The sequence below is a fragment of the Athene noctua genome, chromosome 3 (assembly GCF_965140245.1).
Source record: "Athene noctua chromosome 3, bAthNoc1.hap1.1, whole genome shotgun sequence".
NCBI lineage: Eukaryota > Metazoa > Chordata > Aves > Strigiformes > Strigidae > Athene > Athene noctua.
In genome coordinates, this window is record NC_134039.1 from 12756879 (window position 1) to 12819642 (window position 62764).

Consider the following 62764-nt stretch of genomic DNA (forward strand, 5'->3'; position numbering starts at 1 on the left):
TACAAAACAAGATTTGTATGCATCCCAAATCTAAACCCCAGGTTTATAAAAGTCATCTTTGTAATAAATATCTTTTAAGTTGCTGGGTTTTCCTAACCAAAACATACATTTCCTATAAACCCCAGGTTTAACTCCACAGGGCCCCAACCTTTCTGTCACCCCCCTCCCATTTTTGGATTTGGTTATTTTTCCACCATAAATCAGAGAATCAGAGCAGTCTGCTTCCGAGGAATGCGTCTGAGCCCATGAGGGCTGGGATACGTGGCTGTGTGGAGAGGGAGGCAGTTTGCCTTTTGCCAAGGGGGAACCACCCACATGCTGGGAGGACGGGGTGGAGGCCCAGCCATTATCTGAAAGGCTCCACTGCCACCAGGGGAAGTGGTAATAAAGTAGTATAAAGCAGATACAAACAATTGGAAATGCTGCCAAAATGTTGTGCCTTGAGTCCTCCGGAGCCTGCGGATGCTGTAATCCTTCATTGTGTGCTGAAATAGGTTCTTGAGTTCCCTGTATTGCTGTCATCCCAGCCAACATCTACTAGCTGGAAAAAAGTTAACACAACACAGACCAACGTGTTACAGTGCTTTCAATTACACCTCCTCAGTCCCTCGCAAAGGACCTAGCCACTACCCACTGTGGGTGCTATCATGGCCTGGGATTTTTCAGAGCCCTCTCTCACTTACTCGTGGTCCTTTCCTCACTCTCACTCCTGTCCCATTGTGTTCTAAACTTCTACTCTGAGAGCTTGTACATAATACAAAGGAACTATTGCTTTCTGTGGGGCACACTTCTTCTGCACAGATAACACCTGCAGTCCTAAGGAAGATAAAGTAAAGCTGTGAAAATATGCTAGGGGTTCAGAATAGGTGTCCAGCTGGAAAAGAGAAGGTGAAATCATTGTTCCATATCAAGGGCACACTTATCTTTCTTGTGCACTAACTCATCTTTATAGACAAGTCCTGATGTTACTGTAGTGAGTCATCAAAGCAGCTTTATTTAGAATCATGCTGCCTGATGTTTCAAAACAACACAAGACCTAAATCTTGTTATAGCAATACTAAATGAGCTGATGGTTCCCCTAATGAGCAGGCTTTGATTTGAAATTCTAGAGCGTGACTGAGTTTTAAAGGACAAACAGTCCTGTGAATAGGGAACACTGAGGCTCAACCTCCAGACCATCAGCTGTCATCTAGGTCAAACCAAAAGCACAATGGATAAGCCAACATTTCTGTTCACTGGGCATTTAGATGTACAATGCCATGGTGTGAATGGCCAGTCCTGTGTCCCCTTCAAAGCTATTCTGCACGGCCATCCTTGTCCCTCTTATAGATGAACATTTTGGAGTGACACACTTGCAAGCTGAAAACTAACAAAACCAGTTCCTGGACTCAGGCATGTATTTTGGATTTTCTTTAAGCAAGCCATTACAGACTATAACTTTTCCCAAAGTAGTGAGCAGATGTGAATAGATGTATGCATCATATACTATTTCAGGCAGTGCTGAATGGTCCCAGTCCAAAGGAAACATGACGTATGTGAACAGCATCTGATTACCTGTTTAAACCAAGTTTGATCAAAGTTAAAACACTCAAGGGTTTTCCATGAGACAGTCTCCTGGTCATGTTTTAGGGACTGACTCAGAAAACTTTCTGTCTTTATATTCTTTATATATAAACTGTTCTCTCTTAGTAATGCAATCTACAAGTAGAGAAAATGTATGCTATAGTGATGCTCCGCAGCAAGATGCATCATACAGAGCTTTCAGCAAAGTGTTACCTTTTCTTTCCTCACTTGGCTACATGCTTAAAAATGTATGTGATAATACTGTGACCTGGTCCTGTCTAAAGAAAATACAAACAGCTCTGCATGCATGATCCCACCACTACCTCTCCTTACTGCCACCAGGCTATTATTAGACTCTTCTGGCAGTATACTGAAAAAAAAAAAAAAAAAAGCAGTGGTACAAATAGTTCACAAAATGACTGTTGAGACCCTAAGAAATGATTGAAACTATCCTCTTCCTGAATTGCATGGCAGCACTACCATAAAATTCAACTCATTAGGAGAGGAATCAGAGAAGAAAAAGCTCACCAAAACACATCAGATTATCAACATCTGCCTTTTGTTTCAACTAGAACATTCTCTTTCTTTCCTTTCTCTCATTTCCCCTGACTGCTACAAGACTCTACGCACCCCTGTTCCAGCAACACTGCACAAATTTCCTCCAACTGATGTCTCTGCTCTTCCAGTTCCACTCTTCCTTCTGCTCCAGACTACAGCATCCACAAATCAGGATATCAGCTTTATTTCCTGAGCTTCCCAGCTCACTAGCAGGCTGTGTGGCAAACCAAAAGTATGTTTTCCCCAGGCTATATGGGTATGCACATCTGAGCTGGACTTGCTGTTTCACATTGTCACCAGTACCAGCCTTTATAGGAGAATATAAAACACCACTCTAGAAACTCCGTTATGGTAGAGTTCAAGTAAATCTGACGGAGATATAAGAACAGCCTCAGCCATGTAATAACTTATCATCAGAAGTGGGAAACTGCCCTGGCAGTCTCCAGGCTGCTGGGATTTCAGTGCGCTCCCCATGCAGCACGCCTGCCACCGTGACAGCCTGCCAACGCTCTCAAACCCACCACCCAGCCTACCTGCACGAAGTTCTACATCAGCAGATAAATGAGTCATCCTGAAGCAGGAGAGGACTCAATAAACAGACATTATTTTCCACGGGCAGGAAAATAATGAGCATAACCTCCCATACCTTTCAATGTCCTGATTCCTACTGCCACTGGTTGCAGCACTAGGACTTCTGCAGTTTTTTATCACAGTCTGAGGATTCATACTTCTCTGGACCACTTCTTGAAAGACAAGACAAATGCACCACGAATGAGAAAGGAGGTTTTTGCCATTTGGGAATGCTGCCTAGGAGAGCAGATGTCATTGTGCAACACAATGGGATTAGCCTTGCTACTGTGGCTCCTGCACCCAGCCCCTCCTCTGCTTCCTGCCATTTCTGCTTCAGGCATTTTGCTGTCAATAAGAAGGGATCTGTGCAGATGTTTTGTACTGTAGCGTCTGACCAAGGAGCTGATCATCACCATCAGCCAATTTCACGTTTACTTCCCTTCACATAGATTCTCTTTCCAAAGCCACCGAGACTTCAGGAGTTGCTGACCTGGCTTCCGAACAGCACTATCTCCTCTTGGGGTGTTGAAAGAAGAGACACTCTCCTCTCTGACCTCGTGGTGATAGCACAGAGCAAACGCTCACAGGTGCTTGAAGTGCTGCCTGTGAAAGTTTCTGGGAGGTTTACAGACATCTTTTTGGTTGTGCCTCACTCAAAGCGTGGTGATACCCAGCAAACCTTTTGTTCCATTTATAGTAGTGTGATCTCTATCACAAAAATAGGCCTCTCTGAACTACGAGCCCATCTCTAGGGATTTAGACCCTGTTTTACTCATGCTACATCTTTTCTGTTTTCTGCTGGTGTGTGACAGTGCCTTGCACCGAGCTTCCCTTGCCTGTTTGCTGGAAAGCTCGGGGTAATTCCTGCCGCTCCCCACAACCTGGCAGCTGTCGCTGCCCACACCAGACGAGGCCCTGGTGGCTCAGAGAAGGACAATGCTCAGAGAAGGAAGCTGGGGAAGCCCAAAGCCTGCTGCGCGCAGACACCCTGAGAGTCTGGCAGCCTCTCCGGCAAACGCCGGATTCACCAGCCCCCCACACAGTGACGTGCCCAGATTGTGTTGGATGACTCAGACTCGACTTTACTGCTAGAGAAGATGTTAGGATAAAAACTCTGCACATTCACTTACAAAAGCACAGTAATGGAGCAGAGCTATAAGAAGATAAAACCCAGAAGGAGCTACTGAGATGGTGCTTGGCCACCGAGTGCTGGCCTGCTTACAGCTTGCTTGCCCTGCAGTGAGCTTGGACAAACTTCTGACTTTTTCCAGCTGTTGAAGAAGACCACCAGAGAATCCATGCTCCTTTTCCAGCCCCAGACAGAAGGGGACATCCTACCTCCCTTTTCCTCCCTCAGACTGGTTTGGAAGATACTATATGGCAATGCACACCACCTTCTCTAGGCATAAAAATACACACTTTTTAACATTTTCACCAAGGCTGCCTTCCACAGCTTACAGCCTCCTTCAAATATGATATATCATGAGCAACCATCAGTGCACATGATTTGTTTTTAAGCTCTGCACAGAATGTATACGTACCACAGAAACTCAAATACAGTTCACAATTAGCTTAAGCTGTGGTGCCCCTGAGCTTTCTTCTTCCCTGTTCCCCTCCCCCAAGGCAACAGTCACAGCAGTTTGGGCAGGAGAGAGGTCTGTTCGGAAAAGCCCTAGTTGTACGGCACATTCACACCCAAGGAAAAGCAGAGTCACCAGCATGTCATGCTCACAGCACCATGGTAAACTGGATTCATATAGAAAGTCAAATTAAATGCATGCAACAACCACCTACGCTGCGTATGAACAAGAGGGACAACGTATCCATGATGGATTAGTCACTGTCATTCCCTTCACCATACCTGCATCCTTATTTCAGCTTTTGATTTCCCAGTTACATGAAAATACATGTAAATACATGAAAAAGGTTCCCATATTTACAGCCTTAGCTCAGTATGGTGTAACATCAAGGAGACACTACTCTAAAATGTCTCTGTTCAGACCAGAGCCACCCCCAGTTTTGATTAGTCCACAAAAACTGCTTCTGTTTGCTCTATTTCATGTTTCGCTTCCTTCTCCTTCTCACTGTGCTAAGAGAGGCTGCTTGTACACCATGAAATATTCCCTCATTCCTCTCCCATCCAATCAGAAAAGAAATTTCAATGACATTTTGGAAAAGAAGCTGAATGACAGTTAGTTCCCCCGGAATGTCAAGAGGCAAGCACACAAATCTTTTACCTTTGAAATCTATCTCACATCTCTGTGAACCAACTTGAAATTCAAAAACACTGATGAGTTTGAAACCATGGCTCCACATCTGCAGAAGTTATAGGTGCAACACTTTGTTCTGCATGCTGCAAAGGCAAAGGATATTTGTTAGCAGTGGGCTCTGGGCCACCGTGATGGTCTAAGTCTGCACACTTAGCAGAGTTGGATTTAGCATGGATACAAGTCATGAGGAAAAGGCAGTGATTTACACTAGCGAGATCACAGACTCACCTCTGAGCTACGGCAGTCTCTGCCGCCTCTGCCACTCCCTGCCCCACAGCAGATCGGAGGGGCTCTGTCCCGTCCATCTCTCCTCCCTGTGTCCCCCACCAAGGACTGCTAGTGGCTGCAGTGCAGTCTGATTACCTGCACCTCCCTTTACCGTCCTTGCGCAGTGCCACCCGCCTGGCTCCCCACAGCGCCTCATCCTCCTCTGGCTGCCCTGGGGTAGGGAGTAGAGGCTCCTGGTAGGGAGAGCTGCGATTCCAGGCTCCAGAATTATTTCCAAGTGAGCCTATAGATGGGGATGGCTCCCAGGAGCTTTGATGGGAAATGCAAGTGGTTTTCAGGGATTTGTTTTTCAGCAGGAGTATGCAGAAAGTGAACCCTTCTCACATACACAGAACTTTCAAATTAAAATGAGTTTTCAACAAATTCCCCAGCCACCTGTAAAGGCAGTCTGTGTTCAGAGCTGAATTTCCTGAAGCAAAAACAGCAAAATGACAGAAAAGTGCAAAGTGATTAAGAAAGTACTGGGAGAATATCTGCATCACTTTTATTAAGTAAAGCTAGCAGGTGCTAAGTTCAAAGCAAGGAAAAGCAGAGACTCCTTCAAGTAACATTCAGTTCAGATGTGGAAATACTTGCCACAAGACATTGTGGATGCTAAAAGTTTTTTCAGGTTTAAAAAGTGATGGAATAATTACTGAAAGAAGAACGCATCCAGGGTTATTACATATATAGATACCAACTCTGATGCAGGAGATCCCCAAGGCAAAAATTGCTGGAGGCAGTGAGAGCATTTGGGGAAAGTATTGCTACATGCCTGCCTTGAGCTTATAATTTCCTTTGCGAACCTGTGATCCAGTGATGGGGATGGGCTCTGAAGCTAGATGTGCCTCTTGTCCTGATATACTACAGTCTTTCCTACACTTTGGGGAAAGAGGAGAGCAGGGAGTGACTAGCATAGGGTGGTGGACATAAGAGGGAGATGCTCACCTATTTTCCATATCAAACCTAATGGTTGTGCCCATCCAGACGATACCAGCAGCCTTCCATCCTGCCCATGGAGTGGGCATCAATGATCAACAGACAGTGCAGAAAAATGACCACGGGCAATAAAAAAAGGCAGAGCAGTTTCTGGAAGTCCCAAAAGCATTTACAATAAGTCTGCAGCACTTCGGTGTGCTCTGTAACGCTCCCTATCTCTTACATCCTCCTCCAGCTCTTCCTGCAGTGAGTCAAAATCTGCACCAACCTGAACTTAATGCTCAGCAGTTGTGGTTAAACCGTGACTTTCTGGGGGAGGGGGAACTGACCTGGCTGTGGTGCAGATGCTCATGAAGAACAGGACCCAGCAGATCCTACAGATTGCTGACGGTTAACACTGGACACGTGCGGTACCTCCCAGACCTCCCTCATCCCCACCACTCTCAGCCCTCCCACCATCCTCTCACCATACCCCAATCCTGCATGTTCCTACACCGGCCTCACCTATAGCAGCCTACGGCTCCCCACGATGGGGATCTGAGCTAGGCTGGCTCTTCCTGGGCAGCCGGGGGTTCCCGGCAGGCCCCCCAGAGCTGGACGGGCACCGCCACCTAGGGACCCGGCAGCAGAAAGCTGCGGCACCCCGGCACATCCTTGCACCAACATCTGCCCTTGTCTTTGTGCCTGCTCAGCCGAGGGTCCCCTCCTGCAAGCCCTGCCCTTCCTGCGGCTGTAGCACTGACTCCTTAGAATCTACAAAGCGCTGCTGACCCCTCTTGTACCCCTGCCTGCAAATCTCCTCCCAGGACACTCTGCGTTGCAGTGCCAGTCACATCCCACCTGCATTAGACAGCAAGCAAACAAATATTTCACTGTTAAAGTTGATCTTACACTGCTGAGAACCTGCCTGAAACTGGAGAGTGACTTTCTGGTCAGCCTGAAATGCCTTCTCCACCTGTGTAGACGTTACAGTGGCAGCACAGTGGTTTGGAGACTAGAAGAAGGAGGGGAATTATCCATCAGATGAAATTTTTGGCTTAAAGAGCCTGCAGAGCAGCATTTTATTTGCTAAACAAGCGTAATATCCTATGATTTGGAGTTTCCCAGTGCATCCCTGCCCTACTCCATCTCCCACCAGAAGCTGTTTGCTGGACACTGCTCCTTCCTCATCACGGGATGCACGGACAAAGTCTCATGGGTAGTGTATCCCCAGAGTCCTGTCCATCTCTGTGGTCTGTGGTGCTTGCCATGTTCTCCTCAACCCTTCCACATAGGATTGGAGAACATCATTAACAGCCCTCAAAATGGTCATGTTTAGCTATTGTTCCTTGTCAGCACATGGAATAACATTCTGACACTCTCTTCTGCAATGAGTTGTTAGGATTTCCAAAAGAAACGAGCACTCTCCTCACAGATGCACACACAGCATAATAATTGTTCAGATTAAAGCAATTTTGAAAGGCTCTGATTTGGCCAAGAAAATAAACAGCGTTCAGACCTCAACCTCACAGGGTGCTGAGTGATAGAACTAAAATTGTGAGAGGCTGCGGAATACATCAAAATGCATGTGCGCCCTGGGGAGACACTGAGGCAAGACGTGCATGAAAGGCACTGCTTGTGAAGGGCAAAATAAACAGCAGCCCCCGAGCTGTGGCTGGCACTCAGGCAGGGAGGGGAGAGGTGTTTGCTGCCTGTCTGTATCCCTGCCACTGGTTACAGTCAGCCAGCCAGCACCAGTGGTTTTCTGTACTGACCACGGGCAAGCACCAGCATGTGGCACACTGAGAGGAAAGATGTGGAGGTGGAAGGAAAAAACAAATCAGTGCCTCATAGCTATGAAAATCAGTAACCTCCATTTTCACCTCCTAAATTCTCTGCATCCACCTCCTCCTGCCAGTGCAGCCTATTGCAGTGCCTTACCACTGCCAGTCCAGGCAGGTCATGGGTGAGAGGACACCTCCAGTTTTGCCACCCCTTGCCTCAAGAGGCCCAGAAAGCAGAGTTGTTCTTCATGGTACTGATGATGAACGAGGGGAGAGAGAGCAAACAGCACATGTGTGGCTGGACATCTGAGTCACATCACCTCATGACAGGTAGAGTGGCCAAGGTATGGTGCAGCACACGACCCATCACCCCACTGCCAGTGCACAGCACACCAGGAGCAGTCCCAGTGCTATGTCCAGGGCCTGTGATGGCCACCAAGCTCTGCCACAGAGCTGGAAGCCAGGTGAGACCTGCTGCCTCCATCTCACAGACCAATGCTGTTCAACAGTGGGGCAGCAAGGACAGACCTGAGGGCCTCACTTCTCCAGCCACAGCCCCCTCCCCAGCAGACCTGGAAAGATGGATGGGTACCAGCAGCTAACGACACGACACATTGCAGACTGAGCACCCCACACCTGGCTCCCACCTCCACCAGACTCTTCATTTGGCCAAGGGCAGATTTTTCTTGTCATGTGCATGCTCGGACTCCTCTGGACCATGTCCTGAAAAAAAATCCATGAAGGCAGGCTGAAGAGGAGCAGCTATTCAGGAAATACATAGGCTCTACCACAGATCCCACTGCTGTGACACAATGCAGGCGCTAGAAGTCTGCAGCAGTTCAAGAAAGACTGAACAAATCCACAGGAGAAGAGAAATCCAATGATGGCCATTAAATACACTTACGTTATCTCAGGCTTAGGAAGTCCCCAAGTTGCAGGTCACTGGCAGTGAGGGATGTCTCACTACCTGCTGCTTCTCCCCTCTTTTCCAAGGATGCAGCGCCTGCTGCTGCTGAAGGCAGGAACCAGGCTGGCACACTTTGGTATGTCCCTACTCATCCACTCTTACACAGATGGGCGTACGAAAAATTGCTAACACAGCCATGCAGTGCCTTACCTGTGGCTACCTTCTCTGTGTTATTCCCACAGCGTGAGGTCATTTTGTCTAGCGATGTTCCCACTTGAACTGGGAGCGTAAGCAGTGCAGACATATGTCCTCTTTTCCACCTGGAAGGCTCCTCTTTCGATCCCATCACACAGCCAGTTTCAAGTTACTGCAATTCCACTCAGAAATGGATGTCTGTACTTAAAATAGTATCTATACATGATTTAGGTCTTTTCTTTTTCTTCTTTGAATATCACCCCATCCTTTTTGCTCACAAATATCAGTCCTTTTCAATGTCGTTCTCAGCAAACAGCCCCACAGACAAGCAGCCACACTAGGGCGATGGGGAACCACAGGCTGTCTCTCACACAGCTCTCTTCCTACACAGCCTCAGCAAACCCAGGTCTCCTCCTCAGCGCTTCCTCTGTCACAGCTCTTCCATGGCTTATGCTGCCACATGCACCATAACCTATGTGTTGGTCTCAAATTATCCTCCTAATAATTTTTTTTTTTTTTTTTTTTGAGTACCATGACTTTTTTTGTCTAATCTTTTAACTGTACAGGTCTCCAGTAGCTCCAGCAATTAAATCACAAAGTTAGACAACTGGATGGGAAATTTTATATATTTTCCACATTCCCTGCTCTGCCAGACACAAACAATATCATCTTCTCTACTTCTCAGTTTACACAGTTAACTTTCTAGCAAGTGCCTCTGGCTAGGACAGACACTTCTGCTGGTCATGGGGCTACATGAGGCATATTCAGGAGAGAAGCTACACTACAAAGTTAGCGGAACATCACATCTATTAAATACATTATAAACAAGTAAGTATTCTACCTTCAAAACTTACCTTATATTTCTGTGAATGAATTTGAAATTTCAGAGTACCTTCCTGATCTGCCCGGAGCCCCTTCTCCACCTGGGCAGATGTCACCAAGGCTGCAGACTAGGTTGAAGGCTACAGAAACAAAGGTAGAAATGGTATCTGTTATAGGCAATTTTAATGCTCTTCATAGAATCTGTGTATCAGTTTAGCATAACATCAAAACCAAAGCAGTTAATAGTCAAAGTAGTGCTGCACTGTACTTTAGAGAAGCAGCTTTTCAAATACAAGTTTTTCAACTTTCCAGTGAGTCATGACATTCTCTGCCCTTCCCTTAAATTCATATAATGTATGTGTAATGTATGTGTGTGCATATGTACAGGCAAACAAACAGCCTTGACAAAGATTTTAGCTACTCCTAGGACAGCTAACGGTGCTTGGAGGTGGCATTCAGAAGCTCCCCCTGAGTATCAGTGACACTCCAAGGGCTGGCCAGCACTATGGGACTATGGAGAAAGTCTGTGTGCCACCTGACGGGCAGTCCTCACAAAAACCCAAACATTCAAAGCAGGATTTCTCCACTAGTGGCTGGAACTCGGAGCTGGGTTTTAGGGGTGCAGTGGAGTTTACTTGCTTCCTGCACTTGATCCACTGCAGGGAACTGCCCAGCCAGTATCAGAGGGTTTCCATGCCGTCAAATGACTGAGCATCAGGACTGATCATAAGTGTAGAACTGTCTCAAAAACGATGAAAGAAAAAAAAGAAAAAACCTATCAGCTTCTAGCAGGTTGTTTAACAGTACTCTTGAGAAGGAACCCCAAACTCAGCAGGAATTCCTGGACTGTGGTCATCATTTCACAGCCCAGAAAATTGTCTGGTTTCCAAATCCTCAGGGAAGAGAACAAGTCCTAAAAGGTTTTTGTTTTTCTTTTTTGCCTGTGCTTGAACCCAGACATGCCATTTTCCAGCCTCTAAGTGTGCCAGCACATGGTATATGCGCTGAGCGGACACCTCAGCCTGGTTAGGTAGCAATAGTATTACTTGGTTGTTATTGTTTCACCTGCAGAAGTCAATACTTCTGAGTTTCCCTGGGTTCCCCTCCAAAACGTCAACAGATGTGGGAATAGATCACCTGGCTACCAAGTCCGTGTCCCTTATGCTGCTCACTGCAGTGAGCTGCTTCTCATGACGAGCACCAGCCTTCACAACCCTCATGAACTCACAGAGTCATTCGAGGATTCTGCTCATTTTTATCTCAGCTGATAGCATTAGGCAGAGAGGAGTCCTGCAAGTGGACTTCTCAGCTGCTACGTAATGAAGCTTTTGCTTTACTTACGAGTCCTGTTAGTTATGTTTCAGATTCAGGAAACTGCCTAGACACCACATGTTAAGAAGAGCAAGTAGAACTAGAAGCTGAGAGAGGAAAAAAGAAAACAAATCCAAAGCTTGATCTGGAAGGAAAAGAAAAGCTGGTGAGCGGGATGTGGAGTTACTCAGACTATACAGAAATAGCAGCAGCTGGAGGAGGTCCTGATGGGAAAAATCTATTTTTTTATAGTGCTGTCACAAAGTTTAGGTTTGGTTAGTAGCCTACAGTTCCATGCAGTGAAATTAGTCACATCTCAGACTACACTAAAGAAATGTAAAGAGGTCATTCTGTTAGTAAGGAATTTGAGTTGCTCAGTCAAAAAACCAAAACAAAACAAAACATCCAGAAAAGGAAGGCAATTTTTAAGATTATATGATGGATGTGAGGACTTTCAGTCAAATAAGTTCTGTGAAGGGAGAGGTTATTTAATCATTAATATGAGGTCAGATTTTATAAGGATCCAAGAGGAAAAAGAATGTGGAGAAGACTCTTAGAAGAACTTGCTTGACGAGGTGAGAGGCAAAATGAAGTTAAGCTGGCCTTCAGGACAGAAGAACAGATCACAGCTTCAGATGGATGCTGCAAAGTATAGGTAAAAAATTCATAAACCTACAGCTCTGCTCTTGTGAGACCCCATCTTGAGTACTGTGTCCAGCTCTGGGGCCCCCAACATAAGAAGAACATGGACATGTTGGAGCAGGTCCAGAGGAGGGCCATGAATATGATCAGGGGCTGGAGCACCTCCCTTGTGAGAACAAGCTGAGAGTTGGGCTTGTTCAGCCTGGAGAAGAGAAGGCTCTGGGGAGACCTTATAGTGGTCTTCCAGTACTTAAAGGGAACCTACAGGAAAGATGGGGAAGGACTCTTTATCAAGGACTGTAGTGATAGGACAAGGGGTAAAGGTTTTAAACTGAAAGAGAGTAGATTTAGATTAAAGGAAGAAACTCTTTAATGTGAGGGTGGTGACACAGTGGCACAGGTTGCCCAGAGAAGTTGTGGCTGCCCCCTCCCTGGAAGGGTTCAAAACCAGGTTGGATGGGGCTTGAGCAACCTGGTCTAGTGGAAGTTGGCAGGGGGGTTGGAACTAGATGATCTTTAAGGTCCCTTCCAACCCAAACCATTGTATGATTCTATGCAAGGGGCTATCTGCAAAATACAGTCAGAAAGAGTCTGCAAGAAGAAAGACTGACAAAGTGTACAAGGTGTTAAAGAAAGCTGAGACCAATGCAACTTCTAAGATCTCCTCTGGACTTAGTAAAGGGAAAACCACTTTGAAAGAAAAAATAATAATTAAGGACACCAAAGCTGAAGATACAGCGCAAGAAAAATTATTCAGAGAATGCAGTGAAAGAAAGCTTCTCTTTGGGAATAGATGATGACACAGCTTCCTCCAGTGGTGGGGATATCATATGCAGACACTTCCCAGTGTTTACAGGTTGAACACTGGCGCACCGATTAATGGGTCCTCTGACACTGCAGTAAAGAATTAAAGGAATATCTAAGTTTATTAAGAACAGATGGATAAGAGCCAGGTCAGCCGTTCCTATTGCTTCTATTTGTAAGCGACATGTAAAAGTAACCTGTGAAAGACAGGTTGAGTTATTTAGGGAAATGCTGTCTAGGACTCAACATACATAGGCTTCATCAAAAGTAGCAGGACTGCAAAAGAACGGAAACAATTAGAAACGGTTGTTCCCTGAGCAGTGGAAGTTTGATTCATACAGATCTGGCTCCTGCAGCCCCTAGATGAGGACCCCTGGCTTCCCCCAAAACCTCAGACCCCTGTCATTTCCACAGCTACACATAGGTTCAGGATCGTTATTCCCTGGATCCAGAAATGGTCTTGCTAAATAATGCAATTGTTGAGCATGAGCATGTCAAGAACAATATCTGTGTTTTCTTCTCTCACTCACAGTGTCAGGTTATGGGGCTCAGGTTGATTTTTAGGAGTTTAAATGTTTTGGAAAATAACATGTCATTCAACACATTCAATCAAGCATTACGTTTCTACAGTTTAACCATTGTGTAATGAATTCTGTCAATATTGTTCAAAAGGATTCTTAAAAATGCTAAAAAGTCACATTTGGCACCAGTAAACTAAAAGAAAGCCTGAGAAAGTGTTGAGATGTTATTTAATAGAAAGCCTAGAGCAGGTACATGAATATGTAATCGACAACGTTAAAACCAGAGACACTGTGAAATCCTAAAAGCACCACATGAACATCAATAAGAAATGCATTACATTGAAAAGATCACTTGAGCTAACACCTTTACATTTGGGGAGTCTTGCAGAGGCAGATGGCCTCTCAGCAGAGCCCTCTCCCTCTGGCCTCCAGTAGCTGCCACGCTCCCAAAAATCCTCCCCATGGCGGCACAGATGAATTGCTCCCACAGCACCCTCCTAACAGAGACCATATTAGAAAGGTGGAGGAGGTATTAGCGAAGATACTTACAGATGGTTTCATCTCATGTTGAGGGCAGACTTACTCCCTACCTTCAGGCAGAATGGGTTCAGTGTATGGTGGGGGTTCCAGGACAAGCCCACCCCAACACCTTCCCAGCTGGCAGAGAAGGCACAAAATGCCACAGAAATCAGGTTGGCTACTCACCTTGCTCCTCAGGTCAGACCTTTTCCACCACCATCACCCTGACTTCAAAACTGTCAGTCCCATGCCTCTGAGTCAGAAGTCATTTAACCCTTTCTCAACAGAGTAGGGAGCTCTTCAAAACACTTTTTTTCAGAGGAAGAAAAAAAAAAAAAGAAAAAAAAAAAAGAAGAAAAGCCCACAGATCAGATCCATGATTAGTGCCTGGCAACAATTGTAGGTGTTGCTGATGGTTTGCAAGCATTTCTCTAAAAGCATGCTGAGGAATGCTTTCTGTTCACAGCCTCAGGCACCCAGGTACTCCAGAGGTAGCAGGAGGTTCAAGTCTGAAAGAAGTTTTAGCAAATTAATAATACCAAACAGAACTCCCACAAAGAAGTATTCACAGACTATTTTGCCTTACCACTTTTACTTAGTAGTTTCTGCTCTCAGTGCCTCACAGACTGAAATATTCCCAAATCTTTTACCATTCAAACCCCTGCTTGAGCTAGAGGCTCAGTATCATGTTATGCCAGTCAAAATCTACCCTGAAGCACCCCCTCTTCTTTATCAGTGTTGACACAAGCAGAACTGGGAACTGTTCTTGCTGAACACCATATTTTGGGTTTGGGTTTTGTGGTGGTTTTGGCCAGGTCAGTTTTCAAGTAGGTGAACACTCTGCATCTGATTGTCCCCACCCCCGAGCAGTCACCAGCAGTGGCATGGGGAAAACAGCAGCAACACACACCTGGAGGTGGGACGGCTCCTTCTGACAGCGACACAGAGTAAGAGTTGCAGAGAGTGATCCTGAAATAGCATGGGTTCCTCAAGGAGCACTTCTCCTTCAGATCTGGTACTCCAACACAAAGCTAACAGCAGCTACACCTCGGCAGTCCCACACCACAGCACACGGTTACAGCTGAGAACACCAGACTGCTGCCTGACCTTCTCATATAATATCCGGCACCCAATTGCTAGAGGCTGTTGAGAACTCTCCCTACAGTCATAAATAGTTTTGACTTATTGGAAAAAATCTTCTTTTCTTCCAAACTCTGCATGTTTGCACCTGTCCTCTCCTCTCTGCCTGGTTTCCTCTTTTTCAGATCAACAAAAACCCCTTTTTCGGTGAATGGCCTGCCCCTCAAGCAGGCTCTCCCTTAACTTCTCCTGCCCCCAAGGAGGTTGGCAACACCCCAAAGCCCACCTCGCTTGACACAGCCTTTGCCCACATGATGGATGGTTTCTTCTGTCATGGCAGAGAAGAAAGAGGGAAGATGGCATGTACAAGGGCATCATTCCACACAGCATTTCCTCTAACAGCAAAACTCTTCCCAAACCCGCCATCTCCCAGCCCCTGTCTTGTGTCCAAAGGCTGCACACACAGCCACACCAAAAGCTGATGAAGTCATGCAGCAAATTTATGCATGTTGCAAGGACCAAGGTAGGGTAACAGCTGGAAATGGTCATTATTCAGTGCCTTACCATCCTCACAAACCTGCAGCTCGGAGACATCAAGAGAAGGATGATTGCAGGGTGATGCCTGCCCATGGGCGGCACCCACTGGGTGCCACAGCCAGGCAGCAAGTCTGTAAACCAAAAAAAATCTCTATAAAATCCCACTTATTTATAAAATTAACAGTTTAAATCAGACTTCCTGTTATTGTTTGTACAAATAATGTTCAGAATCATGTTTCTGCAAAGCACAGGATGCAGATCTATGACAACTGCCAAATCCTAGGCAAACACTCTCCAAAATCACTGCAGTTCTCCAAAGCAGTGGTACTGACAGCACAAGAAAGCAATTAACTGTTGTACACCACTCCTTATTGAGAAAGGTGTGTGGCAGCTAACTTGCTGCCATTTGCTTTGCTTTTTTTTAAATTAAAAAATATCATATATTCAGGAAAAAGTCCATTTAAGTGACTTTCACTTTTACTTCCCAAGTGCATGGAAAGCTCTCTGCTCACTTGTGGCTGACAAGATTATGTCACTAATTTGCAAAAGAACAAGCTTTAGGCTCCTGCAAAAGAAGTGGGATATGAAAGTGCACTAAATATGTCAGCTCCGGGACTCATTCTGGTCACCTGCCTTTCTGATGTTTTCTAAGGGCAGATTGTGGCCTGAAGATAGCAGGCTTTAGGAAAGCTGATGAGATCCTACACACATCCCTACTTTTGGTTCCTCCCACTCACAGCATGCACAACTGAACCACTTGTGACTCCTTTGCTGAATTACAACAGTTTATACAGCAGGACTGTTTTAAAATAAACCATTAACTTTTGTTTCCATGCTATCAGTCCTCCCGAATGTTATTCCACCATCCACCAACTTTCAAGCATCTAAGCTTTCCCCCATCCATCCCAGTCGGAGCACACACCACTGGGGCACTTCTCAATCGCCTGGAGAAGTGCCAGGCAGCAGCAGGGCAATTCAAAATCCCAACTTCAGTCTGAAGGGTGGGAAGTGAGGTGGCTGTGCCAGCAGCCACCCCTCACAAAGCTCCTTTGCCTCACCGGTCACTGCTGCTGCCACATGCCGTTATTCAGCTCACCACAGACTTCCTCACTGTTAGTACCATGGCACAGTGGGATCTAACTTCAGCAGCTGTAATATGGCTGCTTCTCTTGAACTAAACCCAGCAGGGACAGAGCAAGGGCAGGGTGTCACAGGGACCAGCAGACTTGATATAGAAGAACAAGGTGAGAAGAGCAGTCAGCAATGTGACTAGGAAACAAAGCAAAGTTCATTGCCAGAACTAATTACAAAGCCTCCAGGATGAAGGAGCTTTCTGACATTTACTGGAAAGAGAGACTATATTTCCTCCGTTGTGCACTATGATGTAGGTACTTTCACTTTTCCTCCTTCCACATTCCTTACCCAGTCTCCCTTTGGCACATCAGCACCATCACAGGCAGGAATTGTCCCTAAGCGACTGTATCAGTGGATCAAGTTAATTGTATGCTCAGAGGTGCCCCTTTCAGCAGCAGTAGGTGTCACCGCATCAGGCAGTACACCAGGCTCTACAAAAGGCAGGTAAATCCCCATCCTGGGCTAGAGATAAGGTAGACATTAAAGTTTAGGACTTTCTGCTGGCAAAATAATAGCCCCTACCAAAAATCTATGCCCCAAAATCCTTCAGGGGATTGATATTTTTTCACTGCGTTACAAAATGTTCTAAAGCTACTACTAAAATTGATCAAATATTTAAAAATATGTACTAAAGTGTAATTTATTCAGTGTAAATTCAAAGGACGTTCCATCATTCATTATAGAATCATACACTGGGACTCGCTGCTGTACTCCACAATATAGGCAGGGTAAATCTGGTGCTTCTCAAAGACGACAAAGATGGAAGGATCTGTCGGGTCATCCACACAGCTGTCATAAAGTCTGTTTGAATTGCTGGTTCTGGGTGGAGGGCGAAGGTATTCAGGGTTTCCCTGAACAAAGTCTCCAACAAGAACGTGAGCTACAAACATGCTGTAGCGACCATCAAGAGAGGAACAGTAGTCATGAGAATAGCTGGCATCTCTGGCAAAGTAGCTTCCTAGGGACCAGAAAAAGCCACAGGTCAGACAATAAGTCAGCCGAGGAACAAGCAGCTGCCATCAACGCTTTGGCAGCTAGCAATTCAACAACGCCCAATAGCTCTACATGCATCTTTGCCAGGTGTTTTCAATCCGCTTACTTTAAAGCATCACAGACTCTCGCCACATTTCACCATCAATCTCCCAGTCCCACCTGTCCAAGAGCTTTGCAGGTACCTGAAGCAAAGAGGGGTGTTTTTAGCCCCCCCTGAAATGGGATTGCTGTGGATGCTGCCTGCAGCCATGCAGATGCACACAGATGAAAGAGTCCTAATGGCTGGAGTGCAGGACTCAGGGACAGCCACCTCTCACCCACCCATCAGCCTGGTTGGGGTCTGCAGCCCGTGCTGCTATAGCCCCTGAACCCACACTTCTGCACTTGTACCTTTTCCATACAGTGTCCCATGAGTCCCACAGATCCTCCAGTCAAAGTTCTGCTCACAGATGGCAGACATGTGGGACAGACTTGTCCCATGGAACAGGAGCCGCTCATCCACGTATTTTGATTTATTGAGCTTCTTCATCTGCTCTTTTTGCCTAGGGACATAAAAAAAAAAAAAACCAAAAAAAACCCAAAACCAACAACAACAACAAAAAAAAAAAACACACCAGCAAAAAGAATTACATGTTACCCTGGTTCAGACAAGGACAATTTCCCAACTCCTACTTTTGGGTCATGGAGGAACAGTGACACAAACCACTCTCAGTGGGGTTACTGCCTTCTTTGCACTTTTGTTGGTACCCTGCTGCACAGCTGGCTCCTTCCAGCAAAACAAAAAGTTCTCAGCATCGCTATGGACTGTGTCACCCACAACTTCATACCACATGAGAGGGTAAAGAGACAAACATCTCTTGGCGGAATTGGTCAGTTCCCAGGTTATATAAATCCTGAATGCGTAAATATGATTATAAAACTGAGCTGTATGAATCCACAGTGAAGACTGTGTAATGTCTACCCCTACCTTTTTTTTTTTTTTTTCTTTAAACTCATATGTGGGAGAGACTAAAACAAAAAGAATAAATTTGAGATACCACAGCTCAGTCATGGTGAAGGAAAATAACTTTCTTTCTTAATAAAACTAGCAAGAACCCCACACACAACCTGTTAGCCTATGTGATAAAAGACTCATTTCCACACACACAAAAGAGCACAGAGACAACCTCAATAACCTGATCACAGAAAGGAGACCCAGCCCCAGCCCCTCTCAGGGTTACCCCAGGGGAGCCTCAGCCCCAGGGATGAGGTGTACACCCAGTACCGCCGTGATGGAAAGAGTCCAGAGCAGTTCACAGACATAAGGAGGGTAGAGCCTACGAGAGGATGGGGCTTGTTATATGACAGAAGGGAAGAGCATTTGGGGATGGCATGGGACTTATAATGAGGTGTTTAACAGAGGAACTGTAGGTGGGAGAAGGGAGGGATCAGAATGGTCTGAGGAGGAACAAACATAGGAAAATAGATGGATAAGGGGGTAAAAAAGGGCTAATTGTGTATAAACAGGCAACTGTCTAGTCAGTAGGCTTATCTGGCCATGGCCTGTGCCTGATCAATGCAGTCTGCCCTGTCTTGTCATTAAACTCCAATTCTAACTCTTACCTGGGTGATGCACTCTACAGTCCGTGTGCATGCACATGTACAGACATTGGGGTGCAGCAACTGGAGGAGGACCTTGGGTCACAAGAGCCACATGTCCACAGCACTAGCAACTGTAGAAAGCGAGGGTGCGTGTGGCAGCGTGTGATCACTAGCCAGCATAAGGCTGAATAGCTAGTGAGGAGGGTAGCTGGCCTGGGAGCCGGGTTTCAGAGCAGTCATCAGTCTGGGCCAGGTGCTGGAGAGACCAGGAGGTCTGAGCTTGCTTATCAGAGTGACCAGGAGGTCAGGTCAACCACTGAAGACATCATGAAGTCCCTAGAGACCCATTTGCATGTGTCTGTGTCTATGCAGAACATAAGTGGAGATGAAAGAACCGAGAATCCAGCACATGGGTAGTCTGAGTGTCTAAGTCCAGCTCCTAGAGGGACCCATACATGTACATATGTTCCAGTAAGAGGCTTTCATCCCAAACAGCCAGAGGAAGGGAACAGAATGAGGCTGTTGGTGCTGTTTGTGACTGCATGAATGCTGTGATGTCTGTGTTGGATTTTGTGGCCAGCTGTGTGCTCATTTATACGTTTTGTGTGTGTGTACCTACTGGGAACATGTCCTGAACCTCACTACCAGTGGGACCCAGGCACACAGATATGTGTCAGTCTCACCTCTGCTGGGCTGCTGGATTTGGCAACCCCTAGTGCAGACTGTAGTGGACAAAAGATCAGGACATACCAGTCTTCTGCTACCATAAGGATAATGAAATAAAATAGATACAAACCACTGAAAAACTTGCCAAAGTGTTGGGTTCTGGATCCTCTGCATTTGGTGGATGAAGTAATCTTTCATCGTCTTCCCAAACAGCATCTTAATTTTTTGATATTCCTGGGAACTGTAGCTGACCTGTACCAACTAAAAATTTTAAAACCACCAAAAATAAGGTATTACTGACAGTAACAACTCCCAGTCCTGCCAAAGGACTCATCAACCCCCTCACATTAGAGGAAAAGCCCTGCCATTAAAATCACAGGCTTCTCCTGTCTTTCCAGTAAACCATCCTCTCCCCATCTTCACCCTCACTCTCCATGTGGAAGCTGACTGAGGAAAATGAATGTAATCCCACACAAGATTCCTTCCCTGGACACACCTTCACATCTAGATTATTTCTACTTCAGAGTAACCAAAAGCTAAAATGCACAGCAGTATTCGGGCTGGAGAAGAGTGAATGGAAAAGAGGGAATGGCCTCAAATTGCACCAGGGAAGGTTTAGACTAGATATCAGGAAGCATTACTTTACAGAAGGGGTTGTTAGGCGTTGGAATGGGCTGCCCAGGGCAGTGGTGGAGTCCCCATCCCTGGAGGTGTTTAAGAGTCGGGTTGACATAGCGCTGAGGGATATGGTGTAGTTGGGAACTGTGAGTGTTAGGTTAATGGTTAGACTGGATGATCTTCAAGGTCTTTTCCAACCTAGACGATTCTGTGATTCCATGAATATCAATTTCACCTTCATTTGACTCTCCAGCTCCCTTCCCACAGGGCTAAGCCCTGGCTTTATCATGGCAAATAACATTTTGATTCAAATGGATGGAGGAAACACAACACCCCCTCTTACGATGCAATTCATACAGTTTGTCAGAGGATCGGGTGCCTTGGGAGAGTGCAAAGGACACGTCAGAGCAGTAACAGCTAAAAGGGCATTTCTTATCCTGTGTGTAGGGGGTCTCAGAGAACCTCCCAAGAGACACAGGTCTATTTTGAATGTGAAGTCAGTATTGTTTCACCTCATAGTTGCCTATTTTATAAGACATGTTTAAAAGCTGGAAATAACTGCCTATGGTCATCTTCTCAGAAAAAAATAGTACAGGACAGTTCACCCTACCTACTGGAGAGCTGGAAAGACCTACCCTGAACCCGATATCAGGCAGTGCAGATTTGTCCCATTGTGGAGGACAGACAAAACTTGAGAGTGTCATGTTTTGGCTGCAGAAAAGAAAAAAGGAGCAAGTCAGTCCATGATACTCCTAACCAAATCCCCCTTCCAGACAATCCAGCCACTGACTCTACAGCAGCCTTTGGCTATATCCCTGGATTTTTATATTTGTTTTACTTTCCACATTATCCTATTCTCCAGTTGAGATTTCCACACACATCCTAGTGCATCCTAATGCATCTCCTGACAAGTCAAGACACTGGTAGGAGAGCTTCAAATGAGAAGTAACATGCTCCTAGCTTGGTGGTTTGTACAACCACTCCAGCTAGCTCTCCACGTGTGCTGCTTGAACCTCTAGGAAACTGGAGCGTGAGCCTCTCCCTCCATGTGGCTACTCATCTCTAATTTGCTGGCCTGATGAGTGGCCTGCCCCTACCAGTCCCCGGGACCAAGCCTCTCAGGAGGCTGTGGGTGGACTGTTGTGCCCTGCAGGAGCTACTGCACCAGTCAGCGCTCAACAGCTTCCAGCGCTAACCCCTCCTGGCACACATGCTTTAACCCAGCCAATAGGAACATTAGCATCCATTCAGGGACTGCAGTTTGTTTTATTTTTGAATCAACCCAGTTGAACCAACCCTTAAATTGAACCCTTGGCTTCAAATGCACTGTCTGCTGGTGAGTTTCTGAACGAAAGGCAGGTCTTTTTAAAATAAAGCAGTAGCACAACTAATTTTTACATCAGATATGCTCAAATTCTGTCAAGCTGAAGTTCCTTTAAAAAAGCCATGATAGGGTATCCCAAATAAGTGCATCCAGTTCACTTCATTAGAGGGATTTACTTCTGTGTTTTATTGTATCCTAAGCTTTCCAGGGGATGACATCTATCTGCTCTACAGTTCTTGGGACTGGCAGTCCCTTGCTCCTACTCCATGCACAGTTTATTTAGTATTGTTGGGGCATAAATCAAGGAATAAAAATTTCCAGCACAGTTGTGTCAGCCCTATGTGGCCTTGCCCTCACTGAGAGAACAAATCTACTCTAGGGGTCTCTCACAGCTGCCAGAGTCTGCCACCAAACATCCCTCCAGCACGCTTCACAGAAGTGTTGCATAATTTACAAATACTGTCACTGCAAAATTTACCATTAAACCAGTCAGCAAAAGGTATCTAAAAATGAATTCAAGAAATCTAAAATTGAATTCTAGACAGGTAGGAGGAACTTCTTAACAGAAAGGTGCTGTCATCTAGAGACATTATCAAATAACAAATGTATATTACCTTCTGTTTTGTCGATCTTCAATGGACAGAAATTTTGGCCGTCGGGCAACTTTTCTTTCAGTTTTATAGATCACATTTGTTTGGATCATGTCTTAAAAAAACCACAATGACTCAATAACTCACATTCTTATATGTTTAGAAAAAATGAAATGGAAGTAGCCCTGAATACCGCATTGTGGTGCTCTCTACCACCCCCACCCCACTACATACTTTGAAACCATTCCCACTTGTGCTGTTTCTCCTCAGAGATCAGCAAGGTCAACAACCTGCTAGCACAGGCTGTGAAGCTCAAAGGCAACCCAACCACCAACAGCACCTGCACATGCATTCACATTCAGGCTGTCAGCCAGAGAAAACCACATCTGATGTCAGGCCTGTAGCAGGGAAGTTTTCAGTATGATGGAGGCTATAAATCTAGCTTTCCTGGCAGTGCGGGAGTGTTACGTGGTGCTAAGAGGAAAGTCTACCCTCTCTTCTTGGTCCTGTAACAATATCACAGAGCACATGCTGTGTGACATGGCTAATTATCCATTGTTTCATCCTTTAAACACCACTCTCTTTATTCATGCCAGGAAAAAGATTTAAAGTTTGGAAAGCCAATGGAAATTTTAAGATGGGTAAATAAATTAGAAACAGAAAAGTATTTCTTAATTTCCCATTTCTCTCTGTGTGCAACCAATCCTGAATTTTCCTTTGCTGCACTGTGTGCTTTCTCTTCCCATAACTAGCTTGCAAGATGTCTGTCATGGTGTCACTTCTTCAACATTTGACTTTTCAGTGCTTTTTTTTTTCCTTTCTCATTTCTCCTCTTTAGCTGTATAAACCCAAATGCATAAGTCAGACACCACGAAGTTTACTCTCAGCTCTTCTTCTAAATATACTGTATTGTCAGAGATGCTTTTCTGACTGTAGATGCACAAGTTTAGAAGCTGGAGCAGGGCACCTCAAAACTGCAGAGAAATGTGCAAACTGTTCAAGCTCTGCTTGAGGAAAAAGACTGTTCAGAGAAACCTTGACACAGGGTAAAAACTCTGCATGAAGGAGGCTACATTAAAGCCAGCTACACTGTGTAATGAACTTAAAGAGATAATTCACCTTTAAAGTTTAACTTATACTTCTGAGAACCAGCTCTGAATAACACACTGCCTTTCTGGTCAGCTAGAAATTCTTTCTCCAGATCTGCAGATGTCATCGTGGCAGGGCAGTGATCCGGATGCTATAGAAAGAGCAGGGAATTGATACCTGTTAGAAACCCATCTTTGGTCTAGGTGACACAGTGTTTCCTCAGGCCCCTGTCATGGGATGCCATTTTGAACTATGTCTCTAAGGCTTCAGGCGTTTTGTTCTTCAGCAATGGAGGGGTGCCCCACAGAGAACAGCTGCTTTTAACAACAGCAACAAAGCAGCCTTCAGCCTGGGTGGTCAGCTTCAGCCAAAAGATGTCCATCATCTCTGGACAATGTACCTGCCTTCAAAGCCAGTCCTTTGGAAGCTTTCACAGAGTAGCAGTACTGCATTGAGGAACAATTAATAAGACAAACCCACCAGGGCATCAGAGTAGCGCTGCAAGGGCACGCAGAGGCGAGCGAAACACACCAGCTGCAGGACAGTGTGCCCTAAACAGCTCTCTGAAGAAGCCTTAACAAGAGCTTTTGGCATCAACAGAAGATGGATCTCACCTCTTCCCCATACTCAATCCACTGCCCAGAATCATCGAGCCAGTACCAGGCATACTCCATTTTGGGAGCAGACAGATGAGTCGGAAGACACCACCGGCACAGAAGAGCTGACCGATGGCTGGCTGCTTGCTTGGCCCTAACATCAGAAAAGAAATCCAGATTAAAGCATGTTTTTTTTCCAAAGTTACCAACCCCTGCTTTGGTCAGAAGTCTAACCAATCCTCAGAAAAGGAGACCCCTCCAGCTGGGAAGTGCAGGTTTGGCCCAAAACAGGGGAACTGATATTTGTACATACATGGGTCATGGTAAGCCTCACAGAAATTACCCTGACCTCTATGGCTTGGACTTGGGTTACTGTGTTTCTCTGAAATATATAATTCTAAAATACACATTGTAAGAAAATGCAGCTTGACACAATAAACTCAGCTTGTTATGTGAAGGCCAGTAGTGCCACAGCTAACAGGAGTAAGACTTGGCTTCTAGGCAGTATATGATCAACTGCAGAAGTCAGACTGCCTTCAGAAGGCACTGATAGCACCACCCCTCCTTCAGCGTTCAGGAGAGCAAAGCTGCGGCTCGCAGGTACTGTACTGGGTGCAGGTGCCCAGGTGCTGGCAGTGGGGGGCTGCAGGGGTCACCTCTGTGAGAAGAGACCAGGGCATGCCCCATGCTGGACACAGCCAGCTCAACATCCCACTGCAGGACACAGCTGAGCCCATCAGCTAAGCTGGTGGCACCTCTGAGAAAGCTGCCCACCAGTGAGAAGTGAGGAAAATTGCGAGTGAAGCAGCCCTGCAGACACCCGTGCCCATGAAGGAGGAGGGGAGGATGTGCTCCAGGAACTAGAGCAGAGATTCCCTTGCAGCTCATAAGGACCATGGTGAAGCAGACTGTGCCCCTGCAATCTCTGGAAGACCATGGTGAGGCAGATGTCCATACTACAGCCTCTGGAGCACCCAGTGCTGCAGGACATGGACATGCCCCGAAGGAAGCTGTGACCCAGAGAGAGAAGCCAGTGCCAGACCAGGCTTATCCTGAAGAACTGCAGCCCATGGAAGGAGACACGCTGGAGCGTGGGAATTTTTTCAGGATGATGGAATGGCAGAGGGCAACACTTAAGGACTGAGGTCGATGCCCACTCTCCATCCCCCCCCTGCATCACTTGGCAGGTGGGGGTAGGTAGAAGAGTCAGGAAGGAAGGAGTGAAGTTGAGCCTGGGAAGAAGGGGGGAAGGGGAGGGAAGGTGTTCTAAGTTTGGGGTTTGTTTCTCACCATCCAAACTTATTTTAATTGGCAATAAATTAACTTCCCCCAAGTCAAGTCTGTTTTGCCCTGACAGCAATTGGTGAGTGATCTCCCTGTCTTTATCTCAACCCATGAACTTTTCCACCTTATTTTCTTCCCTTGTCCTGGTGAAAAGGGGGAGTGAGAATGGCTAGGTGGGTGTATGGCAGCCAGCCAAGGTCAAATTCCTTAGAGGGGGGGAAAAAAAAAATAATAAAAAAAGGAAAAAAAAAAATCACTTACCAGTGAAGTCTCTGCTCTGTGCTCTATCCTGGAGACACAGCACCTACAAAGAGAACAAGCTGAAACAGATAGGCACCAATAATTCAAATTCAGAGGATTTTACTTTGCTTGCTGCTGTGTTTCAAGCTCCTTTGCTTGTCCCAGTTTTGGGCTCAGCCAACATTTTTCTATGCATCTTATCACTTCGTTGTTTCTATCACATTACCCTCCTGTGGAGCACATACCCACAGACGAGACCTGCCCACCTGCCTGCTGTGGAGTTTGCAAGGGTCTGTGGCTGAACTACTCAGAGCTGCCTGAAGAACTTGAACACAGTATTTGAACAGAAACTGGAAATGATCATTTATCCAGCTCTGGCGCATTCATACTTTGGCAGGGATCACCGGTATTCAGAGCAGGCTAATCAGGGGAAATCATTATCGGAGGAGCTCCCTTATAGAGCTGGTTACAGTACAAAGGTCCACAAAGAAAGGCTTGGCAGCCCCCAGACTGCTAGAACAAAGAGCGAGGAAAGACCCGAGTCTCCTTCGCAGCCTTCGCTTGTTCCACTGCTGTCTTCAGACCACAGCTGCACTTTGTATGCAGTAACACCAGCCAAACCTGTTCCTAGAAAAATTCTCCCAATTCATTTTCTCCCAAATACCATTGCAGGGGATTCATGAGACCCAGCACTCCTGGGAGCTTTTTTTTGGATGTGGCTGTCCCTTTTCTCCCCTCTGCAGAGCAGTGTGCTGCTGTTGCTGCTGCCGTGGCAGAAGAATTTGAAGTTTGTGAAATTGAAGCGTGGGATTTAAGGGGTGGACGGGAAATAGAAAGGAAAGCAGGAGAGTTGGGTGGGTTGGTGTTTCCAGGCAGCTTTTCTTCATTGCTCCCACCATCCCACTTCCCTCTCGCCCCGCTCTATAGATGGATGCTAATCCCTGATGAGACCCAGGGTCCTCAGTCTGCCCTAACCCCATCAGTTTTCTAAAAATGTCTGGCTGTGCACTACTTTCACTTTCACTTGCCAGGGTTTCTGCTCCTTGCAGGGATTTTCCACTCACCAACTAACCCCAACAAGAAAGAAACATGTGAAACACTTAATAAAGCAGACCAGTGAAATATTTCACTGGAAAGACAGGCGGTGTCCTCCACCTTTTGCTGAAGATTTTGCTGTCTGGTCTTGTGCAACTGTGAGATACCCTGTAAATTGCTTTTTATATCTCCACAGGAGTAGCTTTATACAGAGATTTTATATGTAAAAAGCAACCTCACGCCACCCTTTTTCTTACATGCTTCTCCCTCATGTGGAAGAAAGGATGAATTAGTGAAGATATAAACACAGCTTACTGTATGAGTAACTGCAAGCAGGTATCCTTCCAGCAGGCCCTACAGCCAAGCCCACAAACCATTAAATCACCAACTTCCTCCCTCCCAGCTCAGCATCACCCTGGAAAAGTTGTTAGAGCCCGGCACACTCTGCCTCCCCAGCTCCCCTACTCACAGTCCTGCCGTCGGGCTGCCAGCCGCCACCTCCGGGAGCTGAGGGCATCAGCCACGTGCCTGCCAGTCAGACAAGCCCTCTGAACCCTTGCTCCGCATGGGAAAGGTCTCCCAGGAGCAGTAAAACCTTCGGAAATAAAATTCGACTGGCCTGTTTGTGCTTCTTTGAGCCTGTTTGAACTGCAGGTTTGTACGCCGCTGTCTCTCTCGGAGTCTCTCTCTGTGGGAAGTCACAGATGCCTCTCTGCTAGCCACTGCCTCAGAGCGGAGTAGCATTTCCTTCTGGTTATTGCGCCACACGCACGCGCATCTGCCAGGCATGAGCAGACCGGCCAGGCACAGCTGAAGTTTTTGGCAGATGCATCAATAAAATCAACATCCCTACAAACCAGCGTAGTTTATCCCTACTGCTTGGTTCCTGTTGTTGCTCACCAGCACTTACCTTGAACTGATTCCTCCCATCCATATTCAGGACCTTATTCTTTCAAGATTTCTGTTGGGAGCAGCTTCTGCTGAACATCGTTCTTTGAAAGCCAAAAGCTGGCGTTGCCTTGCAAAGCAAACCCCAAATCTCAATGCAGAAAGCGGGTGCATCTCAAACATGCTGTCCGTGTTGGTTAACACACTGTGTGGGGTGGGGGGGTGCAGCGCACAGCACTGCCCAGAGTGACCCAAACTAGTGCAGAGCAAGCACAGAGCCCTGGGAAGCAGGCTCAGTCAGCCCCCACAGAGCTCTGGTGCTGTCCTGAGGGTTTGTGTTCCTTTAACTTGAAGCCTGAGCTCCGCTCTGTTCTTCCCCATGGAAATCAGAGAAGGATTTGAAGCTTTCCAGTCTGACCTCCAGCCTTTAGGTCTAAAAGGCTGACAGCATTTCCCAGCAGAGCTCTGAAGCATAAAGCATAACAACAGGTCAAGTAGTACTAACTACATAAACTTATTCAGATGCAAACTTTTGTTTTGTTGCACAAATTATGTTCAGTTGAATTGCCCTGAACATTTTTATTTCCTGATGATCCAGTCAGACCAGATCAGTAGCAGCTGAAACACATAAACCTCTGTTTTAGTCTCTGGAAAGGCTGCACTCTCGGGGCATTTTATAGACATAGTATTAAAAAAAAAACGCCAAACCTACAAACACAAAACCACCACAAATGTGATTATGAAGTTGAACTTTGTTTATTCCCCATCTGGCCATTCTTCACTGGCTTTTGACCTCCCATATAGTTGTGATTGATTCACCAAATTTTGTTTAAAATAATGGAAACGTGTTGCCACATGAGCTATATAAGGCTAATATTGCTACAGTGTGTAAGACTAACCGCAAGCGCTTAGCTGAGAAAACATGATAAAGCAAGATTGTATAGGAGACATGAGGGCACTCCCTTATCAGAACTTTAACAGCTGAAGAAGCCTGTAGAGACATGCCAGAGAAATACCCTATCAGTTGAAGAGGCCTGTAGAGACACGACAGAGAACTACGGAGGCTGCGCAAAGCTTCGGGGTGAAAATTTCAACAACGAGGAAGAGGAGATACTTCATCCCTGCGCCCACCGCCCAGGGCTCTGCGACCACTGCCCAGAACTATTGAAGTTTACTACGCAGGCACAAGTGGGAAGAAACCTCATTATAATACAAAGCGGGAGTAGGCGGGGATAGATAATGAATATGTATAGGGGTCTCATTAATATATAACACTTTGTAGCATATAAGGAAGGCGAGAAGCTGCGAAAGGGCGCACCGTTGGTGGAGTTGCACTCCCCGGCCACCCAGCGCTGCAATTTGCTTATGCCTTGCTTGCTGTAATTAATAAATTTTAATTGGATACTACTTCAATAAATTGTGTGAAGTCAATTTATAACAATCTGGCTTTCACCTCCACAATTGCACAACTTCTGTGCTTCCCTTTGACTGATGAGATCCCACAGGTTCATTTTTGCATATGTGAATCCTCTAGTAAAATACTCTTCTGAACTGAAGCCAAGAGCTTCAGCAGGCATGAGATATCAGCTCTAGGAAAAACATTCTGGCTTGGTAGAAAATGTTTATATAGCTTTGCTGGGAGCAGCATACCATCCTCTCTAAAAACAAACAACTCACCACAAACTGGAAACTTGAGCTCACTGTAAACTGCTATCTTCTGAACATCATACATTTTATTTTTATCACTTTTAATTGCAATGTCATCCGTAGACCTGTTGAACCTCTGATTTCTAACTGTCAGTGTAACAGTGGTACTATATCTGTCTGCATTTCCAGTATCTGACAGGTCTCGAAGCGGACATCCTATATATAGCCCTGCAAGATCATATTCCTACACAGTCAGCAGAGGCGCCCAAGTATGGTTTCCCTGCACTTGTCAAATGATTTATCATGTATAAAGAAACCTTGGTCCAGCAGGTAGGACTATTTATTTTCCCCCCAGGAATTTCAATTCTTGTTCCCTTTTTCTCTTCAGAGGAAATGGACAAAAAAAAAAAAGTGATGTTTCACCCTTTCTGTGTGTCTATCTGCAGACACAGCAGCTCTGTTGCAATTTCAGACCACCCCAAGATTTGATGGATGAGTACTGATGGTGCAGCATGGGCACACTGCACTCACAGGAGTCCTGCATCACAGGACCAGGCTGGCAGTGTCTCATGCTTCTACCTCAAGACGTGTAAAATCCCCAAAACCAGTACCTAACGGGGTGGATCCAGGCTGTGATGGGGTGATGGGGCTCACCTTGTTCTGCAAGGTCTTCTGCAGGTTGGTTCTCCAGTCACCCACACTGGGGCCTGGCTGCAGGGCGCTGTGGAAAGGTGCACCAGGGAGTTCAGCAAAGCTGCAAGGGTGGGGACCGACCCGTGTCTGGGAGCCTGGAAACATTTCCAGATCTCACTTGAAACCACGCTCCCATTTAAAGCCGGTACCTTCTCCTACAGGTTGTGATGGTTTTCCCAGTAAGACTGGATTTTCTGTTGGACTATGTTTAGCAGCTTGTAAATTAAACTGTGGGAGGGGAGAAATGAGACCTGCAACCATGCTGCTGCTATCCCAGTTTAATTTGGCACAGGGACAGGAAACAGTCATAACAAGAATAATAATTCTCAATTGCCCTGGAAAAAAAACCCCAACTTATTTATTTCCAAATCTTGATGGTGAATTTTACAAGTTTTGGTAGATTACATTGGGATTGTAAATGATACTTTGCTTTTAGTCTAAGTACATAAATGCTTGATACAAAAGATTAAAAATGCTCCACATTCTGCTATTCCTCACTTCAGTGGCCATTAGAGGAATCTCAGCATGCTATTTCCCATCTTTTAGGAAAAAAATAAGAATTAAGCGATTTGAAATAGCTAATTGCTGTTTTATCTGGACATAACCTTGCCACATTAATAATGTTAACCAATTTAATAACAGAAACCTTCTTCATTTCAGTAGTTCAGATGAGCAGTTACGTATCAAATCAGCAAGTCATTTGCCTGCAGATTTAAAGTTAAAGCTTTGACATGAAGTGTTTCATGTCTTCCTACAGCACCAGAAAATGCACTTATTTGGGAATCTGCCCAAGTCTCATCAGTGGCCTTGTCTAACTAAAGGAGAAATTGTTTTTCACTGGAGTTGAGCCAAAACCTGAATTTTCAACTTCACTGGTGGTGCCAGGTGAGGAGCGGGACAGGAAGGCTGGGAGAGGGATCAGAATCTACTTTGTCATACTCTTGTTGATATTTAGCTGGGTTTTTTTACTGTGTTTGTACATTTTGAAATGTAATTTCAGAAAATAAAATTCAAAATTTAAATATTTAAAATCAAAATAAACTTATTCTCCTAATACAACCATCAAAGCAGAACATTCTGACCTTACTTTGTTAATATTTGAATTTCCAAGGGTTTTCAAACATCTTCTCATTAGTCTGAATTGGCACTTTCTGATAAATGAAGTTTTATTCCCCTGCCTCCTCCTTTCCTTATTTCTAATTTGCTTTCCCCACCCATTTCCCTTCAGTATTGCTTGTCCACAGCATGGCTACTACAACACTTCAGTCTGAAACCTGCATTTGGTTTCTGTGAACTGGACTCTTAAGTTCTGCAACATGCTCCCTTCCTCTATTTGCCAAGTTAGGAAATTAAAAGTAGAGTGTGTGTGTGTGTGTATATATATACACACACGCACTATTTTACTGAGAACTGGGCTAGGCTGCAAAATTAGAATCTTGGTTTCAAAGACACTCTACAAGCAAAGCAAGTTCATTTCAGAGAAATAGATTGTTCTGCTAAAAAAGAAAAAGGCAGAAGCAGATGCAACCACTTATCCTGACTGGCAAGCTTAGGAAGACTTGCAGCAAAGTCTTGGCTCAGGCTTATCCTCATTTGCAGTGATTAAAAGAATGAGAGTATGGCCTTTGGTAGGATCAAAGGTATCAGAAACTGAGTAAGTAAATCTTATCTTCTCCCGTGAGTTCTGATGATTTCTCAGTAAGTCTTGATTTCTTGTTGGACTACTTCCAGCAGTACCTGTAGTTTGCGGGTAAGAGAATCTGAAAGGGGAGAAAAGAAGGCAGAAAGTTTAGTTCAGAGGAAATCTTCAGATATAGCTGAAAATCAGAGCATCAGCACTGATGGCTGGGGCACTTTATGTTAGCAGATCACTGAATCCATCTTCTTACTTGCTGTGTGTTTTTTCTATTCAGTGGTTACTGATAGACCTCAGCCCAACATCAAATCAAAAGAAACCGAGATTGATAATTGTAATTATAAATTAAATTCAAAATGGGGCTCTGGTTTCTGAGTAAATCATTATGCCACCAGGGCTACACCCAAAGGAAATCTATGCTGGACGTTGCATGGAGTGGAGATGTATTCCATTTACACCCCACATCTGTGCCTCTTCATCAAACAGCCCTCAGGCAGCACCGTCTTCTCCCACCAGTCCTCTCCCCAGCCTTTCAGCAAGTATGTTTGGGCACGGGGTTACAGTGTCTGCCTGTCAGTCTCTCCATCCTAACTTTTTATCTTGTTGCTCAGTGTCAGACAAATTTGACAAGAGGTGGTGATCCTGAAGATATGCCAAAGTTTAGTAGAAACCACACTGCGGTGCAAAAGTGACCCTGTTCCCCCTGTTGGTAGACCTCAGCCCTGTCTTTTTAAAAACAGAGCATGAAGCTGTCTTATCCGTATAATTCACAAGTTGGCCAGTCCGTGCCTGGCTGCCAACCCCCTGCAGCACAGCCTACCCCTCGTCTCTTTGGCTGCAGAGGCTGTGTCTTAGGAAAGCCATTGAAGAGGTGGCAGGTTTTAGAATTTAGGTTTCATGAGGTCTGTTGGTCATGGAGTAATTTGCATTAGAGGCAAGCCCTGGGAACAAGCCAACATCCCCACCCTGAGCGTGTTTAGGTCCACAATACTGACATTCAAACACATACTTACAAAATGGGCTACGGCAACGTTTTGACATTTGCCTATGGATTATGAGGTAGTAGACTGGAAAACCACTTAAAACCATGGTGCATCCGATGCTAATGTTCACAGGGTCTGAGTAGAAAGACATTGCCACTGTGAAGAGGCAGATGACGGTAAAAGAGACAGGAATGAACAGGGGAACCTGGGAAAAAGAGCACAGAAGACTCTCAGGCAAAACTGATGGCTATAGCAAACTGGCCTCCGTACATGCCAGCACATGCTGTGTTCACTTCTCCATCTTAAAGAAGATGAGAAAAATCATATAGTTTTTCTCCACACTGTTTCTGTACAATCAGATGTGAACAAGTACAAAATTTGACTCATACCATCTTCAGAGCCTAGTGTACCCTATGAGGTGCATGCTTCATATTCATGTGCATCAAAATATAAACCTCACTTACAACTGGAAGCCAAGCAGGGGGATAAGCCACCTGTACCCCACTGCTCTCTGGATGTCCTTCTCCTGTGCCTGCACACGCACACCCATCTACTTGTCACCTGTGGCAACTGCTGGTGGAAACTCTGAAGCCAAGAGTAGAAGCAGCACTTTGAATAAAACCGTTCTTTGGTTATAACACTTGTGACTCATTTTGACATGCCTCCAGATCCCTGAGACTTATAGTGGCCAAAACAGGATAAACCAGACTCCCTCTCACCATAGCACCTGCATCAAGAACATGAGCTTCAACAACACACTGATGAAAGACCAAAGAAGCACTCAGCACTTCAGCCTTATCCTGTTGGATAAGCCAATTCATCTGGGTTATTTGGAGAGTAAATCGGAAGACTGCAGTAAATAATAAAACTCAGGGTTTGGATCCAACCTCAGCCAAGTTACTCCTCACCATGGCTGACAGAATGAAGAAGCTGCTGGGATGGTCTCATCTAGGGTGACAATCTATTTTCCGGTAACAGAGATCCTATTTTGGATGCTGACCATGCCGAGCTGGAAGAGATTAGTTGCTCTAGTGATGGCAGCCATCCAACCACCAAACTTACATGCTCTTGCTGTCTCTCCAGCCAGAGTAACCCCTGCCAGCCTCTCCTACGTGCACGCACTCACGCTGCACATCTGCTTGAGAGGTGTGTGTGCGAGGACTGCTTTCTCCTCTTACCGGTGTTTTCACACCATTCTTAACCCAAAATGCTATAGGGGAGAAGTACCACCAGCACAATCATGTGGTTTTTATGACTTTTCTCCGTAGCTGGTGGCTGCAGACGACCTGTCTGTGGCCACTAGAGTGCAGCACATGCCCGCGGCACCTGCACGGAGCCCTCCCCGCTTGCAGATAACTGAGCTTCGGGTTTCAAGTGGGTATAAAAACTAGGGGAAGAAGGGGGAGAAAAAAGTCAGCCAAACTGGCCAAAAGCCCAGAATTTCCCCCCCTCACTTAAGCTGCTTTTAGGAAGCGTTAAAGGCTTAAATCTCCGTCTAAAACAAAATGGGGCAAAATCTCAGCAACTGAAAACATCACCAGTTCTATCCACTAACAAACTTCCCCTGAGAAGTTTTAAAAAGAAAAAGAGAAAACTTATTTAAACTCTGGTTCTGCATGAGTACACGAGTGCAGCCAACAAACCAACTGGGAAGCTTTCAAGGTCTCTGCTAAACACACTGTCTCCAGCAAACAGCAAGAAATATTACCCCAAACTTTGCATCAGGCCTCATGCAGCTCAGGGAGGAGCCCTGGGAGCCACAAGAAGCGTTTCTGTCCCCTGAGCTTCTCACTGATGGGCTGCCCGGTGCCTGTGGCCTCGGAGCTCTCCTCTCCTCCCCAGGAACTGGCTGGAGGCACGACCAGGGACAGGAAAAAATTGTGCATGCCTCAAGCACACCCCCCCCCCCAACGCCTTCGGCACAATATCTGGCAGTGGGAAAGGTGCCTGGAGCGCAAGGAAGCTGCTCCAGCACTGACTCCAACTTCTCCGGCCAACACGAGGAGTATCCCATCACCAGCAGCGTGAGAAGGGCCACCAGAGGGGCCCAGCCAGAGCCTAGGGAAAGGCACGAGAGGCCAAGGCGTCCTACGCTTTGTGGTATGCATGTGCGTGCTCTCCACGTCCTCAGGGCCTGTAGCAGCAACAGTTGCACACAAGCTGACTTACACTATACAGTGTTTTTGTGCCAGCAGATGATTCCCCCTAAGTCAGGTCTGTTCCCAGGGTCCCTCCAGCCATGCGCTTTTCCCCCAAGCCCAACATCCTCCTGCTTCTTGAGAGCTGAGACTTAGCTACCACTTACCTACATCCAGGCAAGGGTCCCTCCTTGCAGCCCACAAGAGATGAGTGTGGGAATTGCCTTTTGCACATCTCCTTGTTCCCAGCCTGAAACTGGGAGTCCCCTGGAGTAGGATGCCATCTCATCGATGCAGCTGGTGACGCCATGTAGAACCGGCTTTATGAGTTCTACCACATCTGGCTGTTTGGGTACATCAACCAATTTCATGAGCTCCCCACATGTCTTACTGAGCAATAGTAATTGAGACTCCTTAGACCCTAAAGGCAACCATGGTCTTGTAATGCTCTGATTTTTACCGAATAAGAGAGAGAAATTACAAGCCTGCACATTCCTGGATGCTAGATACATGCCATGCATTACCTTGAAGGGGCTGTGCAGCTCCGGGTGACGGTGGCGATGGACAATGAGCCCAAGGGTGGCTAATCCTATGAAGAGCCATCGGGAAAAGCTGAAGAAGTTCATTAGATGGTAGATATCTCCGATACACACCATGGCAGTAACCAAAGGGAACTGAGCATTGTGAAGATGAAATACAGTCATTAAAGCCTTACTACCATCCTCAAACTAGAAAGGGTAATATGGATCACCTCCTCCAGCCCCCCTGCAATCACTGACAGCTACTTCACAGCCCCAACATTTCAGAGGTCAGAGAGCTTTGTAAAACAGTGTCACAGACTGAAGGCAAAAAGCCTAAATGTGCTATTATGCTGTGCTATAGAAAGGAGCAATCCTTTCAAGATCAACAGCACCTTTGATGCTTTATGTCCTAGGCAGGGGAATTAAAACATGCATGATACAAAAGCCTGTGCTGCTGGTACAAAGGCTACCTACAAAGATACCTGCTAAGTTTTTAGCAGGTCAGCCAAGCTGCAAGAGGCACCTCAGAACAGTTGGGATGGAGCTGGACCATTTTGGAAAAAAAAAACCAAACCAAAACTGAGAGCACCTTTGCAAATGCTCATTCCCTGCATTTCCAGCACACATGGGAATTTCAATTTTCCAAGAAGCCAAAGCCCAGCAGAGGTATTTTCACAGGACAAGACCAAGCAGCAACTGTGGGAGATGGTAAGGACAGTACTTTTTTAAAAGGTGTCCAAGGCTATAAGGCAGGGACTTCAAGGGAGTGGGTTGGGATAACACTTCGGGCACAAGAGGACTTAATACTTTGCAGTCATTTCCAGTATTCCACCTTCTCTATTTTTTGGAGGCTGTCTCCATACCCTTTAAAACTCTTCAGCTTCTCCAGGCTTTGCAAGAAAGCTAAGGCTGCAAGAATGGGGCATGTCACACAGCCAGATCTCCTTACCATTAACATGACAGCAGGAAGGGGTGTATGCCTTCGAATGTGGATCATGGAGAAGAGAGGAGGCCACTGTCCTTCCCTGGAAGCCACAAACAGAGTCCTAGGAAAAGACAGGGAGCCCTATGCGTTAGCATCCCACATCCAGACTAGAAGTGAGAGTATCAGTCACTGGACTGACCTGAGGCCAGCCCCCCACCCCAGCAAGGTCTGCTATGCAAGGCCACAGTTCTGCCTGTAGCCACATTTTTGGGGCATTTGGGAGAATAACCCAGTGTTGAATTCCCACAACTCTCCCAGGACCAGTTAGTTCAATGCAGTGCAGAACACACTAGCAGGACCACTGGCAGCATCCCCTTGGGTGGCCCATTATCAGAGACCTTTGGGCAAGTCCCAAGTGACCATGAATGAGTTCAGGTTGGAAACAGAAGCAAGAAAGTTTCTTGCCATCAGAGAAGGGGTTCATCTTTCCAGTAGGAAGCAGAGGGTTCACAAGCTTCAATTCTTTATAAGAGAGGCTGGTGAGTTTATGAAAGGTAATTGTTCGTTTCAATGCTTATATATATATATATATATATATATAAAAAAAATAAAGTGCAGTTTCCTCAAATAATAGAGGATTTGAGTTCTTTGACCAGTTATTGGAAAATATAGTTTGGCATACTGCCAAGAAGTCAGCTACACACAAGCCCAGCTACAAAATGACAGCCGAGAACTCCTTCCCTCCATCCTTCCTTTGACTCATGAAAGGGCAATTAGGGAGAAGACATTGAATCCAATTTTGTAAATTTAATATTCACAAACAAATCATGCCAGAGCATCAGCTGGGCTGGAGCAGGGCCCAAAGCAGCTGAGGCATGAGTGTAAAACTGAGTTTATTGCTGTCCCTGTGGTTTTGCAGGGGTGTGGCTGGCCAGCAGCCAGGGAGGCCCCATCACTGTTTATATGGCCTTTCTGCCGTGATTATATTAATGGTGCCAGGATGGGGGAGAGAAAGGCAATGGGGACACACACAACCTCGATGCTGTCTGGGGACTCCTCATCCTCAAAGAAAACCACTATCTAAAGGAGATAACAGGAAGGATTCTCCACACTGTATTTAGTACAGGACTTTGGAGTAGTAGATCAAATAACTCAGATTTCACACTGCGAAACTTCCCTGTCATATCAACTGATTTTCCCTTTTGCAATCAAAGTTGTGAAACAGAATTGGCTCCGGAGAGTTCAGTCAGCTCCTCAGGACCATCATGAAATGCTTCTCCATGAGCTCTGCCCTCTTCTCCAGTTTCAAGACTCCCATGAAGACATGCAGTACAGTAGCCAGTGAAGATGGTTATAACACTGGAATAATTTTTCCATGGAACAAAGCTTTTCTTATTGGTACAAGAAGATTTGTTGAGCCTTGACTTTTGCTTTAGGAATAGCCCATCCCCAATAACATTTCACTGACCTCAAAGCAAAGTCCTCCAGGGTGAGTCTGCCTTTGGCCAGAGATCTGCTCAACAGAGGGACCCTGTGGCCTTGCAGCAGAGCAGCTGGGTGAACCCAGTGAAAGAAGACTTGGTCTCAATGAGCAGCTGCCAACATCAACAAAGCCTCTAGCTCACCAGAAACATTGACATTTCACTTTAAACTGGGGATTTAAACTGAAGGGTGGGGGCAGAAGATGAAAATCCTTGTTTGTGACCAGCCCAAGATACCAAAGCCTGGACCTGGCCAGAAATAGAAAGGGTAAACTCTTAGCCAACGGAGATCATCCCGTAGTTGGCATCCTGGAAGTCAAAGCCTGTATTTTTCCCACAAGAGTGGCTCAGATGCCATTGTGTGAGTGGGCAGTTGCACAGATCACTGGTGCTTCCCTCCAATTCAGTAAGCCAAAAGAGTAATAAATTCTTAGGGATGTGACCTTGAAAACGTGAAGATTCCTCCATTCATGGTTCCAAAGCAGGACAGTGCGACAAGGACAGGGACCACAGAGATCAGGCTTTTGAAGGCTCGCTGCACAAAGCTCTGGAGGAAGAGCGAGTGTGTCTTTAGGAACATGTGGTCATCTCTAGACAACATCAGATTCAAAAGAAAGAAAACTTCCATCGAAGGAACAGAATATAACTCATAAATCTTGCCTTTTCTACTGTCATCAGTGGGTTATTTTTAATTATCATGTAGGCAAGACTAGAAGAAGTTACTGTTGCCTAATAATCCAGAGAAATTACAAAGCAATAAAGCATTTTATAGGAAAACCATCTCCAAAACACCTGCCATGACTACCCCTTGAGCATAAGCTGACCACACTGAATAAAGATAACAGTAGGGGTGACAACTCACCACAGCCACAGCAGGAGAAGCCAGAACATCTTGCATTCCCAGGACTGTGTAATAGGAGATGTTGGTGAGCATGTACCCCACAATTACTGTGATCACAGACACGATGACAGCCAGGGGGATATTTCTGCAAGAAAGGGGAAGAGACACAGACAAAGAACAAGATGTTATCCCTTGTTATGCACGGTATTGCTGCAGATTGCAACTGGCATTGGTTACGTGAACCCACAAACTTATTTCCTCCCATACTGCATTTGGGAAAGCAATGGTAAACCAGAAGCCGGTAACCCAAGATGATTTCTTCCCAGCCTTACCGTTCAGGTCTGACTAACTCTTCACGCACAAAACTGGTCTGAAACCTGCATGGTGGAAAGAGACAGGGAGAGTTTGAGCCATGTCTCAAACACCAGTCTGCTGCCCATGAAGCACCCTTCCATCACACCTACCAGCCTGAATATGCAAACATGCCTGCATAAAATGCCAGGGGCAGCTTATCCAAAACCAGTGACTGTCTGTCAAAAGCATCCTGGAAGTTTTTGGTGTGGCCTGCAGAAGAGATAAACAATGGACATGGAGCAGGGAAACATCAGAGATGAGCTTCCTTCCCGTGGGATAATGTCCCTTGTACCTCTTGCCCAGACCTGGGGAGAGCATTTGTGACTTCCTTGGAGACAGATATTCAGATTTGTTTCATTGCTTTAATTTGCAGTGCTGTGCTAACACGTTTATTTTGCAAACAGTGACAGAACAAATCCTTTCCCTGTCCAGCTACGGGATACATTTCAGGAAGGGCAACAGCAGCAGCTGGTTCTGTTTCAGAGCCTGCTGTGGGAACGAGAGATCGTGGAGACAAGAGGACCCAAGTTTTCCTGCTCTTTCTTTAGGCCCAAAATTAATCCACTGGGTTGACCCCCCTCTTCCCCCCTCCAGCCCCCTAAACAGCTGGATGCACAGTTCTCTCTGATGTGGTGCAGCCAGTGAGGCAGCTAATTTGCCTCTCACTGTGCTCCCTCCTGATCCCTATGCTAGAGCGCTGACCCCAGCCCCATGCGGCCAGATCATGGGAACCAGGGTGGAGGAGGGAGCAGGAACAGGGAGCAGTGACCGCCAGCCTGGCCTCCACTCTGGGCACACTCCTTGCCCACTGCCCTGGACAGCCACTGCGACTTGCCCTCACAAGGAGGAACTGAGGACACAGAGGGCAAAGTAAATAAAATCTAAAAAGTAGAGGTGGCTCAGATAGAGATCCCATTTTACCAACTCCCACAATGTTCTTAAAAGTTCTCTGCTTGAAATAACAACAAAATCAAAGTCAGGATTTTGGATACAAGCCATATTTTATCAAACTCCAAAAAAAACCTAGGGAAGGGAGCAACACTTAATGGCCTCCCATTCAAAGGAAGACCAATAAAAAATGCAGTCAAAAGGAGTTGTATTTCCAACACTTTCAAAACCAGGTGCCCAAGGCTTGGTTCCACATCTATATTCAGTTCTCCATATCAAAGTCTCTTTAAAAGTAAAAGGTGCAGAGCTCACCTAGTTGGGCTTCACCAGGAAAGGGATGAAATGGCATGAGGCACATGGAAAAAGTCATGCCACTTCCATGGAGGTGCCTCTGCAAGGAGATTTGTGATGAAATTTGGGCATTTGGGTTTAAAACACTGGCCCAGCAAGTCTCTAAAACAAACCTGAGCCAAAGGGAACATAATGGCAGAGGAAAGGACAAGAGTGTAACCAAAAACAAAAAAAAAAAGAAGTAGAACAAGGCAGGGGCATCAGGTATACTGATTTTAAAGCACAAAACTGAATTTAAGCACAAGGAATCTAGTCAAAAAGATAATAGATTTGAAGAAAACTAAACCAAAATATGGGAGTGGGCCTATGGGGGTAGTCTTTTTATATTCTAAAATGATTGCAGACAAGTGATGGCAAATAAAAAGGATTTATTGTCTGCAATACGTTAATGAGTGATTACAATCCCCCATGAGTAACGTTAAATACAACCTGTCATCTTGGGGTCTCTTGGTGAATTCTCCCTCCAGATGTCACTGACACTTATCCTCGCTGGAGGATGGGTGCCAGGGCTCCAGATTGTCATTTGAAGGCATTCCTGACAATAATGGTTGAGGATTTCTTGCTGCAGGGCAGTTCTTCTGTTCAGAAGTGCTGCCAGCCCATGCGGATCTTTGTATGTTCAAAGGAGCCAGCTCCAGGCACCAGAAAGAAACATGAACCTGGACCTACTGCCTGTGTTGTTTTCTCTGCAGAGGAAGGTAATAGTGTGAAGAGGAAGCAGGCTTCGTCCCCTGAGTGGGAATGCTGTGGGCTTTTCTATAAACTGAGGCTTGGATTAAAGCCAATACTCTAGCATCATTGCCAGAAGGTACTACTGGTGGGGTTTTTTTTCCCCACTCTGGATGAATATGTGTATGTGCAATCCTGAGTGAGTCCATTGTGAAATTAGTAAGTTACTGCCTGTCTCAATTAGGAGGTAAAAAAGCATTAGTTTAAGCCACAGAAAGGTTAGAGGTGCAGTTGCCAGGGCTGGTAACTCATTATACAGCTGTGACTGGCTCACATCACCACAGGATGCTGTCACACATCCCTGATCCATCAAATTTATGTTGCTTTGGCAGGATTTTGAGTCACTCTGAAAACAGGCAAGCCTGGCACCAAGGAAAGACTGGCTGTGGAGGAAGGTGCCTGTATGACTCTGGGTAGGCTCAGACAGCCTCAGGCACTGAGACTCACTCAGCTTTGGAGAAAGCACAACTGAGCCATGTGCATCAGCCCAGTGCAATGATTCAGCTTAATGCCACTACCCTGGTCTCGGCTCCCAGCTAATTCACACCCAGCACACAGGCAGGGAAAGCTCCTGCCAGCTAAAGGAGTGCCACACCAATAAAAGCTGTGACAGACGGGTACGTCGAGCACCATTCCTCAGCCACACAGCAGCACACCTACCCTGCGCCAGCAGCATCATCCCTGGCACGATGATGAGTGCAAGAGCCAGGAGTTTGACGATGGAGAGAGCCGTCTGCAGGCGGGCACTCCAGGTGACACTCCAGGAATTGAGGGTGAGGACCATGTCTGCAGAGGAGACCACACTGCTACAGCTGTAGCCCATGTGCGATGCACGCAGGAAAAAAACACAGCAGCACTCCCTGCTCTAGGGATGCCAGGAAGAAGGCTGCATCTTTAGAGAGGATGCTGGGGGTGAGAGATGTCAGAAAACATTACAGGTGTGGTCCAGCACACAGTGTTTGAAGGGGGAGCTGAGTTATGCTCCTAAGAGGGACCAGGAGCCTGGTTGCTGTTGGGTGATCCACGCCTGCCTGGTAGAAAGGTGTGAGTTTGCAGGGATGTCTCAGCAGCCCCCTTCACAGCAGTCCCTGTGCCAGCACACACCACCCTGGAGCAGGCCAGGACAGCTTTACAGGCTAGGTGCACCAGGCGAGGAGTCCAAAACCTTGAGCCTTACACCTCAACCCAGGTGGTATTTGCACAATTATACATGAAGAGTTTCTATTCCTGTACTTGGCACAATCCTCCTGACCTAGAGTTCCAGCTGGTCAACAGGGAGGCCCATTCCCCTTCTTGGAGAATAACAGTGGCCCCGAATCAGCAAAAGTTTTGAGTGGCCAAGACATAAGATGGGGCCCCAATCCCACAGTTATCCCAGAATATAACACCCTGTAAGTGTCTCTGGTCTGGGACAGAGAGGCTCTGAGATCAGCAGTCCCATAAAAGTTAGTACTTACAATACCCCAGGAGAGACACGAGCTTCACAGCAGGGAGAGGGGCTGCACAGGGGGCAAAGAACGGCTCCAGCATGTAGCGTCCAAACGCCAAAGAAACCACAGCACTGTTGGCAGGCCTTGGGGGGGGGCAGGGGGGAAGCAAGCACAAACTGTGGTCAGCAGGCAGCAGAAAAATAGCATGATGTAAAACTGCACAAAACTCAGGAGGGAGTGAGTTTTCCCCACCCAGCTTAATCCTGCTCTCTCATGCAGATGGTGAATCCCTGTAGAGTCTTTTTCACAGTTTTTTCTCAGTAAATGGGTTAAAAATTGCATGCTGCAAAAAGATTAATTCCCAACTTGAAAGCAAAAGTTGAGAATAATCATACTGAGCAATGCAATGTGGTTCATATATCCTGCTCCATCTTAGTTTACATGAAGGACACAGGTTATTGGGAGGTGAGGACTGTCTTTTTAAAGTTAAAAAAGAAGTCATTTACAATTTTCTAAAATATTATTTAACTCGGGGCTAAGCCAGAAAGTTGTCTCCACAGGACAACCCGAAAAAGTGAAAAGAGAAGATCTGAAATAAATCTGGCCTCTATTGTCCGTCTCTGAAAAATACTGTGGCTCTTGGAGGATACCAGCTGCCAGGGGAGAAGAGAGATATTCAAGTACAGATCAGAGTGAACATGTGTAACTATTTATTCATTATGCCTTCTTCCTTTTACCACCGAAAAATCTTTAAAAGTTGTTCAGATTGTTTCTACTCTTTCTTTTACAAACTGCCTAGACCGTTACCTGGCAGAGTAACTTCTGGTTTTTTAAATCATCACGGTATTCAGCAAAAGGCAAACCCAAAAATTCTCTTACCTGATAGCAAAAAACTCTGCCCACAGGAATAAGAAACTTGGCAGAGGTCCTAGTGTCTCCAAAATGTAGATATAATGTCCTCCAGACTTGGTGATTCTTGTTCCAAGCTCTGCATAACACAAGGCACCTGGAAAAGTTCAGGTAGAAATGCACTGAATAAATCATCTCATGGATTTTCTCTTTTCTGTGTGCCTTTTCAGGAATTGAATGAATCTGTTTAAAATAAGTGGTGAATTAAAGGAAGAAAGAGGGGTTTAGCAGAATCACTCTTCCTTATTTTTGTGTGCTACAGTGTTTTGAAGTATGTTTTGAAGTAATTGACTTTTCTGTCAGAAGGAAAGAAAGTCTCCATCTTCTGGTTAATGATGCAACCTTTCCACAAAAGTTATGTGGAAAGGTGTGCAATAGAAATGTTGCACTAAACTACAATAGGTTTCCTTTGTGAAACATCCTGGAGGTTTGGGTTCTCACTTCTCACAGTTAGACTGGTGAGATGGTGCTTACAAGGCAATTACAGCAGCTCAGCCAACAGGCCGTGGATGAACTTGTCATTTCAATCACATTTTTGATCACAGACCGTGTTCCTGTGTCCTTATCTTGCATCATCACATAAATCCCTTCCTTCATTCCAAGACACTAGACAGAGGACCTGGAAGGGCATCACCTTGGAGAGGGAAGACCTGCCACCGGAGGAAAACATGGCCCCGATGGTGCAGAGCAAGGGGAAGTGTCCACATGAGAGGCTCAGTTGGTCTCTTCTCACATGTTCACGTACGAGTGCACCAGCAGACCTGGGGACTGCCTGCTCTGGCCTCGAGGAACGCCTCTGCACCCCCCTGACTCTGTGCCGAGGCACAATGAGAAACCCTGGGGGAGGTACGCTGGAGAAGACAGCTTAAAGCTTTCAGGCAAATGGATAGAAACCTTTATGCCTCTATCTGTGCCAGAAAAATCCCATCTGTGTTTTCTTTATAGAGCAATTCATCGTGCCACTTGAATATGTCTAAGTATGACTCTTAAGTCCTGCCTACACTGGATTCACTTGCTAGGTTAAACATCCTTTTTTTCAAAGGAAATCATAAAACACTTCATTTCTTTGAGCACAACTCTCCTTGCAATGGGTCTGAGCGCTGCTGGGATGTGACCCTGTGGGGTGAGACCATCTCTAGCTGTGCTATTACTGCTTTGCTCAGCTCAGGAGGTTGTGGAGGGAGAGTGCAGAGGAACCCAGTGGTGATATGGCCATGCCTCTGAGTCCTCTGGTGATCATGCCATATTCAAGTCATGCTGATGGTGAGGACCTCCATTTTTCCCACCTCTCTTGGCAAATTTTTGCAGAATCCCTGTTCCAAGTGTAAAATATAGGCAGACACCTCATCTCATTTACTCCAGTGGGTCTCTTTACATGCTTCAAGTGTGTGTTTAAGTGCTTTGCTGAACGCATGCTATGGGACTCATATAAATGCCATACTTGAAAGAAAAAAAGAAGAAAAGAAAGCAGGCCTTTTTAATGTACTGAAAAAAAGGCATCAGAGAAATGATCAGGGGAGGTCATCAAGCTGATGGGAAGAACAAACTAACAAATTTGGCTACAAAATACAATAACTTGATAAAGAGGCTCCCAGGGCCCTTCCAGCAGAGTCTATCAAAGGATGCAAGAGAGAAAGAAACTTTCCAAGTGCAGAGCTTGGGTTATGTGATCAGCACACACATTGTCATTTATTGCTCTGCTCAGTCAAAAGAAACACCATGCTCACATTATATTTTAAAATTTTCTTTAAGCAAAAGTATATAACCCACCAAAAACTCCACATAGGCTGCAATGTGAAATATTGGTACACCTGTGCTAAGAGCAAGAACCATACTTGTTACTGTATTATCATTGAATGTATCCATTTCTAAACTTGCATCTATATGTCACAGTGCCAAAGTGGTTTTTTCTACATGGATTATTTCTCCTTTCTTGCTTGTTTGTTTGGTTTTTTTTTCCCCTAAGTTATGACAGAAGAACTTTAAAGTTTGCCACTGAAATAAACATCAGATTTCTCTTCAGAGCAGAGAGATCATGCAGCTCTCCTAATAGCACCTTTGGAGCGTTTCTGAGATGGTGATTTTATAGAGTTAAAGAAGGAAACTAAAAGCCATGCATTTTGTCCATCATAACTTTAAGACCTACGTTATTTCAGAAGAACTAGAAAGAAACTGTCATCAAAAAGTCAACCCTTTGTGAGAAAAGACTGGTTTAAATGTCAGAAGCCAAGGGTAGCACACAGAAAGCAAGGCTGAACTGATCTGCTCCATCTCTTGCTCCAAGACAATATCAGACATATCCAAACCATTTCTGACAGACACCAACCCCTGGCTGCTGGACACTCTGCAGCTCCCCAGCTGCTCCAATGCTCCTCTGTCCTCACCAGCAGAAAGGGGATCCCTTATGGCATATTAAGACTGTCACTTCTTGCCCTTTTCACAGTGTCTATGAGAGGCAGTGCACAGCCCTCGGACTCACAGGTGCCTTTTAGATGCCTACATCTCCCTTCCACTCTACGGTATGAGTCCCCTCATCTTCTCCCAGCTTTCCTGGCAGAGACCATGCTGTCTCCATCTGCAGTCATTGTCACTCCTGCCTTGGACTTGCACATGATTTTATATTCACAGACCATAAGTGCCAGGATTTTCTCAATCACCCCGGGAGAATAATTTTAACTAAAGATCGCTGGTGACGCCCTCAGGGTCACCACAGGGAATTTTTGGTTTATTCTTCTCCCAACTTTTTATACATAAGAATGTGCTGGCTCCCCCCACCTCCCAGGCGCTTCAACAAAGGCTGACAAAGCTCACCACTCACCAAACATCGAGAGGAGCCCACAGGCAAACCAAACAACCAGGGAGAAACCCACGCTGCCAGAGTTTTTCAGTACTCCTTTTGGGGAGATAAAGATGCCACTGCCAACCATGCTGCCAATGAGGAGTGAGAAAGCCCTCAGCAAAGTTATCTTTTTCCTCAGAAAGACGGCCTCTTCTTCTTTCTTGTCTTTTCCCATGGCTTGCTTCTAATGCCAGGGAAAGGTCATACATTTAGTAGTTACAGTCTCCCAAGGGTCCTCAAGGCTCACCTGTAAGATGAGGAAAGAGTTAGGGATTCAGGGGTCTTCTTTTCTGGGCAAGATTTTTCACAGAAAGCTGTCAAGGTCTGTTGAATTTGTTCTCCTCAGCTGCTGGATGCACCAACCAAGCCACAGGTGCATGTAACACACTCAGTATCATCTCTCTCATCAGTGCAGCTCTTGAGAGCGACTGTACATTTTTTTCTGCCTCTTCTGTCAAGGGGCACAAAGCGTTACAAGTTGCATGACATACTTCAAGATATGATTTCCAAATTCAACTTTGATGACCAGACTAGAACTGGCCAGGTTAGGGTTAATTTAATGGGACCTAATTTGGGGGAATATTGATATCAGTATCCTGGCAGAAAGTTGCAGTCAAGATCTCAAGGATCTTGGAGGTTAAAAAAAAGTTTATTCTTTTTTTTTTTTTTGAGGAGCGAAAAGCTCTCTTAGTTGGGATACACAGATGATTTAAACCTTTGTAACTTTCTATCTATCCTTGCTGAATGAATAAACCCTGATTTTCTCACTGGGGCTTTGTTTTATCATTGTTTCCTAATATACTGTCAAGCCTTTTCGTTACCAGAGTACCGAGGAGTCAGAAATAAGTACTGTTTACAACTAAGACAGAGCATAGTCATTAGTATCAGACATGTAATTCCTTCTATTAATATAAAAACTTTCTCAGTAATTAAAGCAGGAGTGAAGTTTTTCCTAGAAAAGAGGGAACTTCAGACACTCCAGGGATCACACAAGTTGGTCTCGATCCAGTTCTCTCATGCCGCAGTAACCTCCTGTTTCACTGTCTTGTCTCTCCAGCCTCTCTCTCAGTCCTAGGCTGACACCTTCACTGAGAAATTCACCTTCTGCTTAGGAAAGTAAGACCAATTCACATCAGTTACTGCAGTCTAACTTGCTGTAGCAAACCTGTTTGGAGCTTTCCTAGCAGCAAGGTAGTCATTTTACTCTGCTAATTAACCCCGATACAGCAGACATGACAGGTTTGGAGTAGATAACTTGGTCCTGCCCCTCCTTTGGTCACACATCCCCTCCAACGTTCACATGCTTGGCTTTAGTGGGGTTTTTTCATTATTCTAGTACAGTAAATTGCAGCTATAGTGAACATTTGCCCCAGCCCCATGGCTGTATACTATTGCAAAGTAGCATTGTACATGAGATCATATTTTATGGATTTCTTAAATTATTTAATAATTTCAGTGGTGTGTTCAAGAGCAGGCAGTGGTCACCTATAGAAATGGATAAGCAGCCAGAAATTATTTTCTTGATAGTTTGTATATTCCATCCATAGATATAAATGTCCCATAACTTTGAGGGGACAATTCACTCACCCACGGTACCTCTTTGTATGCCCTGGATAAACTCAGTATAATTAAGGGCTTTTCTCCCCCACCCCCAGCTGTTTTCCCACCTGGAAACCGGCAGGAAGAAGCTGGGGTTATCACTTTCTCAGCACACATATGAATAGCATATGCAGAAAGCCCTCTCTCTCCTGCCAGCAGCTTTAGCTGGTTTCTCTGAGATTGCGCCAAGTCTGCACAAGCATCTTCTCAATCAAACCAGCCAAGTTTATTTATTAAACCCCTAATGAGTCCCGGAGGACTCCTTAAGGCTCAAATGGGTCACATCAGTCTTGTCTGGTCCCGCAGAGCTGCTCCTCAGAGTCCCAAAACCTCACAGGGCTGCTGGAGACGATGGCTCTGGAGAGGCAGGGAAAGACCCCCAGGAGCTCCCTGAGCCCTCAGCTGCGCTTCCCTCAGATGCAGATTAATTAGCTCATCTGAAATACCGATAGCGTCTGGTTATTTCTCAGCCGAAAGGAGAACGGCAGAGCATTAGGGCTCACTGAATTAAAACCAAACTGAACAGAGAAGTTGTGCACAGCTATGTCTAAAATGCTGTTGTGAGATAATTAAAAGGACACTTATCTGTTTGGCTGAATTTTAAACAAAGCAGGTGCGTTTACAATCCATCAGACTCCCACTTGTTGCTGGGATCCTGAAGCAGCAAAAGATAGCGTCTCTTTGCAGGCTCTGAAATTAAAGAAAGAGTGGGGGAGGAACAAAAAAAAAAAAAAAAAGATCAAATCAAATTTACAGATCAGGTTAATGATCCAAAGTAAATACCAAACTCCATACTTCTGTCCACATGCCTTTTTTTTTTTTTTTTTTTATACTACTGCAATGCAAAAGTATTTGGAGATAAAACAGTGCAGTCCAGTAAATTTCAGAAACATAAAATCTGTCAGGATTTGTTCCAGAAGCTGTTGAAGAAGTTTGGGGGGTGGAAGTAACAGAAAGCTATTGAATAGCACTTCAAAGAGTCACCTAGCAGTGCCCACCGCCTGGAGAGACCATTCCTGCCTGCTCTGCTTTCCAGCTACATTCCAGCACCAGGCACATTAAAATACAGAGATGTTAATCCTTGTGGCAATTCCTAAGAATATTCACAATGTGCTTAGCACAAAGGAAACACACAGAGCTGCTTTTTGTTCACCCTTTTGACTTAAAGGACAGGCTCAAATCCTTTTTCTCCCAACATGCAGTACCTTTGCATGAGATCATCAGCTAGCAGGACCAGAAAAACCCAAACCCATTTCACAACTTTTCATACCTACTGGATCTTTATTCCCTTGTTCTTAATCTTTACCGATTTTTTTTTTCCTATTTTAGCTGTTAATCTTACCTCATAGGCACTGCAGCATGGATGGAGATGAAGGAGACAAGCGTAAAGGGAAAATCATATTTGTTATTTGTAGTGATGTCTAGAAGCCCCAGCTGAGAGCAGGACCCGTGGTGTTCAGCACACAGGCAGAGTTGACGTTACTCTGCTGAAAAGCTAGCGATATAAACAAGCAAGTTGGAAAAAGCAGAGGAGGGAGAAAGCAACATTCTCAGCTGGGGAGCTGAGACCTAGAGCAACTAGTGACCTTCCTCCTCTGATCACACATGAAGCAGGTGTCATCCCTGGGAAACAGATCATACCTCCAGAGTCCCAGTTCAATGGCTCACATCCCCTATCCCCCACCCCCCCCAAAAAAAAAAAAAAAAGTCAGCTACTAGGGAATACTCCTAACTATTTACAGCTGTATTTTCTTTTCGAGGGCCTCAGTCAATACCATACAGCCAAGAACAGGTTAACCCCTTCCTGCTCATACTGCAAAAGATACAGGCATCAAGAGTGTTCTCTGCAGTTCACACTATTTTGTTTTTTTTTTTTTTAGTGCCAGAAATGTCACTCCAATGTCCATCAGGATCTAACTAAATAAAATCAGTGGTGAATGTGAGCGTTTTTATTCATGCATGAAAGTAGCATAAATAAGCTTTAATGAGACTGGTGGTGGTCTGTTCTGGGAACTTGATCAGAAAATCTATTTAGAAGACCCGAGAGATGTTTGTTTATAGTCCAAAATGAATACAAGAAACAGGCTGAAAAGACAAGACCTGCAGCTCAACTACTTTTCAGCTTTTTACAGCTGGTTTACCACCCTGGAAAAGAAACTGAAAGGGACAGTAGTTAATAAATCAGGCTCAGGCTTGCAGCCCAAGAAGTAATAATAAATCCAGGGTGACTGCCTGAGGTGTAAACATAAGAATAATTTCCATCGGCTCCTCTTTCTACAGATTTTCACAAATTTAGTCTCATGAGTTGTCTATCAATGGCTGCCATTTCCTAACATTTCTTTCTTAATGAAAATTCTTTTTTAAGCCTTGACAGCAAAATGGGTTTTGGCTCAGGTCACACCACTTTTATCATCTCATTTAAGCATTGCCAGTCATCCTTTGGACAAGAGTGACTTTTTCTGGAAAACAGACTGATGATGTGGTGAGTCTGGACCTCCTGATGATGTGATGATGACCTTTTAATTGAGAACCTAAAAGTGTTGAATCCACACTTTGGTTCTTTGGCTAGAAATTAGGCTAAACTGAGTCTGGCTTTCAAGCAGCAAAATTCCTGTTGCTTTTAGAGTTCCTTCCTACATGGATTTACATCCTACAACAAGTTTAAAATTCTTCATTACAACCAGTCTGCCAAAGCAGCCATTACAAGCAGGGATATTTTAATAATAGTAGCACTGATTCATTTTCGTACAATGTCATCTCACTTTTCTAAGCATTTAAGTGTAACTCTCCATCCAGCTGCCACAAGAAACTCACACTTCCGTACATCCAGAACTGATTTTCCATTAATGTCGTGCAGGAACATTGGCTCTTTCATGAGCATTTCTTCCTTCCATGTTGCCAGTGACACGCAAAACTATCAGAAAGGTGCACCAGCATGCCTGTGAAACAAACTAACATGGTTCCCCTTTCTTACAAGCAGGAGAAGGGAATACCCCAGGCACTTGCTTCCCTGCCCATCAGACCCAAAAGGCAGCACCCAGAGGACCAGGCACTGGGGCACATAAATCCTAGAAAAAAAAGCCACTCACATAGTAGTGCTTCCCAGGGCCAACATCTTGGCTCTATAATATCTCTTGTGGGGCACAGTGTAGGGAACTGTCCTTAGAGCTTTGTTCTTTTGTGGATGGCTCTCCAAGTAGCAAGCTGTTTTCACTCTCCAGATCAGACCTCCTCCCTGGAACAAGACAATTTGTCCTATTTGAAACTGTTTTCTTAGCTGTGTAAGACAGAACACAAACAAAAATAAATCTAAACACTTCTAGCAGAAGAAACCCAACAGAGAAGGCTAATGCTGTAGCAAAGTACAGCCAAAATTTCCCCAAACAAGAATTCTACTTAACCGTTTCAAATTAAAAAAAATAATCCCATAATAGACCTACACGCTCCTCCTGCCAGCAATTTGTCGTGCTGCATCAGTGTTGCTGTCTGAGGGTTAGTCTGCCTTTGACGTGGAGCTGGGCAGTGCCAATGCGCTACAGCCCTTGCTCTTGCAGGAGAAATTTCTCCATGAACTAGGTCTTTATTTTACCTCTTTCCCTGGCTGAGTGCTCTAAAAGATACTGCTTCCTAGCCACTGCTTGCTGATTTATCAAATACAAGTTTAACAGCTTCAGGCTGCTCCCTGAGGAACAGGAGTCCCCATCATGGTGTAGCAGCTGCTAAACCACCACCCATCCCTGGGGCTGTCAGTCTGTGGAGCTGTTACGGTGAGGGGGCTTGATCAAGCCCAATACTCCCGTCAGCATTAGGCCAACAGCACCATCACCCAGAACCACCCAGTGCTTTTGAACAGTAAACTAATCCCAAAGCCTTCCCAGAAATGTTCTGCAAGAACATGACACGTTTCCTGAATGGGAGGAAAACCCAAAATGGCCAAGATCATCACCAGCTTTCCTCACAAAGAGGAAATTCCCCACTAATGCAAGCTATTGTATCCTGCTTTGGAGACAGCTCTCTCCAGGTGAAACTCTCAATGCAGAGGAAACCCTCTGCTGCTTCTGCTATTGTCAGATGTTGTCAGATGGTGGGGCCCATCCAGTGGGGGTTCCTGATCTACCCCTGCTTTAGCCATCGTGAACTGAAGCCTTTTAGAGCTGATTGTAGTAATAATAAAACTCCTCTTTCCATGTTGCCTCATATATTACACTAGTTTCCCCCTTAATCTCACTGCAGAGCTTTGATTTATCACCCTAGGCCTCCAGCTCCCCCCAGGCTCCACCACAGTGCCTGGCTTTGCTCCTTCTGGTCGTGCCTTCAGGGAATTCAAAAGAAAATTTAAACATTAAAAAAAAACCCTTCATACATGCATTAGACACTTGCTCTGATTGCTACTCACTGTCTACATAGATGTCTAATTCACAGTTAACCTTCAGTGCTTTGTGCCAAATCACCCACCCCAGTACCTGACTCGCATGCAGCCCAAACTCTGACTTGAACATACCTCAGGGTGGGGGGACTTTCTCCTTTTGGCCTCCGCTCAGCTGTTACTCATTTATTAAAATATAAGCCAAATATACAATTATACTGGAGGGAACATGTTTCCTTGTTAACCCTTTCTGGCACTTATCCAGAATTTCTCAGTCTATGGGGATTTATATTTTACTATGCAGAGTTTCAGATTAATTGCTCACCATTCCCCACATCACTGACAGAAGGAAGGGGGACAAGGAGGGTTTTCTCTGACCAGAACCGCTACTTCATCCCCTGTGAGACAATGCAGGAATGCATGTCCAGAGTTTCTGGTGGCCCATCCCAGGTAGCAGGAAGCAGTGCCTTGTAAAAAGACAGCAAACTCTCTTGGCCAGAAGAAAATGGGACTTATACCTAGCCCTGACAGCACAGACAGGTCCTCTCTAGCCCAGCCGTGGGTACGGGCTGTGCTGTCAGCTGCCAGACAAGGGTCTTGGTAGGGCACGGGAGTGGGAGAAGGGTTTGGTTAAGGCTGGCAGTTATCAGAGGAGAGGAGAGTGTGCTCCATGCTGTGAGCAGCTTGGGCAGAGCTTTAAACCCTGGTCTGAAAGGAGTATCTCCAGTTGTGCACACAAATCCCTCAAAGGTCCTGTTTTGTGCCTGCAGTCAAGCAGAAACACATTATTACGTCTCATGGTTTAGAAGAGGTGAGGGAATGAACATCTGGCACTGGAGTCCCCAAGCCCTCACTAGCTGCAGCCTGTTTTACTTGCAGCAGAAGCTGAAGTGCAAAGACACAGCAGAAATATGTGCTGAAGGGCCATTAGGCTCCTGATCACACAGAGGAGTCTTATTCCAACAACTGCATCTACAGAGCTTGCTACGGGGTGGCATTTGGCACCATGTCATCAGAGGTGAGTTGTGCAGGCCTGCCAACTGAGCCTGAAGGATGGCACCAGAAACTAACCAAAAACCCAACTCACATGTTTTTTCAGGTAACATGCAGGCCACCTCCCATTTTCACTTGTATTTAGTGAGAATCAGATTCTGGGAATGAGCATGTCAACAAAACGAGATCAACATGCTCACTGGGAAGGTTAAGTCAACACAAGGGCATGTTTATTCAATTTTAATGTAAGTACAGTCATAGTCATAGAAGTATCTGCTAGGAAGGACTTCTGGGTGCCTCTGGTCCTATCTCCCATAAGAAGGAGGACTGATGCTGACACTAGCTAAGATCAGCCATGGCTTTGTCTAGCCAAGTCTTAAAACCCTTCAAGGCCAGAAAGTCCCTGACCTCTCTGGGTAACCTGTTCCAGTGCTACACCACCCTCCTGGGAAGAAGCTTCTCCCAGCGGCCACCCTGAACTTCCCAAGCCACCACTTATGGCCGTCATCCACAGCCATATCAGCTACCACTCCCGAGACCTGCAGGAGCTCAGCCTCCTGTCTCCCTGTACTCGCCTTTGGTGATGGTCCTAGCCTCCCGTTCCCTCTGCAGCAACCAGGGCTCCACCAGTCCCCAGAGGCTCACTTCAGGTTTCCCTGAAGTCCCTGGACTCAGCTGTGGGTGGTGATGGCTTAAACACAGATAGCTACGGGCAAGTGAAAGGCACCAAGTGGATATTCCCCTCCCACCTGGAGGTTCTAGTGTGAGCCTCAGCATGTCTCTGATGTCCCAAGCCCCACACCCAAACGACCTCCAGCCTTGGAAACTATTTTTGGCACTCTTTCCTCCCCCACCCCCTTTTTCTCTCTCTTCTTTTTACATCCTGGACTTCGAACCTCCCTGTGATCTCTTCTTGTGCACATAATTGCATCATTCATGGCAGGTAACGTTACCATGAATAGAAGGAAATACAAACAGCACTTCACACAGCACGCCGGCAGCTGGGAGAACCTGCAGCCAGCAGAGGTTACAGACCCCAGTCAGGTCTAATAAAGACTTGCATCACTGGAAGGGCAGGAACTACAATTACAATTATTCATGGTGAAACAGAGGTCACTGCATCTCCTGCTTCAGGGGCAAATCTGAGCACTGTGGGGCATCTCAGAAGGTTTCCTTTGTGCACAGCACTGAGTACTGGGCCAGGGCAGCCCAGCAAGGCTCTACTGCTGGCCACTCAAAGAAAGAAACACCGTTTTTTTTCCTTGTTGTGGTTTTGCAAGAGTCAGCATATGCATGAAGAGAGGAAGGGAAGACCTTCTGTTGCTGGATAGTGGTGTAGCCACGAGAGAGACACTGGAATTTGGGGTCACTGTGGCCAGCACCAAGGAGTCACTGTCCTGAACATGAAAGACTTGAATTCAGCTCCTCTCCTGGGTGCCTTAAAATTATACCGACCAGAATATCCGTAGCCCCATCCTCTCCACACGGCTCTGTCTTGAGGGTATTTGCTGTGTAGGCACCAGCAATTCAAACTTCTGCTCATTTCTGTTCCCAGCACACTTGCCACATAAAACAAGGAGTAGAGGGGAACTGTGCAGGGTGACTCCTACTCACCTGGCAGGGGTAGGAGGAAGCAGCTCTTTACCTGGGGAAGATCCCTGCTCTGGTAGGGGCTGTGGTACTATCAGCAATGCTGGATGGATTGCAGGATCTTCTCTGTAGAGCCAGTAGTTTGTGTGAGGTGCCCCATGCAAGTGAGAACATTGCAAAATTCAGGACATCTGTGCAAATTCCAGACCAAGGAAGCTGCTCAAATGTAATTATGAAAAATATTAGCAATTGAATTGAGAAGGCATTGCAAAAGAGCTAAGGAGAAATAAAATAAACTGGCATGCTGTGATTGATGTAAGCATGTAACAGCCTCCACATGTCACTGGGACAAGCACGATCTGCACCAGCTGAGGCACTGCTTCCAGAGACAAAAAATCACTTCCAAGGGGAGCGACTGTGCAGCTGAGGCCAAGCCCTTGTTCCCTGTCAGAGTGCAGGTGAACCTTGTGGGCCTCCCCTGCCATACAAAGATGGATTCTCAGGGTCACAAGGCCTCTGGCCACAGTTTGGGCTTCTGTGCTTGTTAAACCTTGAGAATGAATCATGATCAGCTAGGGTGAGCTAAATAGATATCAGGAATACTCCTCAGACCTGTTCAGAATTGGACCTCTGGGCCACCAAGGGTGCCTGTTTTCAGACAGTGGTGATGCTGAGCATCCCTAGACCTCACCACAACCAGCACAAGCTGCCAGTCCCTGCCAGAGGCTTTCCACCCAGGCGCAGCCCCTGCTTACAGTTGACCTGGCCCATTGGTGCTGAGCTCTGGAGAGGCATGGGGATAAACAAAGAGGGAGGGGATGGTCAGTGCTGCTCGCTGGACTCATCCATCATGGCCAAGATTGTCAAGCAGCCACCCTCTCCTTTCCCGGTGTCACTTCGGCTGCCACCTGCCTGACACCCTAACAGTTTGGTATAAAAAGTATGGTGCAAAAATCTGGGGAAAAGCTTCCGTTCCAGATCAAATGGTGCATGTCATTCAGCCCCAGACCAATGTGCCATACATTGTGTGACCACAAGAACATGCAAATCATATCTAGCCTCTCGCTGTACTTCTATAAAGCACATGCAGAAAGAAGATGTAACATATCCTGCAACAGAAAGAAGACAGTAGGAGCAGTATTATCCCATATGTGTTTAACTGGTTTCACTTAACGTGGCTACTCAGTGGTAGGTACAGAGGATACCAGGCCACAGTGTTCAATTCTTGTTACTGTCTCACATCACTCCTCAGCCAACTAGTGGTGCTTTAGATGAAGGAAGAGGTTTATTGTGTTCTTTTTCCCCTTCCTCCTCTATATTCTTTTTGTTTGATCCTAGGAAATTTAACTTTAAAAGGCACTAGCAGAATGCTACAGATGCGCAGCTGATGGAGAAGCAAGCAGCAACTTCAGTTCCAAGACACAGGAAAGCCAACATGAATCTTACCATGGGTTTCAGCAGGCTTCGGGTTAGACCTTCAGGGCAAGGAAGGAAAGAACAACAAACACCCTTGCACTTTGGTCATGCCCTCAAGCAGCGAGGCGTCCGGGACACACGAGGTGAAGCCTTTGGGGGCTGCCCCGTCCTGAGAGAGCCGCATGCCGTGCAGCCGACAGGCGATCTGGCAGGCACATCCAGCACTGGATGTTCCCACCCAAGCAGGATGCCTGCAGATGGTTTTTCCAGGAGGGCTTGGAGGCAGCTCGGGGATTTTGCTGCTGAATCAGGCATTCTGCGGCACAGGCAGAGACCTCACCACTGGCGCCGAGCCCTGCAGCTGCACGCCTGGCACGCGCTGCTGGGGCCAGGGAGCCAACACGGACAAGCTTGGGGCGGCACGGGCTCGCCACGGCCACTCGCTCCCTTCCAGCTGATGGCATCACTGGAGGCTTGTGTCCTCTCAGCAGGAAAAGCTGAAAAATAGGCACTGGAGGACAAACCACAAGTAACGCATCCCTATCTGGGAGAGAAAGGACAACTTGTACAGCACATGCCAAAGACATTGGAGCACAGAGGAGGGGTGTAGATTTGGCACACGAGAGCAAACAGTATGTCCTTGCCATACCACGTCACTGGACTTCGTAGGCATAAATACGTAGGTTATTGATATAAGGGTGCATGTCCTGAAGCATGTAATTGACAGGCTTTTCTGGGGGCTCTTCAAGTGCAGTATGTCTCAGTTCTTTCTCCCAGATTGCTTCCACCTTCAGGGAAAGATGGCCTTGTCACTAAAGGCTTTGTTTTCAGCTGCCGCCAACTATCTCTGCAAAGCAAGCAGTCAGGGCCATTTTTCTTCCTGCTTTGCCATAGGTTCTTCAGAGCAAGAGCTTGTTGAGCATGAGGATAGCATGGACCTTGGCCAAGCTCTGTGCATCCAACAGCAATGTAAATATATACATTCTCCGTCCTTGCTTCTCTTTGGTGCGAGCTGTCTTACACAGATCTCGGGGCAAGCACAGATACAACGGTCCCCCCTGGTTTTGATGCCTCCTGAAGACCACAGAGCCTGTGCCTGCCAGCTTGTGTTTTTAATGCCTGTCCACAGGAGTGCTGTGGAAAGCGCAGGACCTGTGCAGCCTTGTGGCAGTATTTTCATTTGCTGTGTTTACAGGGCATCTCCTCTCTTTTGGCAGCTAGCAGTGTTGAGCAGTTAAGGCACTTCGGAGTGCAACACTGTGCAAGTGTCTCACTCCAGTGGGCAAGGGCAGGAGAGGCAAGAGTAAGAGCAGCAGCTCTGGAAAGGGAAATGAGGGGGCAAAAATGGGGGAATGGGAGATTAAAACATCAGATTGAAAAGGACTGATAAATCCCTGGTGAGGCATATAACTGGGGAGGTAGAAAAGGAACAGATTGTGGCTCAGTAATGAGGCAGACGGCATTTTCTTTGTGATCGGCAAATTCATTTGTGCTTTCTGACAGAAAAAAATCCCATACTATCCAGAAATCTGCATGATACATGACCTACTTCCCTCTGCCTTCAGTGGCAATAGCTGCTGGAGCAGGCAGGTCTGGCAGAGCCCACCTGGCCCAGCAGGCACGCTGAGCCCTTGCAGCACCCTGGGGAGAAGGCAGGCAGGACATGCAGGGTCATACCTTCCTGGTGCCTGCTGAAGTGCAATGCTCTGAGTGGCACAGGCCTGTCAAAATGGGCAGGATGCTCTGCTTGGGCCACAAAGCTGAGGTGACAGCCAGGCTCAGCATCACAGGCAGTGCCCCAGACACAAGGGGCTACCTAGGACCATTAAAGGATGGCTGAGGGCATCTGGCAAAACACTGTCTTGCTGCAAGGGTCCTTGGAGCATTAAGGTCGTAGCACTTTTATCAGGCAGGAAGGCTCCAGCTGCATGGTTTCAGTCTGTAAGGGCTGCAGACAGCAATGCAAAGCATTTCAGGATATGACACCCTTGGAGCAGGAACATTGCTACCAGCCATTGGGACTGGTGTTCTGGCAGTGCTGACACATTCTTGCAAAACTCTTCCAGGGAAGGAGAGGGAGGAAAGACAGCAAGCTGCAGATCCTCACATCTAGCTCCTACCCCTCTATTCCCTGTATTTCATTAGGCAAATAATAGCTCAGGGTCAACAGCATCAGCCTCTTTCCTAGAAATGAAATAACCACAGCCAACTATCAGGTTGCCAAGCTGGGGACCCAGGGATGCAAGCAGAGGTCTCTGCTCTGCAGTCAGCTGCTTTTGGTGGCTTTAGTACAGCATTACTTCTATGACACTAGGCATGTCTCTCCTTTGCTGTGGTTTGGGAAACATAAGTGCATGAAGGATGGGGCAAGAGCTCCCACTCACACGTCTGGTTTCCTCACTGAAGCCTTGGCAGAAGTACTCAGGAATAAAGGGGCAGAGAGAGCCCATTGTTTTCTTTCCTACGGGACAAAGAGATTACGGTTCTCAGAATCATCAGACTGATACTTTCCTTCAGTATTAAAGTCACCAAAACAAGAGAACAAAGAGAAGTTCAGCATCATCAATATCTCTGTGGGCACAGTGCACCTGATGGCCCACACAGAGTTCAGGTCTATGAAGATACAAACCATCACTAATGTTCACTGGGAGATGTCCTCTCCCTCACCATTTGAAGGGAGGAAGAGCAGAGACGTGAAGTGCTCTCTGCAATATCTGAGTACAACCCAATGCAAAGACTTGGTTTGCTTGGACCAAGTCACATACAGACTTGCACCCCAGAAGGCGGGGGCTGCCAGGCCCCTGAGCCATCTCTCTGCTTCATGCTAACACGTGTACTGCTACCCCTCATGCAGTTGGCAGCAATCCCAGACCCACGACCTCTACAAAGAAGACAAGCTGATGAGAGGAGCCTGGCTAAGGATGAATTCATCAAGTGATGGGTCAAGCTCTTCAAGACCCACCCTTCCCATCAGCTGACATGAGACCTCCTCTACCTGTCCACAAACTTAGCTCACAGCCAGAAATGTCACCAGAGCTTACTTTTACTCTGGAAACACAGCAAACATTATAGCGTCAGCACATGAACCAGATCACCAGCAGCAGGGCAGCAGCCACCTGCAGGCAGAAGTCTAAAGACAAGGTTACTCCAGCTCCTGTTTTATAAAACAGATTCTCTGGCACGGCTCTACAATACACTGGGTTTTATATACACCTCCATCCCTTGCAATGTTCTCCCTGCTATTGGGAAGAAAGAGTTTCTGTAGAGCAGTTAGCAAACAAATATCCCTATTTTTGTCCCTCTTACAGTTCAAATACTCAAATTTGCCAAAATTATCAGCATGATTTTTTCCTACTTTACATAGAAAATCTCTGTAACCAGCTCCAGCTGCCTTTCCTTGTGTAAGTATTTGTACCAGTAAGCACCTATGCTCACTTACAGCTACACAGACCCAGGCTTGTAGATCAAAACCCCACGCTTCACACCAGTGCTGAATCAGCGAAAGCAGTTAGCTGTCAGAAAGATGACCAACTGACACAGGACATCCTTAGCAGTAAATTACTTCAAATGAAGATGCCCCCTTAGGAGACATGCTGTAGGCTCACATGATAGGTGATAGACTGCTACAGGGCTTACCTAACAGCATTTTACAGTGTGTTACTTGAAACACCAGGCTAGGCAGTCTTCCTTCAGATAGAAAAAAAAAAGTCAAGCCCCTGCTACATGAAACCAGTGTAGACTGGTTTTGTGTTACCACTGCGCTTGCAAAAGGCATGAATATACTTACATCCTTCTTTGTTGCATATCCATTTAGGTGTTATCACCAGTTTTTCATATTTCGTTCTTGCATTTTCCTCTCCTTTTAAAGTTTTCATCATGCTTTGGACTCAAGCTCACCAACTCTTTACAAGCCAACTGTGGCCTTTTATTTCAGGACATTTGCCTACAGAGAGTGGTATGTTTCTGGCTGGTGCTGACATTGCACATACTGTTAAGAAGAGCTTGTCTGTAAGTCTGCAAGGTCAGGATACTTCTAAAGAGTAACAGCAAAAAATCAGACACCATTTAAAATGGATCTCAGATCATCAGTCACTGAGGTACTCTGCTTTATCAGTCTTGCATACAAAGGACTGAGTATCAGCCCTCGTGTTTTGCCAAAGCAATGTTCCTGCCTTGTATTAAGAGATGCTTCAAAAGGCATCTCTGCTCCAATTTACTTAAAAAACAAACAAACAAAAAAAAAGGTGATTCAGCCATAGAAATGCCATGCACATCCCCATGAGCTGATTTTTCCAGGGAGGTTCCTTACCTCTAACACTGCTGATAGAAAGTCAATATTTAACAGAACAGATGCCACAGAGATACACTTCTGTTTCTGGAAATAAACATGAAGGCCATATTGAACATGCCCACACATCCCCAACATGACACAAACTTACAGATTGTGAAGACAGTCATGAGCTTGATCCCAGAAAGCTGTCTGGATTTATATGCAGACTGGTGATGAGGTATGGGGGAGAATAACCTAATTAGTTGCAGTCCTGAAAAGCTGTGTTCATTTCAGGTTCTACATAACTGTTCTTCCAAAAGTTGCTGCAAACTCCAAGGGTCAAGTGCAACATCAACTTTATCAAACTACTTTGTTAGGAAAATAAGTTGCAGAGCAGCGGTTTTTACTAATTTAACTCAGCAATAAAGTGCCTTCAATGGTAACAATTCCTCAGTCCAGCTAAACAACATGGGGCTTCCTAGAGCAGTTGAGGCATGGTCTGTGTGGAATTCATTGGGATCCATCTTTTTTTTCTTTTATTCTTTTCACTTTCCTCCAGTCTCTTCATTTTAGTTGCAGACAGATTGCAAGATGGATCCCAATAAAGAGACATTTGAAGTTTTTCTTTGCTGTGGCATTGAAGTAAAGCCTTTAATCAATAAGTACAGACTCACACAAGAGATCATATTGGATTCTCACCTGTCCTTCCTCAATGCCTAAAAATTGATCAACAGGAGGAAACCCTTCTGAATGTTTTATTGCATGCACAAAGGCTTCTCGAGACACACTCTTAGACTATGGGAATTTTGGTAATTAGTCAACTTACATCAGAGCATGGAAGCTGCAGGAAAGATCTAAGCAACAAGAAAAAAGAAAAAGGTTACAAGACATTAGACAAGGCAACTCAGCAGCAAGGTGCATTTGCTATACCTTCATCCCCATGATTCCTCATGGGTACCTGCTCCAACTTATGGTAACAGCCAGGAATACAGTGTTGTTTTTCTGATGGATAGGACTACTAAAAATTTCTAAGCGTACTGAAGTAGCACAAAACCCCCACAAATCCAAGCCACTAAAACTGTCACGAGTTGGTATTTCCACCTCCCTCCTCTTTCCTCCAGCCTTCTCCCAGAAAAGACATTGAGTCAGTCAAAAGACATTTTGATTTTATTTTAAGGCATTGGCTGTTTTACTGTTCAAGTCTAAGTTACTTTGAAACAAAACCAGAATTGTTTGAATTTTTTTCCCCTGATGAAAAGCAGATCAAAACCTCATCTCCTTTCACAGACAACATAGGTGAAGGGAATCTGCATTTCCCCTGCAGAAGAGTGCTGTGGGAAAGACACCCCATACACATCTTCTGGGTTCATGGGAACTGGAGGTAAACTCAAGGACCAGCTGAGAGATGCAATAAAAAGATTGGCTTTATTCTATTGTAGGGATATCCCTTTGACTATGACCCTGCCATTTTAGTCATGGTTTCTCTGGGGTACATCATGACCAACATCTCCCACTGTACATCCCTGACAGCAGAGGAAGTGCTGGCCTCCAAAGCGGTAACTGTGGTGAGTGCAGTCCTTTGTTTTTACCGGATATTTTCAGGGTAGCACAGAAAAAGCAATCACATCTGGGACCATCTCAAGAGGCTGTTGGCAAAAATCCAGAGGCTCCACAGAAGCAGCAGCAGATTGTGGATTTCGATGCCTTGGGCAGGATGTCTGTTTCCACAATGGCTGGGGAAGGAAGGAATATAAAGGGAGATGGTCTGATAAGAACGTGGCCATGATAAAAAGAGTCTGTTCAGTATTAATTTATTTTAGCAAGAAGAAAGGTGCCCACAGTCACTGGGTTACAGACGTTAGTCTCTTGCCTCAGTGAAATGGGAACTGGTTAGTCTTGAGGTAATGTTAAATACTGGATTGTAAATTGAATACAAAAATAGGCAGAGCGCAGAACAGATGCGACAGACACTGCGTTCTTCTCATCTCCTCAGCAATTTCAGTGCTGACGGCTCCTGCTTTGTCCTGGACAGAGAAAACTTAGCATCTGAAAGGTGAAAATCTGTGCTTTCTGAAATCAAGATTCTCTTCCAAACAAAAACTAGCAACCTTTTGCTTACACATTTGTTCTGCTGCCCTTGGATAACTGGGAACATTCCCATTAGCGAATGGAGCAGTTATTGACCTGCCTATAAAGAACTTTAGTAAAACTTTAAAAAACACTGTATCATGTGAACACTCCCCACTTCTGGCTGCCAGCTGGTCTTTATGGCACCTTAGCTTACTTTTTTTTTACCAAAGGAAAAATAAAGATTTTGGAAGTACAGTTTGAGGCTGGGATTCCTTGTAGAAACGAGGCCAATAGCGCAGCATGATGGATCATCACATTCTCTAACCTCCCATGGACCTCCCCACGGCAAGTTGTCCCACCTGCCCTCTGGTTTGGGTCGCTTTGCCTTTTCCAGATGTAGTTTTATTTTGTGCAATTCTGTGTCAAATGCCAGCACTGACTGCTTTAAGGGGATGGCTGCCCACACCGTGCTTTGTGTCGAAGTTCCTCTCTTGGTGGAAAGCCGACAAGCTTTGAGGCGGGAAGCTAACGCTGCAGGCTGTATCGTGAGCTCCTCCTGGTGGTCCTTAATATTTGTATTAGCTTCCCCTGTGTTTCAGCTCAAAAATAAAAACAGCTTTTGGACATTCTTCTCTTCTTTTATACTCAGGAAACACATTTGAAAATGGAAACAGAAAATATATTCTGAGAATGATGTAAAGGCTTTCATTTCTCACTACTTGCAGATGTGGCTAAAGGGAATGAACACATCCCTTACCCTTCACGCCGTTTTTGGTTTTCTTTTCAATA

The 62764-nt window shown here is 45.7% G+C and overlaps 2 protein-coding genes across 3 annotated transcripts; both read right to left on the reverse strand.

Annotated features, from left to right (window-relative positions):
• Nucleotides 1–17074: 17074 nt before the first annotated feature.
• On the reverse strand, nucleotides 17075–27117 carry LOC141958473 (protein mono-ADP-ribosyltransferase PARP12-like). The gene is made up of 9 exons (XM_074901266.1): nucleotides 26888–27117; nucleotides 25405–25447; nucleotides 23878–24013; nucleotides 23294–23414; nucleotides 22199–22289; nucleotides 20896–20971; nucleotides 19773–19903; nucleotides 17786–17937; nucleotides 17075–17360 (listed from the first exon to the last, which is right to left on the reverse strand). The coding sequence occupies exons 3-9, from the start codon at nucleotides 23935–23937 to the stop codon at nucleotides 17080–17082; spliced, it is 912 nt and encodes a 303-aa protein (XP_074757367.1). The 5' UTR covers nucleotides 23938–24013; nucleotides 25405–25447; nucleotides 26888–27117; the 3' UTR covers nucleotides 17075–17079.
• Nucleotides 27118–29419: 2302 nt separating this feature from the next.
• On the reverse strand, nucleotides 29420–46251 carry LOC141958474 (cystine/glutamate transporter-like). Of its 2 annotated transcripts, XM_074901267.1 has the most exons (12): nucleotides 45651–46251; nucleotides 42803–42929; nucleotides 41951–42066; nucleotides 41154–41279; nucleotides 38636–38735; nucleotides 38504–38548; nucleotides 38193–38316; nucleotides 37774–37877; nucleotides 35874–35970; nucleotides 34928–35077; nucleotides 32296–32470; nucleotides 29420–31406 (listed from the first exon to the last, which is right to left on the reverse strand). In XM_074901267.1, exons 1-12 carry the CDS (start codon nucleotides 45844–45846, stop codon nucleotides 31342–31344), a joined length of 1425 nt encoding a protein of 474 aa, XP_074757368.1. In that variant the 5' UTR covers nucleotides 45847–46251; the 3' UTR covers nucleotides 29420–31341. The 2 variants fall into 2 exon arrangements, with proteins under 2 accessions (XP_074757368.1, XP_074757369.1); XM_074901268.1 differs by lacking the exon at nucleotides 41154–41279.
• Nucleotides 46252–62764: the final 16513 nt, after the last annotated feature.

What these genes read in the sequence shown, in the direction of transcription:
- LOC141958473 (XM_074901266.1), bottom strand. Translation starts at nt 23,937, where the DNA reads ATGGAGTATGCCTGGTACTGGCTCGATGATTCTGGGCAGTGGATTGAG. An exon ending in GGATTGAGTATGGGGAAGAG is followed by an intron (nt 23,415 to 23,877) that starts GTGAGATCCATC and finishes CTCTTTCTATAG; the next exon opens with CATCCGGATCACTGCCCTGC. An exon ending in CTTTGGCAAGTTTTTCAGTG is followed by an intron (nt 17,938 to 19,772) that starts GTTTGTATCTAT and finishes TTATGTCCCTAG; the next exon opens with GCAAAAAGAGCAGATGAAGA.
- LOC141958474 (XM_074901267.1), bottom strand. Translation starts at nt 45,846, where the DNA reads ATGGGAAAAGACAAGAAAGAAGAAGAGGCCGTCTTTCTGAGGAAAAAG. An exon ending in TGGGCTCCTCTCGATGTTTG is followed by an intron (nt 42,930 to 45,650) that starts GTGAGTGGTGAG and finishes GAACTTTTCCAG; the next exon opens with GTGCCTTGTGTTATGCAGAG. An exon ending in GCAGAGTTTTTTGCTATCAG is followed by an intron (nt 42,067 to 42,802) that starts GTAAGAGAATTT and finishes CCCCCCCCCAAG; the next exon opens with GCCTGCCAACAGTGCTGTGG.